Source organism: Panicum virgatum, chromosome 1N, assembly GCF_016808335.1.
Source record: "Panicum virgatum strain AP13 chromosome 1N, P.virgatum_v5, whole genome shotgun sequence".
NCBI classification, from domain to species: Eukaryota; Viridiplantae; Streptophyta; class Magnoliopsida; order Poales; family Poaceae; genus Panicum; species Panicum virgatum.
In genome coordinates, this window is record NC_053145.1 from 34,253,340 (window position 1) to 34,320,607 (window position 67,268).

Here is a 67,268-nt window from a genome sequence, read left to right on the forward strand (position 1 = left end):
GGCTCGCCGGCGATGGGGCAATGCGCGGCGGCAGGGGTGAACGACGACGGCGGTGCTCCGGCAAGGGAACGGCGGCGAGAAGTGGTGGTTTAGCTTCACGGGTTTGAGGTGAAGCTAGCTAGGGGGTTGTGGTGGTCGGAGCGGCACTGTGGCGGTGGGTCGACGGCGGGCAGGACTCGCCAGAGTTGGGAAGGAGGGCGGCGGCGGTGGAATCCCGGCGATAATGCCCAGCCGGGGCTATTTATTGCTTAGAAGTGGAGGGGATAAGCAAGAGAGGGAGGGGATGAGCTCGTCGGATGCTGTGGGCAGGATCCGGCGGCGGCACTGGCTTCTCCATGGACGGGCGGTGAGGTGGCGTGGTGTGGGGCATGGAGGCCAGGTAGAGGTGGTTTGAGAGGCGGCGGCACTTGCGCTCGACGCGTCGGGGCGGCGAGGCGGTTCGGAAAGCCGGTTCCAGTGGCAGTCGAGCTCACCGGAAAGAAGAAACAGGGGTGGCGAGCTGCGGTGCGGCGTGGGAAGAGGAAGGGGTGCCAGCGAGGGGATGGTGGGGTCAGGGAGGACCCCAGGAGGCCGGGTGGCACTCCAACGGCGGCGCGGGCGGCCAGTGGGCGGAGGAAAACTGGCGGCGGCGGCGCTGCCAAAGCTCTGGTGAAGCCGGAGATTGAAGAAGGTCAGCAAGGACTTGTTTGTAAAATGTGAAAAGTTCAGGGGCTTGAGTGCAAACTAAAATTTGCCGTTGAACTAGGGCTCAAATGAAAAAGTGCCCAAAATTAAAGTTGTTCAGTTTTTCAAAATCTACAACCTTCATGTTGTGCAAATTTGCACTAGATAAACGGATTTGAAGATATTTTCAAAAGTTCAAATGAATTCTAATTAATACAAGAAAAATACTTTTTGGTAGCAAAATCACAACAAAAAAATGGGCTAAATTGCAATAAAGCTACCAAAGTAATGATTACTAGCACATTTACAAGAAATCCCTTCACAAAGTTGAAATTACTCCCTAAGTCAAAACTTTTTGCAAAAAAGGACTTGTAATTTTTCATAATTACTAAAATACACCTGATTTTGCACTGAAAATTTTTAACTATCAAACAAGAATAAAAACAACATTCACACATTAAACTTTGATCTAACAGCTAGACACCTGAAGTGTCACATGAACTAACTTTGAGACTCTCTAGCTCCAAGTGGTGTGTCTTACAAGTGAGGTGTGAGGGCCTATTTATAGCAGTTATAGGTCAATAACTGACGGTTCACTACAAAGGTATGCTACCCCTTACTTGGCTTCAACTCCACGTGAAAGGTGCCAACCGGTGGTTGACTTGTGGAGCCGGGAGGCCTGGCCCTATCGCCACCTGGCACCGCCTTTCTGTGGGACAACTGTGATCTGCTCTGGAGGTCGGTGCTTCGGGTAATTGTTCAAATGGTATTTTCTTGGGCCGGGCGGCCTGCCTTCTGGGGCATCTCAGCCCTTCATTGCACCGTCACGCTCCTTAACAGCCGGATGTTGCTCCTGGGTAGGTTCCGGGCTTGACACGTCTGACCTTCTGGTTATGGAGCCGGATTCCCTTTGTTGCCTAGGGACTCAAGCCTTCCAGTTCGAACTTGTGGATTTTAAGTTATTCCCTATTGGATTGGCCTGAATTCTCCCTCAAGTTCACTCTGGTAAAGTTTCATGCTGAAATTCCACAGTTGATATGCCAGCCGGCGGGATTGGGGCCTTCTGATCCAAACAGTCTCCGATTTGGCTCAATTTTGGATATGTTGTTGCTGAGATCAAATATACACCAAAACTTGTGAAGCTCATTAGATATAATGGTCATGGCATGTTTATGTCCTATGTTTCATGAAATCAGGTGGAGTGTTGGCGGTGAAAATCACCGATATCGACCGCCAATAGACCCCTGACAAGCCTTTTGGCTAAAGATGCACCTTTCATCTTTAACAATAAGTGCCATGAAGCCTTTCAAATTTTGAAAAAGGCACTCATTTCAGCTCCAATCATCCAACCACCTGATTGTAAGTTTCCCTTTGAAATCATGTGCGATGCTAGAGACTTTGCTGTTGGGGCTGTTTTGGGCCAAACAAAGGATAAAAAGCATTATGTTATATCCTATGCTAGCAAGACTTTACCGAGTCACAACTGAATAATGTCACAACTGAGAAAGAGTTGTTGATAGTCGTCTTTGCAATAGATAAGTTTAGATCTTACTTAATGGGGGCAAAGGTAATTGTTTATACCGACCATGCTACACTCAAATATCTCCTCACTAAGAAAGACGCTAAACCTCGGCTCATCCGATGGATTCTTCTACTCCAAAAGTTTGACATATAAATAAGAGATAAGAAAGGAGTAGAGAACTCGGTAGCCGATCACTTGTCTAGGCTTCATCATAGGGATACACATGAGTTACCCATTAACGATTATCTTAGGGATGACACTCTCCTCGAAGTAACAGACTCGAATCCATGGTATGCAAATATTGTCAACTATATAGTTGCAGGATATGTTGCACCTGGGCAAGATAGGAGAAAACTCAAGCATCAAAGTCATTCCCACCTGTGGGATGACCCGTACCTCTACCGAGTATGTGCTAATGGGTTGTTGAGGAGATGTGTCCCAATGGTTGAAGCCACAAAGATCATAGAAAGATGTCATGAATCGCCCTATGGAGGACACTACGGAGCATTCCATACACATGCCAAGATCTAGCAGAGCGGATTCTTCTAGCCAGCAATGTACCAAGATACAAAAGAATTTGTCGGAAGATGTGCTAGATGCCAGAAACATGGAAGCATCAATGCACGGGATGCAATGCAGCTCATGAACAACCTCCAAGTGGAGTTGTTTGACGTCTGGGGGGTAGACTTCATGGGACCATTCCCAAAGTCTGGAGATGCTGAATATATTTTGGTAGCAGTGGACTATGTGTCCAAATGGGTTGAAGCACTTCGCTGCTGATCTAACAATTCCAAGCACTCCAAAAAGATGTTCCAAGAAGTGATATTCCCAAGGGTTGGAACACCTCGAATGGTCATAAGTGATGGAGGGTCACACTTCATCGACAAGACCTTTTGGCAGTTCCTGGCCGAATATAGAGTTAAGCACAATGTTGCAACTCTATACCATCCCCAAACAAGCGGTCAAGCTGACACATCAAACAAATAGATAAAGAACATTTTGCAGAAGACCATGGACGAGATGGGGAAGAAATGGAAGAACCAGCTGAATGATGCACTATGGGCATACCAAACAGCATACAAGACACCTATCGGCATGTCACCATACCAGCTGGTATATGGAAAAACGTGCCATCTACCTGTGGAGTTGGAGTTCAAAGCCCATTGGGCCATCAAGAAGTGGAATATGGACCTCCACCTAGCTGGTAAGAAGAGACAAATGCAAATATCTGAGTTAGAGGAATGGAGAGAAAAAGCATACCACAGCTCCAAGATCTACAAAGAAAGAACAAAGAGGTGGCACCTAGAGATAAGGTTTTGATGTTCAATTCAAGGGTGAAACTCTTTGGTCATGGAAAACTTCGGAGTAAATGGGAAGGGACATTCAAGGTAATCGAGACCTCTTCACATGGTGCCATCACACTCCAAGATGATAACGGTAATGAATTCAAGTTCAATGGCCATCATTTAAAAATTTTCCTTGAACCAGAAAAGATAGAAGAATTTGAGTCGATTGAATTTCTGCAATTTAATGATTCAATCTAAAATATTAAATCTTGTAAAAAAACTTGCAGAATTCGAGAATAATTTGTTAGTCCAATAAATATTTACAAAGGTTATTAGGCTTTGCTTTACTATGTGCTCATGCTGTCCATTACTATATGCAGCTCGATCATTAACATCGACAGTTTTCAAAGTTTCCTCTTCCATGGCTGCTCTGGCAATCTACTTCGATGATAATAGGCCAATTTGTTCTCGTGATTCTTGAGTGGATGCCAAAGCCTGGTGCAAACTAAACATGAGCTCATGAGCCGAATTTCCAAATAGAACACCGGTACAACCCACACTTAAACCGCAGTCAGTCAGCAACTGTGTCCCCTCCACGTTTATCCGGGCATGGGGATGGCATTGATAGTGTTGCACAAAACAAAAAGAAAAGGATCCAGTCCCCAGCACCCCTCAATCTCATAGCAGAACCACAAAGAATGGAACCTCATCACTATCTAGTGCTTCATTTCCTCGTTACATCGTTAACAAAATACTAAATAAATACCAATTATATGGTTTAGCTGACTAAATAATCCTTAATTTAGGGGTTATAGATATAGCCGGCTATTAGCGGATTTGACCATTTAGAGCTTAAAGATGGATATCCTAGTCTTCTCTTCTCCTAAAGGCTATAGCGGTGGCTATATCTGGCTATTTAGAATTTGGCAAAGTGGGGAATCAAAGTGGCTATATCCGGCTATTTTGTTGATGGACCATAATCTCCATTTTCCTGTTTGATTCCTCTTGTAATCATCCACCCAAATGGCCAAATCTAACCAAGCCAAGAAATGTACAAAAAGTTATATACAACAGAAGACACATGAAACACGTGTTGTGACTTCTAACCAAGCCAAGAAATGTACAAAAAGTTATATACAATAGAAGACACATGCCAGAAATGGAAACACGTGTTGTGACTTACTAAACAATGATCGAAATTGCTTTCAAGCATCTCCATCATTTCTCAATAACAACTCCCAATGACCTTCTCCCAATACAACTACCATATTGGGAGAGTCAAAATTCTCCCTTTGTTTGAGGGGACTTGGGGTGAAATATTTGGAAGAAGGGAGAAGTTTTGGGAAACTGCTGGTATATCTTCTTCCCAATATTATCAATTTATTGAGCAAGCTGGAGATGCTCTTACAACAACTATATGGCAGACTTGATGCAATCTTACAAATCTACGAACCAATACAGTTTCTTAAAATTCACCTCTCACAAAAAGAGCACTAAAATGAAGTTCAGAGGAAGGCAATAAAATGCCAAATTCTATGCAGTAATGCAGGCTTGTCAAATCTTTCTCATCAATTGATTTAGACATTTCCAACATCATACTACTATTCAACTTGTTCTTAATCACTTATTAAACATTGATACACAAATCCTGAACACAATAAATTTGACGAACATGATTTATGCTTCAGCAAGTTGGTGGCATGGGTACTTGATGACGTTTGGTTTTGCCGGCACGGAATGATGGTTGGAGGGCTGACGAGTGGGAGAGATGTTGGCCTTCTGGGCTGTCGGTTATAGCTAGTGGGCTGGCTGGGAGTGGGTAGTGCTGTATATCGACGTTGGGAGTGGCCTAGGAATGGCCATATTTAGAAGTTAAAAACTAGAGGTTTTGACCTAATATAACACATACATGTTTGTATACTTAACATATACTTGATCTTTTGGTAAATAGTTGGGTGTTCCTAGGATACCCATGCATCACTACCGGCTCCGCCCCTCCATGGCGCCACCGAACTGAGAAAGATAAAGTGACTGAGCAAGTGCCTGTCGACCTAGGGGGTGGAAACGCCAGCATGTTGGACAAGGCAAGGGCATAAATGTTATTTCCCATCCCAATCTATTTTTCATTTGATTTATTTTTTTTCCTTTAACGGGGTACAAGTTGGTCCTGCCATTCCTGCTGACGGAGTAGAAAAAGGGGGGCAAACATATGACTCCAAATAAGAAAACGGGCCAAATAAACATGCTGGATTTCATTGCTATACTCGAGACGCACAAAAGAGATTTTTCGGATGAGATCCTAAATTCTTTTTGCACCGATAGAGAGTTTAGTTGGCATTGGATTCCTCCTAAAGGACGGTCAGGTGGTATTCTGATTGGGGTCAATCAACACACCTTCTTGATAGAAAACGTCAACTTGGGCGAGTTCCACATTAAACTTCATGTTAAAAATAAATGCGATGGTTTCCGATGGGTTCATGTTGCTATCTATGAGGCAGCATAACCAGATCGTAAAGAACTTTTTCTCGCAGAGTTTGTAAGCACATGCTCAAATGAGACCATGCCACTAATGGTGGGGGTGATTTTAATATTATCAGAAACCCGATAGAAAAAAAAACAATGATCGGTATGATGATAGATGGCCAGCCTTGTTTAATGCTTGTATTGAATGTTTAAATCTAAGAGAGCTCGAATTATCAAGCAGAAAGTTCACATGGGCCAACTCTATGAAATGTCCAACTTTCGAACGACTTGATAGAATTCTGGTGAGCACTGATTGGGAACAAAAGTTCCCGCTGTCAACGTTAGAAGCTTTGACTAGAGAGTTTTCAGATCACACCCCAATTTTATTAGACACAAATCAGGCAGCCCATAGAGGGAACACACCCTTATTCAAGTTTGAATTAGGGTGGCTCACTAAGGATGGATTTTTTTGATTTGATCACAAACGTGTGGTGCGCTGAAACTAGGGGAAATTCGCCAGTCGCTCGGTGGCAGAATAAAATTAGAGGAGTTAGACATTTCTTAAGAGGCTGGGCTAGAAACTAAGCGGGTGAAAATAAAAAGAAAAAATAATGGCTACTACAACAGTTAGACTGTTTGAATAGAAAAGCAGAATCCACTTTGTTGTCAGAGCAAGAGATTGAAAGTAAACGAGTGTTATCGGTGGAGCTTAGAAAGTTGCTTAGAGCAGAGGAGTTGTATTGGCTCCAAAGATCAAAGGCAACTCGGTTGCTCCAGGGAGATAACAACACAAAATACTTCCAACTCTTGGCGAATGGACGACACCGAAAAACAAAAATTTACCAGCTCGAACAAGATGAAGGCACCATTATTGGTGATGATAATCTCAAAGACTATATCACCAATTATTATAAGAAACTCTTCGGGGAACCTATGCACAATGATTTTTCTCTACAGGAGGAGAGGAGGGAAGACATTCCCCAGACATTCCCCAGAAAATGGACAGATATCAGGCATGGTTCCGCATTTGGTGGATGACGAGCTCTTAGTTTTACAATATGCAGATGATACGATCATTTTCATGGAAAATAATCTTGACCAAGCTGTCAATATGAAGCTCTTGCTTTGTGCGTTTGAACAACTTTCTGAACTCAAGATTAATTTCCATAAGAGTGAATTGTTCTGCTTTGGGGAAGCCAAGAACCAGCAATCCATCTACTCACAAATTTTTGGGTGTGGGATGGGAACCTTCCCATTCAGATATCTAGGCACCCCGATGCATTTTTGAAGGCTCAAGAATACCGACTGGGAAGAGGTGGAGGAAAGATTCCAAAAGAAACTATGCGCTTGGAAAGGGAAAATGCTCTCGATCGAATGGAGATTAGTTCTCATCAACTCCGTCCTAAGCAACCTTTCGATGTATATGTTTTCTTTTTTCGAAGTCCCCAGGGAAGTGCTAAAAAAACTAGATTTCTACAGGTCTAGATTCTTCTGGCAATGTGATGAATATAAAAAAAATATAGACTTACTAAATGGAGCATACTCTGTTCCCCGAAAGACCAAGGGGGGCTTGGGAATCCTAAACCTCGATGTGCAAAACAAATGTCTGTTAAGTAAATGGTTATTTAGACTGATAAATGAGGATGGGGTTTGGCAGCAACTGCTTAGGAGAAAATACTTGAGGCATAAAACAATCACCCAAGTGGAATATATGCCTGGGGATTCTCACTTTTGGTCAGGTTTGATGAACATCAAGCCAGACTTCTTGAGATTAGTCAGATTTCAACTAGGGAATGGGACTCAAATCAGATTCTGGGAGGATACCTGGCTGGGAAATATGTCATTTAAACGTCAATACCCCGGCTTATATAATATAGTTAGGAAGAAATCAGCTTCTGCAAGTACGGTGTTTAGATCAAACCCTCTTAATGTAGCTTTCAGGAGAACCTTGGTAGACAACAACCTGCGCCAATGGCAGCAATTAGTTGCCAGGGTGGTGGATGTTCAACTCCATGATAGTGATGATAGATTTATTTGGTCTCTACATCAAAATGGAATGTTCACGGTTCACTCTATGTATAGGGCTTTAACTACCAATGAAGTTCCACATCATCATGTTATATGGAAGCTGAAAATTTCTCTTAAAATTAAAGTCTTCATGTGGTATCTGTTAAAAGGTGTAACTCTCACTAAAGATAACTTAGCAAGGAGAAAATGGAAAGGAAGTGTAAGGTGTTGTTTTTGTAATCTTGACGAAACAATTCAACATCTTTTCTTTGATTGTCCAAATGCTAAATTTATTTGGAGACTGATACAGGTTGAGTTTAATTTACCTATGCCGTTAAATGTGAATGATATTTGGACTAGTTCGCTGAATGAGGTAAACAAAAAACTAAGGTATTAGGCTTGGGTGGGAGCATGCGCCACTTTGTGGGCAATTTGGCTAAGCCGAAATGATGTGGTTTTTAACAAGGCACAAGTTTTCTAATCTTTGCAGGTAATATTCAGAGCGATTCACTGGATCCGCTTTTGGGCACTCCTCCATAAAGAAGAGGGAAGACCACCAATCATGTCAGGGTGTCGTGCTCTTGAAGTAGTTGCTATAGAATGCTTTGCCTCTAATGGATGGCTTTTTAGCAATCGAATTTCTCATGTTTAATTTCTTCCCACTCAGCACAAACTTGGTTGTGGTGCTTACTTTTGTTTGGTCGTTCTGTGAACAGCCACATGTATCCATCGATACAGAGGCTGGAATATTAATATATATTCCCTTATCTAAAAATAAACATGCAAATTTTGTAAAAAAAAATGAGTGCAAACGTGCAGTTCAGGTAGAAAGCAAGGACTCTTACACAATTATCCCAATTTAAAAGAAAGTATCTTCTCCTCTAGTTAGATTTGCTATGTAGTTGAGATGATCCATAGCTACATTTGTTAGCTAAAAATAAGATATTTGTTGGAGTGGGTCTTAAAATAAGATCTCCTACAAATTGATTTTAAAAATTCAAAATAATAGTAAAAAAGAAAATAGCTCAAAAAATAGAAATTGATTTCTCACTCCCAAGTGGGCAAGTGGCCACTGTGCTAATGTTCACAAGTTGTGAAAATGGGTTGCGTACTTGCTCTTTAGGATTTCCACCTCTGACTTCATGCCTCGCACGAACTACTCTTTCCACCACGTCCTCAGAGTTACTTCTGGCTAAGTAAGGTATGATGTTCTTTTACATTAACATTTACAAGTATATCTAGGGGCAAGCTGCAATGCGACCCGCCCTAGAAATACCCCTATTAGGAGCGTTTTAAAACACGGAGCGCTGTTGACAAATAATGATTTACAAGGGCGGTTCATATTTCAATGCACCCTAAAAAAAAGATATTGCACGCGGATGGGATGATGAAACATCAACTCCCCCTAAAAATAGATTTCTTAGGACCGGATGAATTGCTAGAGTGCACGGGCATGTAAGACTGTCTCCAATAGAGGAAGCAAAGGGCGACCCAAACCAAAGAAAGGTAGTGCACAGTATTTTTGCCTATGAAACACATGCTCCAACATAAGACGCAATCAGAGCTTCCATTTTGCATCCGAGACGAAGCAAAGACGAAGCAACGCAAATATGTGTCACCTCTCTCTCCGCGACACATAGTGATGGGCCCATGAAGGCGTCAGGGTATGCGGTTCGGATGGCGAGGAGGTCCCGGGACTGGGTGCGGCCAGCGGGGCAGATCCACGACGGCCCGCGGATGACGAGACGGCCCGCGGATGACGAGTCAACGACAGCGAGGTGGATCTGTGACAGGGCGTGGCCAGCGAGCGGATCCACGTCAGGGAGCCGCCGGCGTAAGGAGGACGGGCCACGGCCGACGAGGCGCGGATCCGCGTCAGGGAGCCGCTGGCGCGGCGAGGATGGGCCACGGCGACGAGCAAGCAGCGTGCCGTCGGCACCTCGGGCGACGCGGGGAGGAGCTGGCGGCGTTTGGGTCGACTGCTGGAGAAGCGACTGTTTGGGTGCGTGAACTTTTTCTTTCCCGCGACTCAAACATGTGAGTGCGTCTCATATTAAGTGGTTTCGTCTGTTGGAAATGATAACCTTTTTGTCTGTTTCTAAAAAAAAAAGAGACGATCCTGCACATAGTAGTTCGTAGTACTGTGGTCACCCCACTTTAATCTGTTTTTTACGTATTATTGTATTCCTCTTCAATTGTGTAGCATAATGGACAGTGACTTATCTACTGAATCGGGAGAGTAATTTAGTCGGTTTTGTCATGTGGAGTACACGGTACTGTAAAATCTCTGTTACACAAAACTGAAAATTAAGCAAGCGAAAAGGGAAAAAAAAAGAGAGAAAACGAATGCGACGAGCTGTCATGTTTCGGAGCTACCTGGTGCGTGCTTTAATTTCTATAGGCTATTCCATTCTGGCGCTCCGTTGAACGTGCTCAGACGTCCTGGCCGGCCAGCGGCGGGCGCCACGCGCGCGAGGACGCAACTAAGACGCGGGGCTTGGAGCAGCCGCCGCGGATCCGGGGCTCTCTGCCTTGCCCGCTGCATCGTCGGGCTTCTTGCCGGTGACCTCCTTGGACTCGTCAAGGCCCGCCGGCTTGATCTTGCCCTTGCCACCCTTGCCGCGGCGGCCGGGCGCTGCGTCGGGCTTGCCGAACCCGGGCGGCAGGATGGGCTCGCTGATCTCCATGATGGACACGGTGTAAGGGCGCGCGGCGACGACCTTGACGAGCTTGGCGACGCAGGGCGCGCCCGGGGCGCCGAAGTACATCTGGCCGTCGTCAGCCTTGGAGTAGTTGAGGACGCCGAGGGCCTTGTCGGTGTTGGACAGGAGCGTGGGGAGCAGCGCCGTGCGGGTCTTCATCTCGTCGAGCTTGATCGGGTCGAAGTAGCTGAGGAGGACGTGGTTCGCGACCGCCTGCCGCAGCTTGTCAACGGGCAGAGACACCAGGGACTTGACCGTCTTTTCGGGGACGACCAGCAGCGACGCCACCTTGAGCTGGTTGGCCTCCGCCGCGACGTTGGTCTGCGCCAGGACCTTGGAGAACCCGGCGTACTGGGGCTTGTCGACCAGCATCTGGATCACGTCGAAGGCTGCCAGCGCCGCGGGCGATGCCGCGGCGAGGACGAGGAGGGAGAGCAGGATCTTGGAAGCCATGGTGGTTTGCAGGGATTACAACTTATTGTACGAATTACATCAATCGATCCATGGTTGAGCTTGGTTATAAAGGCCCGGGAGAATTGCTATCTTTGGCGAGGGGCCATCTCCTCCAGACAATCTCCTGTGTAGCCGCGCCATGAACGCCGTCGTCGGAGCTGCACCTGGACCCCCGCGGTTCGAGCGTCCACGCCTTTTTGGGCTGTGCCATGCGCATTTGCGCACTTTGGTGGCGAGGAAAAAAGGTGAATTCTTTAGTTTTTATTAAGAAAAAATATGCCAGTTGTTTTATCTATTCAGAACAAATGCTCAGAGTTCTTCGCTTGTTTGCTCTCCAGGGAGACGCACTACTATCGAGTATTGACACCAATGTTACCTCAAATCATCATGGGTCCAAATACAGGTAGGATGGTTAAACAACGGGCCGGAGAAGAAGCTGCATTCTCATGTGAACTTTAACCTTGTTTTAATTAATCAGTATTCTTCAAGTAATCCTGTCCTTCCAAGTTCTGAGAATGATGGAGGATCCGAAATTGCTTAGGATGATGATGATTTTTGCCAACAAAAATTGTGGTGATCGATCAGCTTGCTATATCATAGTGTTTGATGTTCTAGTTGAAGTACGAATCTCACAAGAAGCTTAATGTATGAAAACTTTCGTTCACTAATTTATCGATTTCATTTGTCGAAACTGGTATTATATTTTACATGGTTCTTAATTTCATACGTACCTCTAATGCTTGTCATATGCAAAAAAAATGATAGGAGAGGAACGAAGAATGCAATTCTATAAAATTTTTGAAGACTATCCAATAGAGTGCACTGCAGCGCCCACATGTTTTCAAAAAGGAAAAGTCCATTTTACTTCCCTCACCAATCCACTTTGTCCGCTTATTCCCCTGAACAAAAATCTAGGCTAAATTTACTTCCTCAAACTATTTCAATTGGTCAAATCTACTCCTTACTGAGATTTCTCCTTTTTATTTCTCCACATAATAGTAGAATTTTACCTTCAAAATTTGCAACGTGCCTTGTAATACGATGCCCTATGCTAGAAAAAATACATTCTGGATTTTTCATGAATACTTTTCATGTAGATCGAATTGCATCTTTATGACCAACTTCATATTAAATCTTTCTAACCTAGGAAAATAATCATAATGTATTTTTTTAACATAAGGCATCATTTATGCGGAGAAACAAAAAAGAGAAATATCACTAGGGGTAGATTGGACCAATTGGAATTATTCGAGGGAGTAAATCGAGCCTAAATTTTGCTCACAGGGTTAATCCGACAAAATGAATTGGTGAGGGAAGTAAAAAAATGTACTTTTTATCTTTCAAAAAATATAGTGAAAAAGAATTTTATATTATAAAAGATAGTTTGCCATGATATTTACATTTTTCATTATGATGTCAAATTAGTTTGTGGTACTCTCGTACTTAAATACAAACAAAACATCAGTAGCATACACAAATGCACTAGGATTAAATATTGAATCAGATAATACCAATAAAATAGGATGCAAGCATGGCATCCTCAACAAAAACTCTTATTTCATAAATGCCTCCAAATTAAACTTTGCTTTTAGTTCGCTTCATCGAGAACTCCAGATTAAACTCTTATTGAAACAGATTATCCTAAGAAGTTGCTCAGCTCCTCTTCACACATAAGCAGCCCCTATTTCTCCACAAACATAATGAACAGACTGACTACATAAACTTGCTCCTGCAATCTAAATAGTTCATATCAAACAAACAAAAAAACTACAAACTGAAACAAACAGATAATATATGTACACTGCACTAACAAGGATTATGAGAACAGTTAGCTTTCCTAGTTTAGCACATGTCAGTAGCAATTGTTATTTCAACACTACTTTTATATCACCATGAATCATGAGAAGAAGAAGCATTTCAACAAACATGAAGCCCTAATCGTAAAAACATCTCTATCGGCGATATCTTGCCGGTCGCAGGGGGCCATGGCGCACCCCTATTTTGTACACCCGGGGGGCAACGGTTTCCAGGCGCGCGTGACCCAAGCATAGAGAGCGGATGTGGATTTAAGCAGTTTTCGGCCGCACGGATGCATCCTGCAGGGGATGGTGATTGCTGCCGAATGGCCAAGATCGGAGGAGCTTGGTAATGGTGGAATATAAAGGTTGTTCTCTCTGCTAGCTCTCCCTTTACCTAGAGTGTCTAACCCCTACAATGGCCTCGGGCCTCCCCTTATATAATCAGGAGGTCACCATGCCCAGGTTCTAGATAAGAAGGTTAGGTAGGGTCGCACCATGGTCGTTCGGTGATGACTGTTAGATAATTATGCAAATTTCAGCATATTTTAATTCCCAATATTACAATAATTTCATGATGTTGAAGAGTGATCTTGTGATGACAAAGCAGGTGCATGTGTTCATGTTAATTTCACTAAATAGCATGAACAATAGGATAAACCAGACACCGGTTGCACTGTTCTCATGACCAGGGTTAACCAAACCGGTGGGAACCGTCCGGTTTGACCGGTTGGTCCGGCCCGGTTTCGGTTTGGGCCGGTATCAAATCGGCTCAAATTCAAAATTCAAATTTGAATTCAAACAAATGAAAAATTCCCAAAAAATTCCTAAAAATACTTCAAGGTGCGACGAATCTAATGGTGTCAAATTTTCTCAAAAATTCGTTCATTTAGTATAGTTTGCGGAAATTTAAAGTTAAATCAAAAAAGAAAAAGAAAAAAACAGACGGCCCATTAAGGCCCATCGCGCGGCAGCGTCCGTTTAACCCCCCACCCCCCCGTATCCCTCAGCCCCGACGCCTTGCCCTAAGTCGGGCCGGTAGCGGATCTACCGGCCCCGACCGGTTAGCCGCCTGGGAAGCTCGGTTTACCGGCCCGGAGAGGCGGTAAACCGGCCACGAGCGGCGGTAAGCCGTGTCCAGGTAAGTTTTTTTTCCCTATGATTTAGAGTATTAGATGATTTGTTTTAGGATTTAGGTGTATGACTTAGGTGTATTTAGAATGTAGGTAAGATTTATTTGTATTAGATGATTTTTTACACTATGTAGTAGGATTTTAGGTGTATGACTAGGGTTTAGATAGATTTGATTTAGGTGTATTAGATGATTTTTGACACTATGACTTAGGAGTTCGATTATTAGATGATATGTTTTTGTTGTCCTTGTATGCAGGTAGACAATGGCAGGCAGAGATAGAGATATTGTATGGGACCATGGTGAAAATCTTTATCCCGGATGGTGATGCAACTATTGTCGTACGCAGAAAGGAGGAGGTCGTGCGACTAGATTAAAACAACATTTGGCTGGGCGCGGGGCGGAGGTGGTCCATTGCAGGAATGTGCCACCTGATGTGCGGGGTTTCTTTCAGTGTGACATTGATAGGGCACAGAACGCAACTGCTGACCGGGCTCGAGAGAGGTTGAGACGGGGGAAGTCTGCAGCGAAGGGAAACTATCCCGGTGATGAAGAAGATGAGGAGGCTCAGGTGAAGCGTGCCATCGATCTATCGAGAGCGGAAGCAGAGTTCCGACGGGGAGTGGAACAGAGAGGAGGTGCATACGAGCGTGGAGGGGGTAGTGGTTCGATGAGGGGGAATGCTATGCAGAGGATATTTCGAAGGGCCACTTCGCAGAGGGAGAGTCCTGTGGTGGAGGACTATAACTTGGCAGCTGGTGGGAGAAGAGGAATGACACAACCAAGGATTGATACAGGCTCCTGGACGCAGAAGGGTAAGAATACAAAGGAAGCTATTGGTAAAGCTTGGTCAAAGTTTTTATATATTGCAGGAGTACATGGAAGACAGGCTGACAGTCCATACTTTGTCAGCGCGGTCAGGGAGACACAGAAGTGGGGTAAGTTTTTTTTCATTGGAATGACACCTATGAGCATACATTCTTGTATCTCATGATTTTGATATGGTTGCAGGTGAAGGTATCGCATCACCCACTGGACAGGATATTGATGGCAAGTACCTTGATCAGAACGAGCAAGACTTGAAGACGAGGTACGTAAAGTTTCAGAAAGACTGGCCCTTATTTGGCGTCACGTTGATGTGTGATTCATGGACTGGCCCGACGAGGATGAGTGTCATCAACTTTTTGATATATTGCAATGGGGTCATGTGGTTCCATAAGTCTATTGATGCGAGTGGAAGAACTCAAAATGCTGCATATTTGCTCAAGCTAGCCCCTAAACATGTTCCATTCACATTGAGTATGTTTTGACATGTTACTAAACAATCTGTCTTTGTTTGCAGGAGATTCGAAAGGTGGTGGAAGAGATTGAACCGGAGAATGTCGTGCACGTAGTCACCGACAACAGCTCGAACTACAAGAAAGCATGCAAGGAACTACTAAGAGAGGTGTATGAACACATAGCTTGGACACCTTGTCTAGCACACACCGTCAATTTGATGTTGAAGGATATAGCTCGAAGGCCTGAACATGGTGTTATGATCAAGCAGTGCAAGCGAATTTCAAATTGGAAACACAATCATGGTCAGTTGAATACAATGATGAGCAACGCAATCGGTGGTGAGTTGGTCAAGTGGAATGCCACTCGATTTGGAACCAACTACATATTCCTAGAGAGCATCTATCGGAAACGTGATCGTTTCATGTAGTGGATGGCATCTACTGAGTTCCAACACAGCAAATGGGCGGATACCGAAGATGGTAGATTTACTCATGCAAGTTTTGCAAGTATGGAGTGGTGGGATGCATTGAAATATATCATCGACACAATTCAACCAATATACAAGTTCCTCCGCTTCGCTGATCAGGACAAGAGGCTCAACATGTGCGAAGTCGTGATCGCCTACCAGACTATGAAACGGGAGCTGCGGTCTTTCTTTGGAATAAATATTTCCACACTGAAGGAGTATATTGAGGTGGTGGACGAGAGGTTGGGTGACGTGTTCATAGGCACGTATATGGGTCCAGGTAAGCACACACGAGTCATCTATTTTTAAGCTCTATTGACCTTATGCTTATTTGAAGTGATTTATATTTTGCAGCTGCTGTCCTAAATCCGAGGTATGCATATACGATGGATCCAACTCAAGAAATGTTTCGTGGACTCAAGGATACATTTCAGCGCATGACGGATCTCCAGAGTGCCGTGCAGGCATTGCAGGAGCTTGACGTGTTTCGGCAGAAGATTGGCGAGTTTGGCAGTGAAATGGCAATGCGGATGGCGATGGACCCAAAGACATCCCCATGTAAGAGTTACTCCGTACAACATTGTTGTTTTCTCTATTCGAATATATTGCTTACATACTCGGTTGCACATGCAGCGTCCTGGTGGATGATGTTCGGATCAAGCACTCCAAAGCTACAGTACCTTGCCATGCGGCTTGTTTCACAATGTTGTTCATCCAGTGGATGCGAGCGGAACTAGAGTACTTTTGCCTTGCTGCATACAAAGGTTCGCAATCGGTTGTCGCACAAGAAACTTAACAAGCTTGTCTATGTCAACTACAACCTTCGTCTCTAACTTGAGGAGGTCTCCGGCCCACCGATGCGTGAAGAAGGTGATTTCATTGACCAGATGGCCCATCTTTCTTTCTATGATGAGAATAATCCGGTGCGGGAATGGATGGAATATGGTAGATCTAACCGGGCTTCCAGTTCTGGACGAGGATGATGATGACGGCGACATCCCTCTCCCGTCCCATATTGTCAGAGATCAAATAAACCTGTCAGATCTACGTGAGGCTACGGGGGATGATTCTATCAGCGATTGGGCACGTAAAAATGTGGGTGACACTCACCTAGGGAAGAGGAAGTTGCAGAAGGGGCCTACGAAGAGTGACCCGAAGCGTCGTAAAGGCAAAGCAACAGCAAAACCAGTGAGCAGCGACACCGAGACTGATGATGGTGAAGGTGAGCGTAGTCCTCCGTATCAGGAGTCCAAGGATAGCAGCTCGGCCGATGATGGTGATGATAGTGACGGTGCTGATGCTGATGCTGGTGGTGGTGGTGGTAGTGGTAGTGGTGCTGCTGTGGTAGTGGTGGTGCTCATGGTGTTCGTTTCACAGGTATACATTGCACATACAAATGCACACATATTTCTGACTATAAGTATTGAGTACTAATTATGATATATGGTTGATTGCAGGGGAGACTCAGTTCACACATGCTACTCAGGACACCGACCATGGAGCACCGCAATCGCAGAGGAGAACGGTTGGACCGACGGACTACGACACTCCACAGTACTCTTCTTCCTCCTACAGCGATTTCTCGCAGTCTTTTCACTACCTTATTCCTAACATCAGCATGCAGCCACCGACGAGATGGGTGTACGAATGGGAAGACCCCCCATTTTTACACTATGTTACTTCAGGAATGGCAGACAACATCGGCGTGGACGGGCCAAACTTGGCAACACTATAAGGCTGAGCTGCTTAGAGTGCGAGGTATCGCTGTGATGTCCACCGCCGAATACCAAACCGCGTCCTAAATGGGGGTCTTCCCATTCCTACGTTGAACTTGTATTTCATGTGGATAAGTGTATGACTCGGTATTTGTATGCACACTTATTACTATTGTATTTGTATGCATGATTATAAATTGTTGCTTTAGTGTGGTCATTTACATTAATATGTGCATAGCTCATGCCGAAATTTCCTTTTATTTCACATCGGGGAACCACTTTTAACCGTTGGAAAATATCATTAAATTAACGGTAAACCGGCCAAACCGGCCAGTAAACTGGTCTAACCGACCGGTAAACCGGTAGCACTACGGCTTTTGAATTCAAATTTGAATTCAACTGGTTTGGACCGGTTTCCGGTCAAACCGCTCCGGTATACCGGAACCGGACCCCGCCGGTTTGACCGGACCGGTCGGGATTAATAACCCTGCTCATGACCGGACATTATGTATGTCAGGACTATTTAATGTTGTCAAACTTAGTTTATGCTGTGCAGATGGCCATCGGAAAGTAGTCGAGACGATCTTGATGTTCACTTAGGGAACACAACTACATCCACTAGGAAGTAGTCGTAGCTTGAGGACGAAGTAGTCGTTCAGGCCTTCGGGTCATAGACGAAGTAGTCGTGACCACCAGGAAGTAGTCGAATGACTTCAGGATGAAGCAGTCGTACATGGCACAGAGATGTAGTCGAAGTAGTTGTGAATTCCAAGAAGTAGCCAAATGCGAGCAGACGCGTGAAGAAGCTTCCCAAAAACCTAATTGCCTGCTATCCCATGCAGGATCTTCAGCGTGCAAGGTTTCAGAGACTCTGCTCTCGCTAAAACTGTGCGCACAACACTAACAATAGAAAATAGAGGGAGAAAGGGAGAGGTCTCCTAGATAGGAACACCAAAAGTGTAAGAGATGCACCAGAGGAGGCTGTCTCGTTATGTAGGTGATAGGAGAGAAACCTGGACAATGATGATCATCAAGGCGCACCATTAACCAGTTATCAATTCTCCATTTTAATCACCAATTACAACCGAGCCATTACTCTCCTCAATTACCCACATGGTATTAGTCACCTCATAACTCCCTAGCATTAACTCATGGTACTTTTAGTTTTAATTTATTATTCGAACAAATGGGCCTAGCCCAAATATTCCAACAATCCCCACCAAAATTTCAAGGCACATGAGAAATGCTCTCAATTCCACTATATTGTTTGATATACTAGTACTTCAATGGAGACGGTTAAGTTCAACATCCATCTAGAAATGCATGGGTCTAAATCCCAATTCATTGGATACACTATCTATCGCATTCAGTGGAAGAGCCTTTGTAAATTGATCTGCTAAACTTTTAGCCGTCTGAATATAATCCAAGGTTATCACTCCGAATTTTCTCAATTTTCTAACAGATTTTAACTGCCTCTTCACATGCTTGAAGACTTCATATTGTCCTTCAAACTATTCACCTTGACAATCACGGTTTGATTATAACAGTTCATTAGGATAGCCGATATCAACTTATTAACTACTGGCAAATCCAGTAGGAGTTCACAAAACCACTATTGGCAAATGTTAGCAAATGTTGGTGGTAAAAAATCATTGAAATCGACCGCCAACACACCCCCACACCCTAGACTTTTCTCGTCCTGAGCAAGGAGTCGAATTAGATCTAGAGGATCAAGCAAAAGCCTGGAGTCATGAAATCAAAGTATGCATATGAGTTATTTCTAAGCTTTTCCTTCATACCTTGGATTCCCGGTTGCTAACACCTTCACTTTCACATATTGATCCTTAGAATAAATCAATGGAGAGCATGGCTAGTCCTTCATAGTACTTGGAGAATTTTGCAAATCTTTAAAAACGAGGCATACTCTTAAGCCACTCAATCGCTCAAGGTGTTTGATCCTTAAAGGGCTTTTCATGATGCCTCTCCTACCTCTATAAAGGCTATATGTGGAGCTCAAGGTAGGGATAAAGGACCGCATATCTTTTCCATTTATTTCGCAAGGTTAAACATCATGTCTCTAAATAACCATATCATCAATATACTTAGGTCAAGTGCAAGTGTATGTGAAGATAGATGTCCTTCCAGTGGTATTTAATTTTAGCTTCTTTCATCTTTCCCCTTCTTCTCTCTCCTTTTTTTACTGAGCCAGATTGCTGCTCATTCTTTTCTTCTTTTTCAAGGGGATTGAAGAGCTATTCAAGAATCACATTTGATGAACTTGTTTGATGGACGTGTGCATGAATGACTGGTGTAAACAGATGAGCATAGTATAACTAGAGAGGTGGCATTTGAAAAAGCTCAAAATGTAGAAGACGGCTATGTAGGTTCAAAACTATATTTTGTTTATTTGTGGCTCTGGATAGGACTTAGCAAAGTTGAGCATGAGAGTAGTCTTATTTTCATGAAGGCCAATAAGTAAAAGCTCAAAAATAATCCAAGATTTTTAATTAGGACCAAGAATGTCTCACATGTCATTATATCATGAAGGCCAATAAGTAAAAGATCAAGTGACCCTATCATAAAGTTCCAAAGGCACAAAGGTACTAGCATAAGAAATAAAACTTAGGCGCATTTGAAAACATGGAAAGATTCCATCTCTTTCTAGATGTTTCATTCAAATTTTAGTTTTAATTAATCCAGAAAAAATTTGAATGAAACCATAAAAGCAAAAGATAAAGGGGTTGGAAACTTCCATGACCTGAAGTGGTGCAGTGTTTCGCAAACAAGTGGGGCCACCCGGCCTGCACTTGTGGCCTAAACACCAAGTTCAGGTTCCATTCATGCAGGCATAGTCCCATATGTACGTTGCAATGTGCACTCGGTTGTTTTTGCACAGGAGGTAGGCCGGCCAACTTGGTGCAAGCTGCCTGGCCTTGCTTCGTGTCGAACTGTGCTCAAATTTCTCCACGGACTTGCCTCTGTGTTGCTTGTTTGGTTCTCTGTGCACTTGGTGTACCATTAGAACAGGGGTGTGGTTGGCACACAAGTGTGCACCAACCACTAGTGACAAAGCAATAACCAAGCAAACTCTTTTTATTTATTTATTTTTCAATTTAGACTAAACTATATATAGGTGCTGCTGATTACAACTGATTTGCAACAAATAAATGGAAAGAAAATGGAAAGGGAAATTTCAGCGCTTATACGTAAACTAAACTAACAAGCCTACCACCCTAATCTCTCGACTAGAACTTGCAACATGATGGCTGTTCTTGGCTTGAGGTCGATCTCGAGAGCTCCCAGTTCTACTTCCCACTTGGAGATGCATCCAGTGGTATCTCGATTGTGGAGAATGTTTGCCAATTTGAAATCAGTAACAAAAGAGATCTTGTACTTGTCGAAGTAGTGGCATAGCTTCCTAGATGTAATGAGGATTGCATATAGTAGTTTCTAAATTGAAGGGTAACAAACCTTGGATTCAGAAAGTACTTCGCTGATGAAGTAAACTGGCCTCTGCACTTCGAAGGCATGGCCTTACATGGAATGTTCCACCATGATAGCTATGCTTACGACATGAGTAGTCACAACAATGTAGAGCAGCAAGTTTTCTCCTGGTAATGGAGCCATGAGGACAGGTGGCGACTGCAGGTGATGCTTGAGAACCTTGTGAGCTTGGGCTGCCTCTTGCATCCACTAGAACTTGTGTTGCTACTTCAGGAGCTTGAAGAAGGCCCAACCCCATTCCCCAAGTCTGGAAAGGAATCTATTCAAGGCCGCTATGTAACCCATGAGCTTCTGGACGTCCTTGATGGTAGTTGGAGCTTCCATAGTTGTAATAGCATTGATTTTCTTCGAGTTAGCTTCGATCCCTCGGTGACTGATGATGAAACCGGGTAGTTTTCGAGATGGCACGCCAAAATACGCACTTAGTCGGGTTGAGCATCCACCGGAATTTCCGCAAACTGTTGAATGTTTCTTCAAGGTCAGGGATGATCTGGTCGTGGGTTCTAGTGTTAACAACCACGTCATCCACATAGGGTTCAACATTGCGATGCAGCTTATCGTCAAAGTAGAACTGAATAGGTCGCTGATATGTGGCTCAAGCATTCTTCAACCTAAAGGACATAGTCTTGTAAGCATAAGCTCCATACTAGGTGATGAACACAGTCTTGATATGGTCATCTTCCTTGAGGGAAATTTGGTGGTAGCCCGAGTAAGGAGAGCAAGGTGCAGCCGATAATCGAGTCAATGACTTGGTCAATGCGTGGGAGCCTGAAGGGATCCTTTCGGCAGTGCTTATTGAGATCAGTATAATCCACACACATCCTCCATACATTATTGTTCTATTTTAAAACGAGTACAGGGTTAGCTAGCAACTCTGGCTAGTACACTTCATTGATAAAACCAGTCGTGAGTAGTTTTGCCAACTCCTTTTTGATTATCTCTCGCTTATCTAGAGAGAAACACCGTAGACGCTACTTTTATGGGTTGCTTTGGAGTCGACTTTAAGGAATGCTCAATAAACTCCTTGGGCACCCCTTGCATATCTGCTGGCTTCCACATGAGTACATCTCAATTAGCACTAAGGAAGCTTATGAGCGTGCTTTCCTATTTGTCTCCTAGCCTTGTGTCAATCAGGGCCATTTTGGAGGAGTCACCTTCTTGCAGTAGGATGGTCTTCACGCCGACATCACTCGATGTCTTGACCGAAGACTGGCTTGACTTCTTGGTCAGGATCACCACCTCAGCTTGGGATAGCTGTGGAGCTACCGCAAGTACATCTCCAGCAGCACACAACACACGAGTAGTTGACGCACACTCGATCGCCTCCTGGTCGCAGTCGTAGGACTTCTTGAGGTTGTGGTGGAGGGTGAGTACTCCCGTCTTGCCCAACATCTTGAGTACCAAGTACCCGTAATGGGGCACGGCCATGAATTTGGCTAGAGTGGGTCTTCCTAGGATGCTGTGATATGATGATTTGGAGTTGGTCACCTCAAAATTGATGTACTTCCTGTGATAGTTCTCCTTGGTCCCAAAGGTAACTGGGAGTGTGTTAGTGTTTAACTACCAAGCCCACTAAGAGATACCCCCGAGGTGGTTGTTTGTAGGTAGAGTATCGCCGAGATCAGGAACTCGATGGTGCAAGGAACAAGAAACTTTAGACAGGTTCGAGCTACCGAGTGCATAATGCCCTACGTCCGGTGTGTTGATTTGTATTACCTTAGATGTTGTATATTTGAGGGGCTCCCTGACCGCCCTTATATAGTCTGTGGGGACATAGTTACATTGAAATCCTAGCTGAATACTAACACAAGAGTCCTACCCAAAAACTACTCGGGTAGTTTACTTCTATTCGACTAATTCTACTCCTTTTGGGTAGTTATAGTAGGATAAGGTACATGTCATGTGCTATCCCTTATTTTAGAACCATCGTGATGTCGTTTTGCCAATCTCTGCGCGTACGAAGATGGAGTAGGTGTGCAGCCACGTCTTGCAGCCGTTTGGATAAGGCGGAGAAGCCATCAAGGTCATTGCAGGGGTCGTCGTTGATGATGACATGTGCCTGTCGTTGGGGTGGGTTGTTGTTTCCTTGGTGGCACAGTTTTTCTGGTCGGCACCGGATTCATATTCCTCATCATACCAGCGGCAATGCTCCTGCTCGCCCGCGTCGCACTTGCGGTGGCAATTTTTCATGTGAGGATGGAGATCTTGTCGGTTGAGGTTGGGTCGAAGGTCTGGCTGGTTGACCTCCCCTTCTTGGTCTTCAGGCACACCGAGTGGTTGTTTCTGGACTGGGCCTGGTATGTCGAGGTCTCCCTCCTTAGATGCTAGGTCTGAGCTTCTGCAACATGCAGACGAGCACGAGCCTTTGCAATCTCAGGAGTGTCGGGTAGGTAATACTTGGAATACGGTGGCCATGTTGGTTGAGAAGGTGGCGAAGATGTCATGGCCGTTGTAGTCTAGGACAAAGTTGTCTTCGAGGTTCCTTATCCTTATCGGAGAATATCGGTTTGCCACCCTAGGGTGAAATCCTTCGCCGTTATCAAGGTCCTCTTCGGCAGGGTCCAGCACAGCCTTATTTTGATGCTGAGTTGCGCGGAGGTTGTTCCTGCGGCAGCGCTCATCCCGCGCATGCTGATCCTCGCCGTCGAGTGTGTCAGAGTTAAAAGAGACGACAGGGATTGGCGGCACTCAAATGATGTTGCGCGGTTTGGGTGGGATGGTGAATAAGGCCATGTGGTACCCGCTGTCCGGCCCTAGGGCCAAGTTCGATCCAATTTGACCCAAATTGGGCTGTACCAGATCTATGATGTGCAGATTTGTCATGGGTACTCGGATCTGATCTGAGTAGATGGCCGTGCAGTTGTGGAGGCCGAAGGGAATGCGATCAGGGTTGCCTGGATGACACTGGACGCTTTCGCCGAGTTGTATGCACTCAGCGATGGAGTGGCCGGCACGATCTATCTCGAAGATAAGATCGCTAGCGGAGACAGCAGGATGACAGGTCACCCTAGGGTAGCTAGATGTCACATCAGTGATGTCGAGTTCGGAGACTAGACGGGTGATGGAGCTTGGGAAGGTCAGATTAGATCTGACCCTAGTGGAGGTACTACACTCAGTAGCCGAGGCATTGGCAGTTGGGTTCCGGGGAACCGTCATCTACGGGAAGATTTTGAAGGTGAAGGAAAAGCCGGTAACAACGTCCATCTGCATGCTCACATGAGCAGAGAAGATGTTGTGGCTGGATGCCATTAAGCTCATCGCAAAGACTCCTAAGAATCCCCCTACCGTGAGAACCAACTGTGGGATTGCTTATCCGGCAAGTCCACCAGGGGTATGCCCGGTGGTAGAGTTTAGGTAAGGGAGATCTCGAAGCCAAGAGCATGATGGTAACATGAAGATGCAAGGGTTAGATTGGTTCGGGCCACAATGAGCGTAATACCCTACGTCCCGTGTTATTGGTGGAATTAGGGTTTCTAGTGGAGTTTACAAAGAGCGTGAGTGTCGGTGTCCCGGCCCGGGGGCCCGGATCCCAACTGGTGAATGCTGCGTGTTTTCTCGTCTCAGATGATGATGCAAGAGGCAATCACAGTAACGCACGGTTTACCCTGGTTCCAGCCGCGGGGCCGTACGTCCAGCAAAGGGGGTGTGCGAGGGCACTGTATTATCTTGCACCCGGAGTGCTTGTAGTAGGGGGTACAAGCGAGGCGAGAGAGGGAGAGAAGCTCCCAAGTCTCGGCTAAGAGTGGAGTCGGTGGAGATGAGTGCTCTGTAGACCTTGCGCGTCCTCTTGAGGAGAGAAGCCAGAGAGGCCAAGCAGACTAGAGTCCAGACCAGAGAGATTAGCCCGCCCCGCTAAAGGAAACCCACCTCCTCCTTTTATAGGCATAAGGAGGGGTGGTGTACACGAGTGGGGGCATGGAGGTCGTCGTTTTCCCTTGAATCGAGGGGTTATAGTGGTCGGATACTGTAGGATGTACACTGTGGGAAGGCGGCGTGCGTCGCTATCGTCCTGGATGTCGTCCTTCGTCCTGTGAGGATTGCGCCGTACGCCCTGCAATGTTCCGGTGGTAGTAATGGCGCGGGATGGCCCCGGACTTCCTGGTCGGAGTGCTGGCGTGCACACTAGAAGGTACGGGGGACGCGTGACGTCGCCGGGCCTTCGAGAGGAGGGGGGAGGTCCGGGATGTCGGCGGGAGCAGTACCGAGCCCGTCTTGTCCCGCATCGCAGGTCCCAAGGCGCTGCCACAGTGTCCGGGATGGCGGTGTGGTGACCAGAGTCAATGGATGGGACCCCGGTCATATCTACTGTGGGAGTGGCGGCCTGACGCCGCCCGTCCTTTGAGCCGTGGTGGAGTGGCTGGCTTTGAATGCCTTCGTACGGCGAGCGGTTGGGCGGCGGAGCCGTTTGTCCTTTGTGCCGAAGGACGGCCTCGAGCGAGGCGAGAGATGAGACACCGCTCGAGGGTAGATCCGCTACCCTCGAGCGAGGCGGAGAATGAGTTACCCGCTCGAGGGTATATCCGCTACCCTCGAGCAGAGGCGGAGATTGATTTTCTGCTCGGGGGTAGTTTCGCTACCCTCGAGCGAGACGGAGATTGCCCAGCGGAACCGAGAGGGACCCTCGAACGAGGCGGAGATTGTTCAGTGGGTTCGAGGGGAATGTGAATGGGCCGCACGCTGGGCTTCTTTGAGTCCTTTCCTTTCTTCCGGACGGGAAGCAGGCCGTGGGCCTTTCGTTGGCCCAGTTGCTTTAACAGGTGTTTGTGTTTTTTAAAGCGATCTTAGTACCCCAATTAGGGTGTCCCTAATTGTGGTACCCGACAGTAGCCCCCGAGGCTTTGGTCGAGTCAAGGGATTCGGCCAAAGGGTATTTCGGCGATTTCTCCCTTGATGTGATCGGAGACTGCCGTGCCCCCGCCAGGCGCGCCTGGGCGCTGGCCCGGCGGATGTGACAACTCGTCAGATGGGGTAGTGCGCCTGCGGGCAGGGTGCTCGAGGCGCGTGCCCTTTTGTTTGTTTGTTTGAAGGACGAAACGTGTCCGTGTGCTGAGGGGGGCCAGGGCGACGGTGGCGCCCGATGCTTGGCAGCTGGCGCTTTCGTCGCGCTGCCCCGCACACAGGGCCTTGGCCCCGGCGTTCCTGGTCGCCTTGCGGCGCGCCGTTCGAGGGCAGCCGACCAGAGCCAACGCTGCACCGCTTGGCGTCCAGGGGCTCAGCTCTACTTTATTTCGTTCGGTCGCTTCTCGGCGCGGTGACCGAGGGCATCCTTTGTTCAGTGGAGTGCCGCGTCAGTCACGGACGATACAAGCCTCCGCTCTTCGCCAATCGTGAAGCTTTGTGCCCGGCGCAGCTATAAATAGGGGTCGTGGGGTTCCCTTTCTTCTTCAACCTCCCAACTCTTTTTTCCAGCGTCGCCCAACTCTTGTAATGTTTCCTTTGCCTTCTCGTGACCGGCCCCCGGACGGGGTGGCCTAGCTTTTTTAGGCTTTTGGCGCTAGAGGAATGCTTGCGAGCGGTTGGGGAAGACCGGAGTGGGCGTGCGCTCCATCCCTTAGGTTCAGTGGGATCAGCAGAAGAGCATTGGGCCCATGGGGTCCTGCTTCTGCGATGTCCCCTGGCCTGAAGGGGGATGGAGACGCCTGACCATGGCGTTCGTGCCAGGTTGGGCGGCTGTTATTTGCATCGTCCCCCCAGGCGACAAGGTTGCTCTCGGGGAGACGGTGCGGAGGGCGCTGTCCGCCAGCTCGACCCCCCGCGTAGTCTTCGGTGGAGGAGACGCTAGAAGAAGGCTTGCGAGGAGAGCGTCCCGCTGGACCCGTGAAGTCTGGGGGCCGCTTCTCGCATCCCTAGCAGCCTCGCTATTGCATCAGCTAAGGGCTCGGTGCCTATCTTCGTCGCTTGCTCCTCCCCAAGACAGGGAAAATTGCCACACAGGTGGCAATGTGTTTGTATCTTTTGATGGCTTCGCGCCGGTAACCGTTTGTAATCTTTATTCGCATTGAGCAATAAAGTCCCCTTTCTCCTCTGCGGGGAGGATTACCGAAGGTATAGGGGTGTACATAGAGTTACGACCCTCGAATATGAGTGAAGTCTCCTTCGCGGGGGCGCGTCAGCGCATCCGCGGGTGTAGCCCCCGAGGCCTTGGAGGAGCGTTTGTGCTCGTCCAAGGGCTACAAACGTTGTCCCACTGGGTAGCTTTACTGGGATGGCCGTCCAGCAGTCTTTTTCAGCCGGCATCGGCACTTTTTCAACCGGCCTCGGCATTCTTAGTGCTGGTACAACGACCCGGCGTTCAGCTTAGCCATTAGGGGAGCGTACGTTAATAGCGGAGGGTTTGATCAGACACATGGAGCTTCACAATAGACGGTCGTCGACTTATTCGAGGGTGTGGTTTGTACCGTGGCGTGCGGGGAGCCCCCGAGCCCAGGCCCAGTGTGAAGGCGTTCAGGGGAACCCTCGACTTTGATTACGACCCTCGTCGCCCTTCCGCAGGGAGGAGGGGTGAAGCACACCATGCTACCCATGCTCGGGCCGCGAGCTATGGCTGCTTCTGTGAGCTATTAGCGGGTTGTTCAAGTGGACGTCCGTGCCCTGTTCGATAGGGGTCGGCTCGTGGTCCATAGACACGTCTCATAAAGCGCTCGTGAGGGTTCGCTAGGCGGGGCTCAAACCCATTCGTTAGGGTTCGAGGGCTCGATGCTCTCCCTCGATGGGATCCCCCATCTAGGCACCCTCGACCGGCCTTGAACACTGCGTAGGATGTCTCGAACTCCGCGTTCGAGGGTAGCTTGTACGGCATATCCCTGCAGTCCCTAACTTTGGTGATCTGGGGCGCCTGTCGAACCCCCTGAAGGGCCAGGCTTCGACCCCCTAATCAGTAGGGCCTCGAAACGCGACTCCTTCGAGGGTAAAGGGACCCCCAGGAAGGAATATTCCGTCGTGATCTGAAAACGTCGCAGAGTCGCGAGCCACGCGCGTGCGCGGGTCTTCCGCCAGTAGCGGGCGGTGCGGCCCGATTTGTGCGGCACGGTGTGGGCGCGCCTTTTCAGGCGACAGCCTCAGGCAGACGAAGCGGCGTGGGCGGTGGCTGACGGATGGGATAGCACAACAGTCGCGCCGCGCCCGCCGGTTACCGTGCCACATTTATCGGGTGTGCACGCGTGGGAGACTCCACGGTCGTGGGGCCCACCCATCAGCGATAGCGAAATCTACCGCATTCAATGCGGTAGATTTGGGCCGTGGCTACGGATGCGCCCGACTAGGTGAATAAATACGAAGAGAAAGTGGGCATTTTGGGTTCACCTAGGCCATTTGCCTTCATCCTGTTTCGCCTTCTCCGCCTCCGTCGCCTCCTGAACCCATAGCCTAGAGCGAGAAGGAGAAAGGAGAAAGAGAAAGAGAGAGAAAGAGACTTAGCCATTTCGGAGCCTTCCTCTTCGCATCCCCCCTCGACTCTCGGAGATGTCGGACATCCAGGAGCCCTTGCCATGGGGGAAGTCCTCCGCCACCGAGGCGGTGCTGTAGCAGCTGGTCGCCGAGCGGCTGCTGCCGCGGAACCCGGACTTGGGGGCTCCGGCGTGGATTTCCCCGCACCCGGACGAGACCGAGCCAAAGCCCCCGCAGGGATACGTCGTAAGCTTCGTGCGCCTCCACTGAACGGGGCTTCGGCGTCCCCGTCAGCAAGTTCATGAGGGCCCTGTGCGAGTACTACGGAGTGGAGCTGCACAACTTCAGCCCCAACTCCATCTCGCAGGTGGCGGTCTTCGTCGCCGTCTGCGAGGGGTACCTCGGCATCGACGTCCACTGGGATCTCTGGATCCACCTGTTCCGCGGCGAGCTCTTCGTCGAAAACTGCACGGAACCAGCCGAGGCGGTTCGCGCGCAGCCGGTGGCCTGACGCTCCATGTCCGCCAGAACCGGAGGAACCTTTACATCACAAGCAAGATGACGACAAACAACTCCGGGTGGAGCCGAGGGTGGTTCTACCTTCGAAACTTCAGTGGCACGCTCCCGGCGTTCACCAACAAGGTTCTTCGGGAGCGTCCGGCGAAGTGGGACTGGGGGGTGTCGCCCCCGGCGCAACAAGCCAGGCTCGAGGGCCTCACCGATGCGCTGGCGCATTTGGCGAGGAAGGGATTGACAGCGGCGGCCGTCATCGCGAACTTTCACCGGCAGAGGGTGATCCCTCTTGTGGAGAGGGCCCTGCCGATTTACCGGCTCATCCCCGGGAGCAAGGTCGAGGGCTCGAGGACGTCGAGCAAGCTTCTCTCCCACACCAACGCCGCCCGGAGGGCGAAGTATGCGGTGGCGGAGTTTCCCCAAGATCCCGTGGATCTTTGGAGGATCAAGATGCGCCCCGAGCCGGGGTATATTTCCCTGGTGAGTTTTGGCTTCGAACTCGTCGTGCATCATGTAGTTCCCCTTTTCTGACCCCATCTCGGGTGTGTTGTACAGGGTTTGAGATGTGGCACCTCGAGGCCCCCGGTCCCAGAACAGTGCCTGATCAATCGCCTCCACACGGAGAAGATGAAGAGGTGGAAGGACGCGGCGGAGGCAAAGGCCGAGAGGAAGAGGAAAAGGAAGGCGGCGCACAACAAGGCGCGCCAGCTCGCTCGGGCGGAGGGGAAGCCGCAAGCCCGCCACACCTGAGTCCTCGGAGGAGGACGAGGAGGAGGCCTCGGACGCTGAGGACCACGCTCCGAGGGGGGACGGGGAGGGCGCGAGCCCCCCACCGTTCTACCTGTGGGATGATGAAGAGGGAGCGACCGTGGTGCCAGAGGAGCCGAGGGCCGCAGGGGGGTCATTGGCGAACCTCTCCCTCGAGGGTGCGGCGCGGGGGTCATCCTCGCCGGCGGCCGGCGAGGGGTCGCCTGCGCCCCAGTTGCTGATCCGTGGCCACGAGGCCGCGGCGGGAGAGGAGTCGTCCGTGCTGGCAAGCCTCGAGCCACCGGGCCGACACGAGGGGTGCAGCTTCAGGGCAGACTTCGAGGGACAGCACGATGCCCCGAGCCCGGAAGACCGCCACGAGGAAGCGGAGTATGAGCGCTCGATCTGGGTAAGTATTTCGGATCTCGTTTTCGTCACGTATTTGGCGGATTTCTCGATCCTGCTCAACTCGTGTCTCTTGATTTCCAGCCCCGGGGCCGTTCCCAAGGACGCAGTGCGGCTTGCCCCGGCCAAGGCTCTCAAGACCGGGGCTCGTAGCACTCCGCACATGGTGCCGCAGCCCCCGCCTGCCTTGGATCTCGAGGCGGCGGCCGCTAGGCTACGGGAGGAGTGGCCCGAGGGGCCCAGGCGGCGCAGCAAGCCCGGGAGAAGGAGGGTGACGCCGGTCAGAGCGACGCCGGCCACCGTGGCGCCGAGGCGGCTGCTCAAGCGGCCGACGCCGAGGAGACCGGCCAGGGCGGTGCCGGTGGCGCCGCCCAAGCGGTCATTGATGTTGAGGCCGGTCAGGGCGACGCAGATATCGCCGCCCGACCGGACATAGAAGGAGAAACTGGCGGGGGCGCGCAGGAGCAACATGCCGGCCAAACTGCGGAGGAGACCCCCGTCTTCGAGCCTTCGAGGGCCGAGGGCGAGGGCCTCGCAGAAGACATGGCGCAAGAGGCGCCAGCGGTAGAAGGAGCCCCCATCTCGGAGCCCACCGAGGACCCGGGACGAGGGTACCGTCGTGATAGTGCCCATGCCCACGGCGCAGGAGGGCGCAACGGCGGTGGTGGAGCTGCCAGACAGCAGCGAGGAGTACGGGGACTCGATGGATATCGACCCCGCTGCTGCGGCGAGCGCCGCCGCACATATTGCCGAGTTCGCGTCGGCCAGCGCGGGCGTGCTCGAAGCGGGGGCGTCGGAGGGGAGCCACCTTGGGGTTATCGTCCCGTCCGGTGTCCCCTCAGAGTTCCTTCGCAAGGAGCAGGAGGAGGAGGAGGCCTGGAACAAGCAGATGGGCGTTGGGCGCGAGATCTTGCAGGCCCTCGACCGCGCTTATCAGCTTCATCAGAACGCGGATTACCAGGTCAGCCAGGTAAATATTTCCCGCCGAAAATTAATCAGATTTGGTTTTAGTTTTTTGCATGTCTTCACCCACGCCGTCCCCCTTTGCAGCAGCTGAGAGAAATCTCGCGCGAGAAGAGCGCTGAGATGAACCGGCTGTACTCCCAGATGAGCCAGCTCGGGCAACACAACGCCGAGCTGGTGCTCAAAAATATCGATGCCAACACAAAAATGGCCGATCTGGGAGCGCGTCAGCAGGCGCTGGAGGAAGAACTGGCCCGGGTCACCGATGAGCGGGACGCCCAGAGGGCGGCAGCGGAGCAGAAGGCCCAGGAGGCCGAGGCAGCAAGCCGCCGAGCTGCAGCGCCTTCGGACGGCGCTCGAGGATAGAGCTCGGGAGGCTGAGGCGCAGAGCGCCGAGCTGCAACGCCTCAGCGCCACTCTCGAGCAGCAGAAGGCCGAGCTCCTCCACAAAGAGGTGGCCATGGTTGCGCTCGCCGGGACCCTCCAGAGGGTGTCGTCGGGGTACGTCGTGCCCGATGATGCTGACGCGGACGCCGCATCGGCCATCATGGATGAAGCTGACGCGGCCGCGGAGGAGTTTGCCACCGTCCTTGCCGAGAAGCTCGAGGCGGACATCCCTCCCATCGCCGAATTCGACGCCCCTGAAGACCCGCAAGGGGGGGATGGTAGCCTGTAGAACAGTTGGGCCTCGAAGCCCATGTAAATAGATTAGTGTTTATGTCATAGTCGCACTTTGTTATCGCATCCTATGAGTATAAGAGATTTCATAATTTGAATGTGTGGCCCGTCGAGGCCTTGTGTGTTCGAGCCTGTGTTTCTTTACTTTATTTCCGTGTTCTTCGTATGCGACTTAGATAAACATCTGCGAGGAAATTCACGTTCATAAGCAACGTAGGCGTAGGGTGGTGAGGGGGGTGCCGTATCTCGGAGGTGTAGGCGGCCCCTCGACTCGGCCGGCCCCGTACCGTAGTTGCTTACGCCTCGCGTCCGTTTTTTCCAAGGATACGAGAAACTTAGGGTCGAGACGGAAATATTTCGAAAAACATTGGCGACTTTTTGGGGACGTTCGGGGGTTCCCCCCGTAATAGCCCCCGAGGGAGGCTCGGCTTTGCCGAGGGTAAAGCCGGGCGTACCTCAGTGTTAACGCGCATCCTAGCCTTCGAGGGCCCGGACGGTTCCCAAAAACAAGCCAGTAAAGCGTACTTTATTATTTCGGGAAATTGAAGATACAAGTACGAGCAAATGCACAAAAAACTTGAAATTTCTAGGGATAAAAACGACGTAGCTGTTGTATATTCCAAGCGTTGGTGAGGACTTCGCCTTTTTCGTTGGCCAGCTTGTACGTGCCGGGCTTGAGCACCTTGGCGATTATGTACGGTCCTTCCTATGGAGGTGAGAGCTTGTGGCGGCCCCTGTTGTCTTGTCGAAGCCTTAGCACCAAGTCCCCTTCGTTGAGGTCTCGGCGCCGGACCCTCTGCGCTTGATACCTTCGCAAGGACTGCTGGTAGCGCGCAGAGTGGAGGAGCGCCATGTCTCGAGCCTCGTCCACTTGGTCCAGCGAGTCTTCGCGAGCTCGCTGGTTTCGTTGCTCTTGATATGCCTTGAGCCTCGGCGATCCGTACTCCAAGTCAGTGGGGAGGATAGCCTCGGCACCATAGACCAGGAAGAACGGAGAAAAGCCCGTGGCTCTGCTCGGGGTCGTCCTCAGGCTCCAGATGACCGAGGGTAGCTCCGTGAGCCACCTCCGGCCAAACTTGTTCAGCTTGTTGAAGATTCTTGGCTTTAGTCCTTGGAGGATCATGCCGTTGGCACGCTCCACTTGCCCGTTCATCTGCGGGTGTGCCACAGCCGACCAGTCCACACGTATGTGGAAGCTGTCGCAGAACGCCAAGAACTTCTTGCCTGTGAACTGGGTGCCGTTGTCGGTGATGATCGAGTTCGGGACCCCGAACCTGAAGACCATGTCAGTGAAGAATTGGACTGCTTGCTCGGATTTGATCTTGCCGATGGGTCGAGCCTCGATCCACTTGGAGAATTTGTCGACCGCCACCAGCAAGTGGGTGAAGCCCCCGGGCGCCTTTTTTAGCGGACCGACGAGGTCCAGTCCCCACACAGCAAACGGCCAAGTGATGGGGATCGTCTGCAGGGCATGAGCCGGGAGGTGTGTTTTTCGAGCGTAGAATTGGCAACCCTCGCAAGTCCATACGACGTCAGTGGCGTCGGCGACCGCGGTGGGCCAGTAAAAGCCTTGCCGAAATGCGTTACCCACGAGGGTGCGTGGCGCGGCGTGGTGGCCGCAGACGCCAGCATGTATGTCGCGGATCAGCTCCTTGCCCTCGGGGATGGGGATGCATCGTTGCAGGACACCCGAGGGGCCACGCTTGTGTAGCTCATTGTCGATTAGGACGAAGGACTTGGCCCGCCTGGCGAGGCGTCGCGCCTGAGCGTTGTCCGAGTGTAAGATCCCTCGAACTATCCAGTCAAGGTACTGGACGCGCCAGTCTTGCGAAGTGGGGGCCTCGTCAACTTCCATTGCTTCGGCCTCGTCCGAGGAGGTGGTCCCGAGGTCAAAGTCCGTGGGCTTGACCCCGTCCGCCGGGGGGTTCCCGCCGGAGGGCCCGGCGGACAAGGGGCTTGGCTCCGTCGGTTGATTGAACTCGACGGAGGGCTTGGAGATGTCGCGAGCGAAGACGTTCGGGGGGGCGGTGGTCCGCCCTGAAGCTATCTTGGCCAGTTCGTCGGCGTCCTCGTTATACTTGCGCGGGACATGATTGAGCTCAAGGCCGTCGAACTTGTCCTCGAGGCGGCATACTGCGTTGCAGTACGCCTCCATCTTCGGGTTGTGACAGCTAGACTCCTTCATGACTTGATCGACGACAAGTTGAGAGTCCCCGCGTATGTCGAGGCGTTTGACGCCAAGTTCAATGGCAATGCGGAGGCCACCAAGGAGGGCCTCATACTCCGCCATGTTGTTCGAAGCAGGGAAATGCAAACGGATTACGTACCGTATGTGTTCGCCGAGGGGTGAGATGAAGAGGAGGCCGGCACCAGCGCCGGTTTTCATCACCGACCCGTCGAAGTACATAGTCCAGCATTCGCCCTGGATTTGCGATGGGGGTAGCTGAGTGTCCGTCCACTCAGCCATGAAGTCAGCCAAGATTTGGGACTTGATTGCCTTGCGAGGGGCGTAAGTGAGTGTTTCTCCCATCAGCTCCACAGACCATTTGGCAATTCTACCCTCGGCTTCCCGGTTGCGAGCTATCTCTCCCATGGGGAAAGATGAGACCACGGTGATGGGGTGAGCCTCGAAGTAGTGGCGCAACTTGCGCCGAGCCAAAACCACTGCGTAGAGCAGTTTTTGAATCTGTGGATAGCGTGTCTTAGTTTCAGACAACACCTCGCTGATGTAATACACTGGTCGTTGGACGGGCTGAGCATGGCCCTCCTCTTGTCTTTCGACCACGATCACCGCGCTGACCACTTGGGTCGTCGCGGCTACGTACAGATAGAGGGGCTCGCCGTCCGTAGGCGGTGTGAGAATGGGAGCTCGAGTGAGCGATGCCTTCAGCCTTTCGAGGGCTTCTTGAGCTTCGGGGGTCCATGTGAAGCGCTCGGTTTTCCTCAAGAGTCGGTACAGGGGTAAGCCTTTCTCGCCGAGATGCGAGATAAAACGGCTAAGGGACGCTAGGCATCCCATGACCCTCTGTACCCCCTTCAAGTCTCGGATCGGTCCCATCCGAGTGATGGCCGAGACTTTGTCAGGGTTGGGTTCGATGCCCCGCTGGGAGACAACGAAACCCAAGAGCATGCCTCGAGGCACCCCGAATACGCACTTCTCAGGATTTAGTTTTACCCCTTTGGCCCGTAGGCAGTCGAATGCGATCCTGAGATCAGCAACCAGGTCGTCCGCCTTCCTGGATTTCACAACGATATCGTCGACATATGCTTCTACGCTGCGCCCGAGATGGTCTCCGAAAACGTGGAGCATACACCGTTGATAGGTGGCTCCGGCGTTTCTGAGGCCAAAGGGCATCGTAACGTAGCAGTACATGCCGAAAGGTGTGATAAAAGAAGTCGCGAGCTGGTCGGACTCTTTCATCTTGATTTGGTGGTAACCGGAGTAAGCATCAAGAAAGGACAAGAGCTCACATCCCGCAGTAGTGTCTACAATCTGATCGATTCGTGGCAAAGGAAAGGGAACCTTCGGACATGTCTTATTTAAACTAGTGTAGTCTACACACATCCTCCAGATCCCACTCTTTTTCTTCACTAATACTGGGTTAGCTAGCCACTCGGGATGGAATACCTCTTTGATGAATCCGGCCGCCAGAAGTTTCTGCAACTCCTCGCCGATCGCCCGGCGCTTGAGCTCGTCGAAGCGTCTTAGGCGCTGCTTCACCGGCTTGGAGTTGGGTCGGACATCAAGAGAGTGCTCGGCAACCTCCCGCGGTATGCCAGGCATGTCCGCGGGGCTCCACGCAAAGATATCTACGTTGGCGCGGAGGAAATCGACGAGCACCACTTCCTATTTGTCGTCGAGGGTGGCGCTGATCTGCAACACCTTGTCGTCGGAGTGGCTTGGGTCGAGGGGTACTTTCTTGATACCCTCGGCGGGCTCGAAGCTCCCGGCGTGTCGGTGCGTGGAGTCTAAGGCCTCGCTCGCCATTTTGTCGAGGGTGGCTGCGAGGGCCTCGTCCTCCGCTTGAGCTTCCGCGCGCTCAACGCACTCAACGTCGCACTCGTAGGCGTGCTCGAACGAAGAGCCAATGGTGATGACGCCCTTTGGACCCGGCATTTTGAGTTTGAGGTAGGTGTAGTTGGGGACGGCCATAAACTTGGCGTAGCAAGGACGACCAAGGATGGCATGATAGGACCCTCGAAATCCCACCACCTCGAAAGTGAGTACCTCCTTGCGGAAGTTGGCTGCTGTGCCGAAGCACACAGGCAGATCGATCTGGCCGAGGGGTTGGACTCGCTTCCCCGGCGCAACGCCATGGAATGGCGACTTGCTGGGGCGAAGCTTGTCTAGTCCGATCCCCATGAGCTCCAAGGTTGGGGCGTACATGATGTTGAGGCCGCTGCCTCCGTCCATGAGCACGTTGGAGAAGCGGGTGTTGCCGATGATGGGGTCGACAACGAGCGGGTACCGTCCCGGATGCGGGACGTAGTCGGGGTGGTCCTCGCAGGCCAAAGGCAATGGTATCCTTCGACCAGTCGAGGTAGGATGGCGTGGCTTTGGTGACGGAGAAGACATCGCGGCGCTCGCGCTTGCGCTGCCGAGAAGTCATATTCGTCGTTGCTCCTCCAAAGATGAAGAAGGCGTTCTCCACTGGGGGGAACTCGTCATCTCCACCTTTGTCGCCCGCATCCTTCTTCTTGTCTTCATCGCGATGTGCGACGCGGTTATAGTACTTCTTGAGCATTTCGCACTGCTCGAGGGTATGGTTGACCGGCCCCTTGTGATAAGGGCACGGTTTCTTAAGCATGTCGTCGAACTGGCCACCGCCACCTCGAGGGGGGCCTCCTCGGAGTCCTCCGCCCGCCCCGACTCACGCTGGTTTGGTGGGACCGGCTTCTTTCCCTTCCTCCCCCGCTTCAATTTCTTGGCGGGGGCGTTGGGCTTGACGCTGCCGCCCTCCGCGGGCGCATTGTCCTTGCGCTTGCTCGATTTGTCGTCGAAGATGGCACCAACAGCCTCCTCGCCGGCGGCGAAGTTGGTGGCAGCGTCGAACAACTCGTTGGTATTAACGGGTCGGCTTCTCGCGAGCTCATGCACCAGATTCCTGCACGTCGTACCCTCGAGGAAAGCGTTAATGACCTCGACGTGGGTGACGCTGGGGAGCTCGGTGCACTGCTTGGAGAAGCGCCGCACGTAGTCATGCAGGGATTCGCGGGGCTTCTGACTGACACCCTTTGAGGTCCCAGGAGTTCCCAGGGCTCACGTACGTGCCCTGGAAATTGCCCACAAAGATGTGGACCAAGTCGGCCCAGTCGTGGATCTGGCCCGCAGGCAGGTGCTCGAGCCACGTTCGTGTGGCGTCAGCAAGATGGAGAGGAAGGTTGCGGATGATGGCCGCGTCCTCCGTCGCGCCGCCTAGCTGGCATGCTAAGCGGTAGTCGTTAAGCCAGACTGCAGGATCAGTCTCGCCCGAGTATTTGACGAGGGTGTTGGGTTGTCGGAAGCGCGGGGGAAAAGGCGCGGTTCGAATCTCCCGGCTGAACACCCGGGTGCCCGGAGGCTCCGGTGACTCACCCCTGTCGTGCTCGGGGTCGAAGCGTCCACCCCGTCGAGGGATGTACCTCCTGCCGTCGATGACGTTGCGGGCGTCGCCGTCAGCCGGCGTGTCCGCGAGTGTCACGGATTCGTTCCCTTACGGGAACTCTCCCGATGCGCTCGTGCACCGAGGGTGCCCTCGCAGCGGGCACTACGGCTGCCTTGCCCCTCCCCGCTGGGGGTGTGTGCACAGAAACCTCACGGTCCTGGTGGGCAGTCCCGTCACACTGCTCCGGGGCCTTCGAGCGCATGCGAGACGCAGAACTCTCGGCCTGCTGCACGGCAGCTTGCTCGATGAGCTCCTGTGCCTCGCAGCGCAGGTTGCGACCCGAGGGTGTCGATGGCTCGGGCATAGCTTGGAGTAGGTAAGCCGCAGCGATGAGCTTTTCCCCCGCCGTCTTCAGTTCCGGCGATTTGTCGACGTTGTCGTCGGCCATGATGCGCTCCCGGGCGACACATCCTGCCGTCTGGGCATGTGTACCGCGCGCGGTACGCTGTTGCTCGAGTGCGGCGCGCAGCTCCTGGGTTTGTTGACGCTGCTCATCGAGCTTGGCTTGAAGCTCTTTGAGCTGCATCATCTGGGCTTGTCGTGCCGCCGAGCTTGATGAGGAAGGTGCTGCAGGCGGGTTCGCCGGTTGCTTTGCCCGCGCGTTCGCCCCGGCGTCCCCGTCGTTGCTTGGGGCGTTGTCGTTTTGCTCGCCCGCAAGGTCCACCATGAAGCATTCCCGGGAAGGATCGAAATCCCCCTCGCTGGAGTCTTCGGAGCAGGGGAGGCAGTAGGCCGTCGCCAGCTGGAACGAGCGAAGAGCGTCGTGGTCGTAGACCCCGGAGTAGTCCTCGGCCTCCTCGGCCGCGAAGTTGTTCATGAAGAAGTTGACGTCGTCGGCGATCGAGCTCGCCGTCTCAGGGTAGGATTCGTCGAGGGACGACGTAATGAGGTTGCGGATCGATAGAAGATGATGACCCGGCAGATCCTCATACTCGGTGAGGTTAGTGCTGATTGAAGAGGCGTAAGTACGGGTGGCAGTGTTGCGCATCCCGAAGGGGAAGGGCGAGGGCGAAGTCGAGGCCCCCCTGGGAGGCATTAGCGCCGCTGCAGGTGACGGTGTCGGCACAGATGATGCCGAGGCACGTGATGACGAAACGGTAGCCCCGTTCGCCTCGATGCTGAGTTACGACATGCCAGCCTCGACCCACGTGGGGGAGCTGTGGCGTGCCGCGCGACGACGCTCCGCGCGCGCTTGTCGCGAATGCTGACCCGAGCACCTGTCGCGCCGGGCTGGCGTAGTCGGAGCGATGGGGTTGCGTCTGGGCGAGAGGAGCCGCATCAGGTAACCAGTTGCCGGTCGCTCTGAACTCGAGACTCCCGAACCAGATCACAAACCCAGCGGGGAGCGGATTCGAGACACCCATGGGGTATGGGTTGGATCTGCTCGCCATCCCTGGAGATCAAATGGGGAAAAAGAGAGAAAAAAAATGTCACACGGCTCCCCTACCTGGCGCGCCAACTGTCGGTGTCCCGGCCTGGGGGCCCGGATCCCAACTGGTGAATGCTGCGTGTTTTCTCGTCCCAGATGATGATGCAAGAGGCAATCACAGTAACGCACTGTTTACACTGGTTCCGGCCGCGGGGCCGTACGTCCAGCAAAGGGGGTGTGCGAGGGCACTGTATTATCTTGCACCCGGAGTGCTTGTAGTAGGGGGTACAAGCGAGGCGAGAGAGGGAGAGAAGCTCCCAAGTCTCGACTAAGAGTGGAGTCGGTGGAGATGAGTGCTCTGTAGACCTTGCGCGTCCTCTTGAGGAGAGAAGCCAGAGAGGCCAAGCAGAGTAGAGTCCAGACCAGAGAGATTAGCCCGCCCCCGCTAAAGGAAACCCACCTCCTCCTTTTATAGGCATAAGGAGGGGTGGTGTACACGAGTGGGGGCATGGAGGTCGTCGTTTTCCCTTGAATCGCGGTGTTACAGTGGTCGGATACTGTAGGATGTACACTGTGGGAAGGCGGCGTGCGTCGCTGTCGTCCTGGATGTCGTCCTTCGTCCTGTGAGGATTGCGCCGTATGCCCTGCAGTGTTCCGGTGGTAGTAATGGCGCGGGATGGCCCCGGACCTCCTGGTCGGAGTGCTGGCGTGCACACTAGAAGGTCCGGGGGACGCGTGACGTCGCCGGGCCTTCGAGAGGAGGGGGGAGGTCCGGGATGTCGGCGGGAGCAGTACCGAGCCCGTCTTGTACCCGCGTCACAGGTCCGAAGGCGCTGCCACAGCGTCCGGGATGGCGGTGTGGTGACCAGAGTCAATGGATGGGACCCCGGTCATATCTACTGTGGGAGTGGCGGCCTGACGCCGCCCGTCCTTTGAGCCGTGGTGGAGTGGCTGGCTTTGAATGCCTTCGTACGGCGAGCGGTTGGGCGGCGGAAGCCGTTTGTCCTTTGTGCCGAAGGACGGCCTCGAGCGAGGCGAGAGATGAGACACCGCTCGAGGGTAGATCCGCTACCCTCGAGCGAGGCAGAGAATGAGTTACCCGCTCGAGGGTATATCCGCTACCCTCGAGCGAGGCGGAGATTGGTTTTCTGCTCGAGGGTAGTTTCGCTACCCTCGAGCGAGACGGAGATTGCCCAGCGGAACCGAGAGGGACCCTCGAACGAGGCGGATATTGTTCAGTGGGTTCGAGGGGAATGTAAATGGGCCGCACGCTGGGCTTCTTTGAGTCCTTTCCTTTCTTCCGGACGGGAAGCAGGCCGTGGGCCTTCGTGGGCCCAGTTGCTTTAACAGGTGTTTGTGTTTTTTAAAGCGATCTTAGTACCAAAATTAGGGTGTCCCTAATTGTGGTACCCGACAGTGAGGTTGAATGTGATCGGAATGAATGCATATGGGTCTCCCCACGACCCCTTTATATAGTCTAGGAGTCGTGGGTTACAAGTAAGGGATAAGATCTACTCAGTTGTTACAAGGAAGGAAGTCGGTTAAGATCCCTACCGGGTGTCTAGCTCAAGCCTTCATCCTAATCCGCAGGTGACCCTTCCGTCATCCAACCGAGTGCCAGTCCGTCGGGTAGTCTGAGTAGAGTATCCCGGCAGGGTAGCCACCTGAATGCGGGGACCCTACTTGGCAAGGAGGTACCTAGGTCTACCTCCATCACAGACCCTCTAGCGATAGTGATCATAGCATAGTTTGCCAAGTCTCTAGGATCATCCTCATTGTCAACATGTTGAATGTAGTGGAATCCCTGACGAGGGGCAGCAAGACCACCAAACAGAGCAATACGAACCATGGCATGATTTCAGAGCACACCCGGGGACATGCTCTTCTTTTTTTCATCTCGAGCAGACAACTGGTCTTAAGCAATCCTCAGGTTTGGCACCCATTCTACCACACCTAGAACAATTCAGAATTCCTTTCCTAATTGACTCAGATTTACACCCCTCATCATCTTTGTGCATATGACCAGATTTCCCTTTAGACTTTTTCTTGTCAGCATCAGAGTTCTCCTTATTCTCAGAATGAGAGGAATCACCATGGGAATTTTCAATTCCTTCCCCATCACCCTAGTTTCTGTTAGGACCAAACCTCCCTAGATTTAGATTGTCACGGAGATCAAAGTTCTTATTCCTATTCAAATTAGTTTACCTGGTAGGATCCATGCACCTCCACTGCCAATTCTGTGTCCTATTACTTTTGAAACCATCTCTCCCAAAATTCCAGTTCCCTTGAAACTGCATGTTCTCAAATTGTTGGGGCTCCTCACACCGTCGCTCAGGACCTCTATCGAATCCTCCACTGCCTCCATGTGATCTGAAATCTCCAAAACTACCTCTGTCAGCCATCTGATATGAAACTCAAGGAGTAGATTTCAGCATCTGAACAAATGAATGAGAATCTCCCCCGCATTAGACCAACTACCGTGAACGGGAGATGAAGTAATCAGAGTAGCAAAACTAACCTGCTTCATAGGAATGGTCACTTTTGCACAAGCTCCCATAGCCTCGTTCTGATCCCAAAGGTATTAGACTTGCTCTGCAAATCCATGGCCTCCCCACGTGATCCTAGAGTGCAGAGGGCTCTAGGCAACAAAAGGGATCCCTGCTTCCGGAGAGCATGAAGGGCTCCCACTCGACGCACAAGTGGATCGAATCAGGCTTCTCTCCTACGAGTGAGTGAAATCCCCCTCTTCCCCAACCCTAGGTTTCAGGATAGCCAAGGGAATCCATGATGCAGGAGGAGGGAATGAGGTAGAAGTAGAATCTGGCCACCAGAGTCTCGGTCTAGTCTCTGACCTCCATGGCCTAGGCCTCCAAGGTGGAAAAATGCGACTCTGGATCCCCACCACGTGGAGGTACACCCGAGTCACCATGACCCCCTAAAGGTTGTCCCCTTAGAGCAACTCCAACAGATTGATCTTCTCATTTCCCCTTTCTCACTATATAGGGAAATCCCCTTTCTCAATTTCAACATATATGAAAGAAGTGCTCTAGCAAATTGATTTTCCCCCCTTTCTATATAGAAAGGGAGATGTGATGTTTCCCCTTTCTATTGGGGATTGGAGAGAAATTATTGGGGATTGAGAAAAAATAAAGGGGAAATGGAGATGAAAAATCAATCTGCTGGAGTAGGTTTTTTCAACATCAATCCTCTATATTGAGAAAAAGTGAAAAGGGGAAAGGAGAAGATCAATCTGTTGGAGTTGCTCTTATGTCGGAGATGGGGCTCCATCACCAGGACCCACCCTTAGGCTTGTGCATGGCGCATGGGCCACCGGAGACACTTTGCATCGGTGATTGCCATGCCGCCGCCCCTGGGCTCTAATACGGACTTAACCGAACCATCCTCACCTCATGTCCTTCCGATCTCAATCTCCATCAGAGATAAGTTATTATATGAGGGGATACATTTTTATAATTGTATACTGGTGAAATCTATCTGCAGATGATATTTTGATGAAATTTATATTTGATAATATCAAAAATCGCAAATTTCTCCTTTGAGCAAATGCAAGCAGTTTTGTCGTGTCCTTCGGTATAGTCTACTATTCAATAGTGTCGCTTGGCAAGTTTTACCCACAATTCAAATTCCACGTGGGGCAGGTTGCGGATAACTACATGGCCACCATGCTTGCCGCAAATTAATCAAGCGGGTTCATGACTGTCTACAACTTAATTAAGCGGATTGCTAGCAAGTCGTGGAGGTCGTGACAAATACATGTAACCCTTCTAGTGCTGGCCTTCTCTGACCTCTGGGCGGGCGCGTGCTTCCCGCTGGCTGCTGGCGCCCCGTGTGGCAGTGCACCTCCGTGGGCAGCCCTGTTGTTGACGGTCCTTAAGTATGAAATAGAACCGTCAATTCCTGCATTTTTTCATATCTTTTAGTCATCAAAATTTAGTTGTAGGACTTAATTCTAAGAAGTTCCATAAGTTTTGGTGAATCTTGGTTTGCAGGAACCCATAAGTGAAACAAGTAGAAAACAAACACAAGACACAACATAAATGCACAGAAGATCGCATCCTGCGTCACAATTACAAGATGGCCCATTTGATAGGTCAAACGGATGCACAAAGCCCGGGCACATACACATCTAAGACAAGGACCCACCTATCAGTGGCCCAGTCAAAGTCGGTGGCGAACGGCGGCAAAAGGGTGTTGGCCGAACCAGTGGATCGGCCGACCCCACCCTGAAGCCCGTCCAGGTGCGTTTTGGCAGGACGATCGATTGCTCAGTTTTTCCATATTTATGTATGGCGGCAGCCGACCTATTAGAACTATAAAAGGGGCCTCCCTTACCCCTCTCAAGACATACCACTAAGGGACCTCTTCCTCCTTCAGTTGAAGATGTAGCGCTCCACTCCAATGGCGAGGTCCTGACTAGACTAGGCTAGTGCTTAGAGTAGGAGGAGAGTGAGGAGTAGTTCGAGGAAGTGTCGGGCTCGTTGGCGGTCTTCTCCGGTCTCGTACCTCTACGGATGCTGGCTTCCTCTAGTATGAGCAAATTAGTATTTGTGATTCCTGTATTGCATAGTACTTTCGTCTGAGTGAGATTAGTTCTCTTACTCGCGGGTTCGTCGCTCTGTATTTATACAGAGTGCCATATTTTGCTATGGAAGCTCAAACATAGTTAGACTATAGTAGTAATCAGTAGCATAGATGTGGCATCTAGGCTAAGGGTTACCTTCGTTTGCCTTATATCCCACGATATGTTGAGGTAGGCCGCAGGTGGTGACAGCCCTGTCGGTCTTTCGTAATCCTCCACGTTCAGATATAGCATAGAGCTGTTGGGCGGAGTCTCCTGACCATTTCAGGGGTAAGCCGGTGCCCGAAACGAGTATCTTGCCCGAGAGATCGACCTTAACTCATCTCTAGTACTATCTCAGGAATCCTCTTTATCCTTGCCACTTATCTTGGTGTGTCCTTGGACCAACTAAGCTAGGAATTAGTGCACACACATTTCCTGTGGATACTACCCTGCATACTCACGGGTGAAAGCTACAACAATATCAGTGCACTTGTGAATTTATTCGCAGTCGTTAAAATACCAACACCCGCCAACATCCCGCAACCCCGCACCAGCTACATTTGTGTCCTCCCAGCCGGCCACCCCGACGCGAGCGCAGCTACATTTGTGGCCTCCCAGCCGGCCACCCCGACGCGAGCGGCAGGGGCCATATAGGCACCGGCCGCAGCATCCAGGTGTGTGAGGTGAACTTGGGGAACAAGAGTACGTGCCTGATCTAGATGCCTTAGATGCCGGTGAGGTTGCCTCGGATGCCGGTGAGGAGGAGCGGATTGCGGCAGAGATGAGGCGTGGATGGTGGTGGCGGCGGCGGCGGCCGCCACTTGATACGCGAGGGGCTGTGAAATTTTTTTATAAACTTTGCCGGTTTCTTTTCTTATCCATAGATTTAGATAGGTTGGTAAGCATTAGGCCACCAAAGCTTTGCCACTAGATAAGGATGGATTTAGATCGGAAACGGATCAAATCAAGTCTAGATATCACCTTATACCAAATTTTAATCCGGATACGAATGCGGATACCGATCTTCTCGGATACGATGCCAATGCGACTATCAATTTACTTTATCAACGACTTTTTAGTAGATTGAAATCATTATACAATTAGAGAGTAAAAGATTACAAGATAACCAATAAAAAGAACATACTTATCAATGTATAGCTTTTATATTAAATATATAAAATTATTTTAAATGCAAAGTAAATAAATATTCAATAAATATTTAAATACATAATAATTGAGATATATAAAAAACATTTCACCATTAAATTAATATGTAATTTCACTCATTAATAATATTGGAATTAACATTATAGTTTTTAAAATTATTTAAATGATGTAACATCATGAAGTAATTAGCTATAGAGATAAATTTAAGATGGTTTCACTAGTATTTTTTCTTTACGGATACGGATGTGATCGGATATTTCACATTTATTTCGAATACGGATATGGAATCGGATAGATAAAAATTCTGAAAATTGGATTCAAATGCAACCATATTACATCCATATTAAAATCTGATACGAATATGGATATCTATATTAACATTTTAAATAGATACGAATCCGAATAATTTGGATGAACTCCGAATAATTAGGATGTTCATCCATTCATATCCATCCTTAGAGCATCTTTAAGAGTTTTTCTAAATTTCATTCTCTAAATCATTATTTGGAGAGCCATCTATATAAAAATTGTTTTCTATACATTTTCACTCTTCAACAGTTTTTTTATATCTTGTTAATGCTCTAAAGAGTTATTTTCGTTATCTATCTTTGGTTTAGAAATTCAAAATAGATATGGCTATATTTAGATAATCATTTGAGAAGCTCTTGGATGATATTTTTCTATCAAAATTTTTATTCCTAACAATTGAGATGGAGGTAGAAAATCTCTTTGCCGCTACACCGCATTTGCCTTTGCAGTTTTTTTTTCTGAGCCACAAGTATCGAAGATTGACAGAGAGACGTTGGAGGGATTCTATACTTCGGAAAAAAGAGAAGTTGGAGAGTTTTTTGAAAACAGAAGTTGGAGAGTTGGGAGGAAGAGAACGCCGCCGCTCCCCCCTTCCTTGAGAACCCCGCCGCCAGCCGCCGCTGCACTACCCTCTTCCCCGGGTACCCAACGCCGGCGAGCCCCTCCCCCTTTATCTGGCTTTTCTTGGCGCCGACCCGGACGTCTCCTAGGTATGTCCCTCGTCTAAAATCTGGTAAGATCTCTTCCGATTCAGTCGCTTAACTTTGGTGGGAGGCGTTATCAAAAAAAAAAAAAAAAACTTTGGTGGGAGGCGACGATTGATTCGCTTCTGCTCGTGGTGTTGCAGGCGGAGCTCAGGGAACCGCCGGTGCAGGTGCGCCTCGATCCTCCTCCTCCTCCTCGGCAACTAATTCTAGGTTTTCCGCCGCCAATCCGCCGCCGATGCCCGATGCCGAAGAGCTGGAAGCCGCCAGGCGCTTGGCGACCCTTGCTTTAGCGGAGCTCTCCCGGCACGATAAGTGCTTTTCGACGTCCCCCCGTTGCGCCGGCCTTCCGGCTCTCCTCCGCTGCTGCCTCGGGTTGCTGCCCCTTCTCAACGACGGCGACCGAAGCCTAGCCGCTCGATGCTGCCGCGGCCTCCTCGCCTCCCTCGGCGCCATCCTCTCCCGCGACCCGTCCCCCTCCCTCCTCCCCTCTCTCGAGGTACTCGTGAATTGCCCTCTCTGTAGTTGGTTGCGTCAATTCCTTTACGAAAGATTCAGGAATTTGTTTGAAGTGTCGATTGCCCTTCTCTACTTGAATGTGCTGAACTTTTTATGGTTCTTTTCTTGCAGGTGGTCGCTGAAAGCCTTGTTTTTAGTGGGCGATTGAGGACTTACTTGGCCATGGCCGACTGTGCTGCACCAGAAGGGTCAAGAATCTTTACTGAGGCCCTGCCAGGCCAGGGTGAGCACCACCTCACGCAGGAGCTTGTGTGCTGCCATTTCATTTCATCATTGCAGGATGAGGGAGGATTTAAGGTGTTTCTGAGTGCACTTTCTTGGTCATGGAACAAGTCGCAGGGGACTCCAGAAATTAGCTTTCAGGGGGCTCTTGACCTAATTCACATGACCTGCTTGTTCTCTTTGCCGGTTGTTGTCCAAGCACATCTTTTACTGCTCGCTTCAAGATGCATCAGTGATCAAAATCTGGACTTGCATTTGCATGCATTTGAACATGCCATGAATCTTTATGTGAGATATTTACCGGCATTGGATGTTTTCAACAGAACTGGTGGTATGAAAACCCCATGGAGTTCTGTCAACCAAAGACCTTTCAGTTGTTGTATCAAAGATGCAACTCATCAGAAACTCAGAAGTCAGATCGATGGGCTTCTTTCGTTTTTCCAATTGCACTCTGGTGATGACCTGCCCACCAATGAGAGTGACATTGATCGCCTAATTGAAGAGAACCAGCATATCCTCCATGAAAAGTTCAGGCAAGAATCAACTGTGGTTTTGAAGGACATATTGTCAAACATCCTGTGCTGTGCAAAGCAAGAGGAAGTGCTTGCATCTGATACTGAAGTATCAGATGGGATCATTTGCCTTGCTGCAGTACTTAGGTTGATGAGTTCCTCACTTCTACACATCCTGCACTGTTTCAGTCAAATGAGGTCTGCCAGTGACAAAACAAATGTAAATTATACAACCCTCTGCAAGGAATACAATTTTATATGTAAAATTATATGTTTGCTTGGGCAACATGAAGGAAATGAGCTTCATAGATACAACTTTCTTGATATAATTGGGATGCCTGTGGACAGGGAAAGAGCATCAGTGCTAATGTTGGCTCATTTTGCTACCTTATCAATTTATTGTTTAAGAAGAAGGGTTGGCTTTCTGTGGAAACGTTGCGTTGTCATGTTGATAATGTCGGTGAATCTTATTGCTGAAGAGGAAGGCCTGGGTTCATTTCAGCTCTCTACTGATGTTTCAAAAGAATCTGCAGTTTTGTGCAATACTGAAGAGAGAACCTTAGAGGTAGCAATTCATATTGATTCTTCCTGATTCATAGTGACATACTTTTTTGTGCTATTTTATTTCTACAATTTCATTTTTTTTAATACCGCATACTCAGGTCTCTGGACATGCTAAAGCGATAGCATCACGATATGAAACCATACACAAAGTTTATAAAGTCAGGCACGTTGATGGAGATGGAAGCAGGTAGCCTCTAAAACCAAGTTTCAGCTGCTGCTGCTGCTTAGGTCCACAATTGATAAACTTGTCTTGGTTTTGTATGTTAGATGTGGAAATGAAGTAAAAAAAAAACAATCTTCTAGTCTATATCTTTGTAGTTTTGTAGATCAATGACAACAACAACATAGCCTTTTTTCCCAAGCAGGTTGGGTTAGTTTTGTAGATCAATGGGTTAAATAAATTTTGATGCAAAGGCAATGCTTGTTGCTCCATCTGTGACTGACTTATAGAAACTATTGAACTATTTTACTAACGTTATACAAGGGCATGTACAAGTACAATGGCACAACATCATCCATTTTCATACCTTGCAGATTAGCAAAGTATTAGTTGCAGTGTTGGACACTAGAGGGAGGTTGGGAGGGTTTCATATCCTTGCAGATTAGCAATGAGACATTACAGTTATACATGCCCTAAAGTACTTGCCTACTTGCATTTTATTCCACAGAAACAACATTACTAGAATTCAAGTTAGTACACCTATACATTATTGTTGTTTGCATTGTTTTGTAATGTATAAGTAATAGTAAAAAGGGCACCATGATACTTTCTGACACCAATTCAGTATCCAATTCCTTGTTATCAGTTTTTCCTTTCCCTTGCCCTCTCTCACTCCAGCCCACCCCCACCCCACCCACCCACCCCCTCCTCCCTCCCTTTTTCAAATATATAGGTGTTATCTGAAGTCTGAACTTAATTGGAACCATGTGTTATTGTGGACTTCGCCGTACTGGGGTCATGAGCCCTGTCCCAAACATGCTACCCTCCACCCCCACACTGTCTACGAGGACAGAAAGACAGTTAAACGACTTTGGTGTGCACCAGATGTGTTTGTCTGTAATGTTTAGTTGTTTACTGGTTTGTTCCACTATTGTTTTTGTCTTGTGATATAGACAAAATCAATTTAAGCCCCTCCTACCAGATTTAATCAGAGTGAACTCCTATAGGTCAACAAATTGATGATGGCATATTGTTTTTTTTTGTTATCATCTTTAGACCTATTTTAAACATGTAGGAGTAATACACTAATACTAGTTTCACGTGTCTCTTGACCTCTGATTCATGTGCCTGTTAGTTTAAATGCTAATAAATATTGATTTTGAATTGTGTCATTTGTTGCAGTTTGGGCACCCCGCAGAAGTGTGAGTCCAGAATAGGAAAGGTTGATGGTCAGGCCTTTTTGGAGTGTCTTCCTGGATATTCACCAGACTGGAACGATCTAATGGATTTTGTTGAATGTGAAGATGGTAAGGATTATTCAGATACCCTGAAGCAACTAAGAAAGTTTAAGAAATTTAAGTATGAGAAATGGCGCAGCATGAGACAATCTTACTTGGAATCTACAGCGAACATTTTCAGATTGAAGTCAAGGAGGTTGTGTAGCTAACTTGGTTTTTAACTTAGCAGAAGTGAACTCTTGCTTAGTTTTTTTTTAGACTTAGCTTTTTAACCACTCTGGTCACTAGATTGCTTGCCTGACCATTTTGAATCGTTCCAAGATGTGTGAATGTGTAATGAGTTGTCATTAGCTTTTTGTATATATGGATTTCAGCATGGTCTCTCTCCATATTCGGACAATACATGATGGGGATTCGTTCAATGGGTTTTTTTTTCACAATGGGCGAACCTGAAATTTCATTACCTCAACGAAATTACACAGTTCAATCGGTTATGGTTCCTCAATCGAGCAACTAACACCCTGTTTAAACCCCATACAAGTTCAAAGCTCAAGGAAAGAGAGCAACTGCTTTTTTGACAGCACCCAGGGCTGCAAAACACGCGCGCGCGCGCTGAGATGCTAAAAAAGGACTGCTACTAAGTGTCCAGGATAGCATGAACAAGAGAGCTGGAATGGTTGTGTCAACGTCTCGGGTTCTTCCTTCCGAGGCTTCTCTTCAGTTTTAATCATGTTGGTCCTCACTCCTCCCGCTTAAACCTGTGCATGGAATTCCAGCTCTGCAGACTTGAGTGCCTCCGCGCCGGCCTCGAGCAGCAGTTTTATGGTTGATAGTTTGATTTGGTTTGCTTGTTTTTATACCAGTTGTTACTTGTTAGGATTTGAAAGTTCAATATATTATGAATTGCTATAAAATCATCATTGTATTAACAGTCGTGAGATACGGAACTACTGACTTTGCCAACCAAAACGAACAGTCGTGAGACACGGAACTACTGACTTCGCCAACCTCGCGTGGAAACCAGCAAATATGTCAGGATGCTCAAGGAGTTGATCAAGCATTCCTTAATTGACCCCAAAACTACCCCTAAGAAGCAGCGCTTACGGTGGTTCTCTCTGGACAAGTGTGAAGCTATCAAGGAGTTGGCAAAACAACTTGCGGCTAGTTTTATTATAAAAGTATACCACTCGTGGCTAGCTAATCCTATACTTGGCTAGCTAATCCTGTACTTGTTCTGAAAAAGTAATAATTAATGGAATGGTGGGGCAGCAGGGTTGAGATTGGATGTAGCGGATGTGAGAGAGAGAGAGAGAGAGAGGAACAAAACAAGGTGGTAGGCATTACCGTCCGTTCCTATTGTGATCATCACTGCTGGATTTTAATATGAACTGGCGATGATAACTGTTGAACTGATCACCGTCGCGGTCCGTTCATAATACGGCCCAATAGTGATGCCTACTATCACCGCCGGTTTCCAACCAACGGTGATACCTACTATCACAGCTGGTTCCAACCAGTGGTGATAGACAATCGCCGCTGGTTGAATTCGAACTGGCAATAATGAGGTGTTGGGAATAGGTCATTCTGTAGTAGTTATCCTACCTAATATAGTCAAACAAGTACACCAATCCACCAGTGACTTGTGATACTTGTATTATGTATTACACATATTCACACATGAAAAATATGGCGTGTGACTTTTGGTATGGTATATGACAATAGAACAATAACACGGAATTTACTTTTAAATTGTCAAGAAACACTTAGGAAAATAAAGAGGACAGATTTTTAATAAAGGCAAATCCTACACGGAGAGCCCTCTTGATTTAGCATAAATCGAGAGCCCTCTATGTTACTTTTATGAATCAAAGAGGAATCAAAGGGGTGGGGTTTCCAGAAAGTAACTTCTCTTCTTCTCCAACTCCGGCAAGGACAGCAACTCCTCCGGCGGGTTGTGGGCGGGACGGGGTTCGGTTCTAGGGTTTCTGGGGTTGGGGTTGGGGGAGGGCTCCATGACCGGCGGGCTGTAGAGGGATGGCCGTGGGCGGCGGCCGGCCCGGCGGAGGAGGCGGGTTGTGGGCGGCGAGGCCGACGGCGATGGCGCCGCCGGGCGGGCGGTGGTGGACAACCGGTGGGCGGTGTCGGAGGCGGGGGCGCTCACTGGAGATGAAGAAGATGACGACGATGGTGGTGGTGTGGTTCCTGTTGAATAGAGGGGAGGGGGAGGAGGAGAGGGGAGGGGTGGGGTGGGTGGAGGGCGGTCCTCGCCGGCGGCGACGCCGGCGAGGGTGAGGTCGGCCGCGGGGGCGGATGGAGGCGGATGGGAGGGAAGGGAGAGGGAGGGGGAGGGGAGGGGAGGGGTTGGAGTGGCGGTCCTCGCCGGCATCGGCCGACGCCAGCGAGGGGGAGGTCGGCAGTGGGGGCAGAGGGCGGCGGGGGCGGAAGGAGGGAGACGGAGGTGAGGAAGAAGAAGAGAGATAGAGGAAGGAGGAGGGGGCGGGGGCTCCCGACCGAATCCTATCGGGAGAGCCCTCTCCCCGTAGTAGCCTCCTTTAATAAAACAAACAAAGTGGAAAAATTAAGAGAAAAACTGAAACCTCAGCTCACCAGCTCATGGCTTATATGGGGCTGCACAAGGCTTCAATGACTGGCTGGGACATCGATCCGATGCTGCTGCATTCCGGGCTTCGGCGCTTTGGATGTAGCCCATTTAGCAAAGGCAAAATAGGCGTTTTCGTCCCTCAACTTTGCCTTGAGGGTCAAGTTCGTCCTTCAACTTTTAGATATGTCAATTTAGTCCCCGAACTTCTATTTTTGGGTCAAACTCATCCTTATGCTGATGTGGTGCTCCATATTAACATGATGCTAATGAGAAAAGTCATTTCTACCCCATTGCTCTGTCCCATCTGTAGTTTCTGCTGTCGCTGTTTGCGCTAGACATGGTCGTGGTGCCCTATCTAATCAAGCAGACCTAGCTAGTTGTGCCACCAAATCTCTTCCCCTTTATGCTTCTAGCACCATCGAGCAAGCGATCTAGTAGCACACTAACTGCCTGCTCGTTTCTCTCCAATCTGAGTTCACAAGAATTAACTCCTATTTCCCCTCCTCCGTGAAAGCAAGCAAGAAACAGATACAATGCACAAAGCATTTAGCTTCTTTCTGACCCCACTCACAATCGGCAAGCAAGCAGCTGACCGCTGCTCTACTCCAATTTTTCTCAGCAAACAACAAGCCACCAACATCAACATACCACATGTTAAGAATAGAGCAATGAGTTCAAAAAAATGTATGTGCAAGTCCCCAACTTGATCACATGTTACAACAGTGCCGGAAGAAAATGAGGAGACGAAGAAGTATTCATGGATTAAAAGGACTTTTCGCATTAGTCTCATACCATCATAGAGTGCCACATCAGCATAAGGATAAGTTGACCCAAAAATAGAAGTTGAGGGACTAGATTGACCAATTAGAAAGTTGAAGGATGAACTTGACTCTTGAGGAAAAGTTAAGGGACCGAAATGCCTATTTTGCCTTTAGCAAACAAAAAGGCACTAGAGCTGCAGCTGCTTAGGTTCTGTTCGGATCCATGTTTGGTTTTGTAGCACAAGACACTGTAGCAAACTTTGACCATTAATTAGAGATATTAAATAAAGTCAGTTTATAAAATTAACTTCACAACCTCTGCACTACTTTTCGAAACGAATCTAACGAGACATTTGACCGCATGATTAGAGGATGGTTACTGTAGCATTACTGTAGCAAATCAAAGATTAATTACTGTTATTAGATTCATCGCGAAAAATTACGCTCATCCGTAAAGAGGTTTTGCAAATAGACTTCATTTAATACTGCATGCATACAAGATTCTCTCGTAGCGCTAGTTGCGCTACGAGGAACCAAACAGGGCCATAAATCTCTCTCTATCTATCTACACTATAAGGAACCAAAACTTTCAAAATACCCTTTTACCTAGAACATTCCTGCCTACCTCTCACACCAGCCCCATGGATCAGAAAAAGTTTCATCGGTAGGAAGCACGACCGGAGTCGCTAGTGGAACAACCAGTGATTCTAAAATATTTCTGCTGATTTACTCTGTTTTTTTTTTCTTTCACCAGCGTAGAATCTTACCTGCCCAGGTGTAAGAATCATGCATGATTACCGCCCCCTAATAGCGCACCATAAGAATCACGCATCCCACGTCGCCCTCCCGAGAATCCTCCCTCCCGAGCAGCGTGGACTGCCATGATCTCGCCGCCATATGCAGACAGCACCGCCTGGGCGCTATCTCTCCTGAGCGGCGTGGATCGTCCACGAGGCCCTCATCCTTTCCTCCTCCTCCACGGACATCACTGAGTAGAAGGAAATACTCTGCCACATCCTAGACACCGCCCTATACATTGTTGGCTTGCAGGTCGGTGATATCAAGGAGGAAGAACGTCTTCAAACTGAGATAGGTGAAATGCTTCACCACTAGGTCATCAGGAGGCCGCGATGTGTTGATTCCGTTGTTTGCCGCACACAGGTAAGCCGTAAAATGGAACCCCTCGACCTCCTCTCTCTATTCCCCTACTCCTTGAACCCTCTCATGCCCTACATCGCCGGTAATTTGGACACTCAGTGATGCCGATCAACATGGGCGGAGCAGCATGAGTCATTGCATATTAGTCCCTGGATATAATTTGAATGATTCTCATTGTGTCTTGACAGACTTACCGAAAACTCCCTAGATATATTAGATCTTTCTAAACTGTGCCCAACCATACAATACTTGGGTAGCAGAACTGCACCGTATATCCATTATATGATGAATATCAACTATGTTTCTGTCCTGCATAAATTTGGAGGTCACATTTCCAGCCCATGTAAACATGCATGGTTGGGAATCTGGGATCTTGTGATCGGAATGAGTAGAATTTTATGGTTCAATTGTTGAGAGTTTGTGTAAGAAAAAAATTATGTCATTTTCTCTTTAACCCTTTTTCCCTGGGAGGTTTCTTGTTCTCTCGTTACTGTGATCCTGATATTGTTGTCAAGTTGCATGAATTAATTGGTGAGATTGAGTTTTTCTCTTCAAAATATTTACAAACTGCAATACTTCATCGTTGATGAATACCTCACATACCTCACATCGGAACCCGGGTGTGGTGATAATTGGGCAAGGGCCGAGTCACCATCCCCCCAAGGGCGCGTCGTATCGTGACCTAGGTACGATGATAAGTGAGCAACGGTCGGGTCGTCACCTGAATGGCGCGCTACATCTACGCCCGGGTGTAGTGAAAAATGAGCAAGGGTATTCGCACTTCCCTCGACGGGTGCGAAGGATAAGGAAGCTAGCCGAGCCAACTAGGATTCGTATAGGTAGCTGGAACGTAGGGTCCCTAACGGGTAAGTTGCGAGAGCTAGTTGATGCAGCAATTAGGAGGCGTGTAAATATTCTATTCGCACTAAATGGAAGGGCCAGAAGGTGAAGGAGGTTGAGGATACTGGCTTCAAGCTTTGGTACACGGGAGTAACTCCGGGTAGGAATGGTGTAGGCATATTGATTGATAGGAGCCTTAAGGATGGGGTCGTAGAGGTTAGAAGGCAAGACGACCGGATTATCCTAATCCGGTTGGTAGTTTGAGATTCGGTTTTGAATGTGATCAGTGCCTATGCCCCTCAGGTAGGCCTTAGTGAGAGCACCAAGATGCAGTTCTGGAAAGATCTAGATAGCATGATTAGTACAGTGCCTACCAGCGAGAAACTCTTCATAGGAGGAGATCTCAAAGGCCATGTGAGTGCGACTAATGTAGGGTTCGAGCGAGTGCACGGGGGTTTTGGGTATGGTAGCAGGAGTCAAGAGGGGGAGGATGTGTTGAACTTCACGTTAGCCTACGACTTGTTGATAGCGAATACCGTGTTTAAGAAGAGGGAATCCCATCTTGTGACGTTTCGTAGTGGACAACACTCGAGCTAGATCGACTTTATCCTTGCTAGGAGGGAGGATAGACGTGATTGCTTAGATTGTAAGGTGATACCTGGGGAGTGTGTTGTCCCTCAACACAAGCTTGTGGTGGCGGACTTTCGTCTTTGGGTACGTGTCCACTGGGACAAACGTGCCAAGATTGCGAGAACAAAGTGGTGGAAGCTTAGAGGGGAAGCGGCACAAGCATTTAAGGAAACGATGCTAGGTGAGGGGCCTTGGGAAGAAGGAGAAGACGCAGATGACATGTGGCTAAAGATGGCAACATGTGTTCGGAAGGTGATCTCAGAGGTGTTTGGCCTGAGTAGGGGAGGCAAACAGGAGGGGAAAGACACCTGGTGGTGGAACAACGAGGTGCAAAGGGATATTAAGGAGAAGAAGGAGTGTTTCAAGTGCCTCCACCTTGACAAGAGTGCAGTCAACATCGAGGGCTATAAATTAGCGAAGAGGGTTGCAAAGCGAGCTGTGAGTGTAGCAAAAGGTAAGGCGTATGATGACCTGTATCAGCGGCTAGGCACGAAAGAAGGGGAGAAGGACATTTATAGGATGGCTAGGATCTGCGAGCGGAAGACAAAGGACATCAACCAAATCAAATGCATTAAGGATGGGATAGATCGACTGCTAGTGAAGGATGAGGAGATCATGGATAGATGGAGAGAGTACTTCGACAAGTTGTTTAATGGGGAGAGTGAGAGCCCTACCCTTGAGTTAGATGACTCTTTTGACGATACCAACAGACATTTTGTGAGGAGAATTCAGGAGGTAGAGATCGGGGAAGCTTTGAAGAGGATGAAGGGAGGTAAAGCGATGGGCCCTGATGGTATCCCCATTGAGGTGTGGAGATGTCTAGGAGATAGAGCAATAGTATGGTTAACTAAGCTTTTTAATCTCATTTTTCGGTCAAACAAGATGCCAGAAGAATGGAGAAGTATATTAGTACCTATCTTCAAAAACAAGGGTGATGTTCAAAGTTGTACTAACTACCGTGGGATTAAGCTGATGAGCCATACGATGAAGCTTTGGGAGAGGGTTATCGAGCATCGCCTAAGAAGAGTGACAAGTGTGACCCAAAACCAATTTGGGTTCATGCATGGAAGGTCAACCATGGAGGCGATTTTGTTAATACGACAATTGATGGAGAGATATAGGGAGCAGAAGAAGGACTTGCACATGGTCTTCATTGACCTAGAGAAGGCATATGACAAAGTACCGAGAAATGTCATGTGGTGGGCTTTGGAGAAGCACAAAGTCCCAACTAAGTACATTACCCTCATTAAGGATATGTACAAGGATGCGACGACGTTTGTCCGGACATGTGATGGCAACACCACTGACTTTCCTATTAACATAGGCCTACACCAGGGGTCAGCATTGAGCCCTTAATTATTTTCTTTAGTGATGGATGAGGTCACAAGGGATATACAAGGTGAGATCTCTTGGTGTATGCTCTTTGCTGATGATGTGGTGCTAGTTGACGAGAGTAGGGCAGGGGTTAATAGGAAGTTAGAGCTGTGGAGACGCACATTAGAGTCGAAAGGGTTCAGACTTAGTAGGACCAAGACCGAGTACATGATGTGCGATTTCAGCGCGACTAGGCATGAGGGGGGAGACGTTAGTCTAGATGGGCAAGTGGTGGTCCAGAAGGATACTTTTCGGTATTTAGGATCGGTGCTACAAAAGGATGGCGACATTGATGAAGATGTTAGGCATAGAATTTCAGCTGGCTGGTTGAAATGGCGGCAAGCTTCTGGCATCCTTTGTGACAAGAGGGTGCCACAAAAGCTAAAAGGCAAATTCTATAGGACAGCAATTCATCCGGCGATGTTATACGGTGTTGAATGTTGGCCTACAAAAAGGCGACATGTCCAGCAACTGAGTGTAGCAGAGATGCGGATGTTGCGGTGGTTTTGCAGGCACACAAGGAGGGATAGAGTCCGGAACGAAGTTATTCGGGATAGGGTCGGGGTGGCACCAATTGAGGAGAAACTTACCCAGCATCGGCTGAGATGGTTTGGACATGTCCAACGAAGGCCTCCTGAGGCGCCGGTGTGTAATGGGGTTCTTGAGCGGGTCGATAATGTAAAGAGGGGTAGAGGTAGACCTAAATTGACGTGGGATGAGTCGGTTAAGAGAGACCTTAAGGATTGGAATATCTCTAAAGAGATAGCTTTGGATAGGAGTGCTTGGAGACTAACTATCAATGTGCCTGAACCTTGAACTTATTTCTTTCGGGTTTCATCTCTAGCCTACCCCAACTTACTTGGGAAAAAAGGCTATGTTGTTGTTGTTGTTGTTGTTGTTGTATGAGTTTTAGTCATCGTTGATGCTCGCTAAAGACCGTTTTTGAGCGTCAATATTGTCGAAATAAATAGATGAACTTGTATTTCTTACACTCATAATGCTAATAAATCACCAAATTCCACAAGTTCTTGTAGAAATTAATGAGTGCAGATTTTTGGCTAAAAATGAAGGACAATCATACCCTTTAATCCAAGGAGCAAAATCAAGTCCAATCAAGTATCGCCATGCAAGCATCACATGGATTGGAAGGCCCACCAGTAAAGCAAACCGACATAACTTAAGCTCAGTCATCGACCAAAGGCATGAGGGCCCACGTGCCAGTGACTCAGCAAATGATTAAGGCGGTGGGAGGTCATGCATGGTCGGCCCATTATGATGGTCGGCCGACTTAGCCTCGGCTCCTCTCGTCCCTGGCCGCCACATCGTACTCTCCTATTTGATGACAAAGTCGGTTTGGGGTGATTCCATGTAGGGTGCGGCTGATGATCAATACCCATGGAATGTACATCACGCAAATACTCTGTGCGTATGACATGCTTCATGACGGTGCTAATGGACCTTTCGCGGTTGCTGTTATGGTGGAATTGGCTCAGTTATGGTTGACCATTTTCAGTGGGCTGACGTGTGCTAAGGACCGTACAACATAGGGGGATAGTCACTTAGCCACATAGTTTTATCATTCCTAAGTACTCTCGTCATCCTAAATTATTAGTCGTTTTTGCTTTTCTAGGTGCATTCTATGCATCTAGATATATATTTAGATGTATAACAAACTCTATAAATCTATAAAATCCAAAATGACTTATAATTTGGGACAGAGGGAGTATGTTCTATTTATAATTAATGGTTGATCATGCATGTGGTCATATAATTAATATATTAATTAACCTAAGGCTGTTGCAAGGGGTCGTCCTCATACACATCTAACATTGCAGTTCGCTCGAATCAATTTAGAGTAAAATGCATCAGAGGCCCACCAACTTCTAAGGGTGTGTTATTTATGTCCACGAACTCTAAAAGTGCTTTTTTAGGTCCATCAACTTATAATTTGTGTGATTTAGGTCCACAATATCTAGATCTAAACTTCAGAACTCGCCAATTTCGGTCTGTAAGCCCCCGAGGATATAATATCTAGATCTAAACTCTAGAACTCACCAAAGGTGGTCCGTAAACCCCCTTTGAACACTAATACATATCAATAACCTCCAAAATAAGTCTTTCATCCCTCCTCTCTCTCCTCTCCCTATTCACTTGATTCGAAATCGGGGAACAAATTTTACCTTTTTGGCAAAATTCTAGTGTTGATGGTCCTTAAGTGCCTTATCTTATCTTACCTTCAACTCTTGCAGAGAACAGTGACAAAACAAACACCAAACTAGATATAGGAGTTTAATACTAATTATTTGCACAAGTTTTAGTGAATCACTATTTTTAGGAGACCATGTCTGCATATGGAGGAAAACCATGCTCAAGAAAGGATAAAGTACACTTCAAAGCATTGTATGAGAGCACAAGAATTGGAGGGCCACACCGCAAATCAATTCAACCCCCAAGTCCAAGAGAAAAGACACTTCTAACAAATCAGAGGCGGATACAATGATCCAAGGGCCAAATGACATACCAAACCAACAAAACTTCAAGGGAACACAAAGGGCAAACACAAGGGCCCACCTATTAGTTGTCTAGAGGAAGGAGGGCTCGAGGGGGTGCCATTTGGGGCCGGCCGACCCCCTGGGTCGCCCGACCCCCTACTGGGCCCAAACAGGCCCATCTTTTACCTGCAAACTCCCACCGCACTTCCTACGCCAGCCCCGGATGGTTCCACCTCGGAAGTTGACTCAAGGATCCACCCTTGGAGGGCTATATAAGTAGGAGGGGAGCCCCCATTCAACACACAACAAGAAGAGCAAAGAGCTCCAATCCAAGGCGAAGCCCTACCTCTGTAGTGCTTAGAAATGGGGAGAGAGTCAGGGGTAGTTCGGAGGGGCGCCGTCCTGTCAGCGCACTTCTCCAACTTGCACCTCGACGAATGCTTCCTTTCTTAAGTAAGTATTTGTGATCTTCTATGGTAGTAAAGTAAGTTCTATTCTTTATTTGCTTGCGAGATCATCATCTGTCCTCGTGACGGGTGCTCTAGTCTAATGGCTCGAGTCTTGGACGGAGTCGGGGCTAGAGTAGTAATCGCTAGCGTAGGCGTGGTGTCTAGGCTAGAGGTTACTATTGATTGCATCCCTTCCCCACAATCTGTCGGGGTAGGCAGCAGGTGGTGACAGCCCTGTCCATCCTTCATAGTCCCTCACGTTCAGGTTGGGTGTAGAGCTAATAGCCGAATACTCTTGGCAGACAAGGATTAAGCCGATGCTCGAAGTAAGCAAGTGGAGGTAGAACCTATCTTTACTAAAACTCCAAGCCATAGGAATCCTCTCTATCCTCGCCTACCTACCTATTGTTTGTCTTTGGATGAACCAGTTAGAAGGCTAGTATCTCCATTCCCCGTGAAAATATGATACCCTTGAATACTCACGGATGAAGTGCTACAACGGTATCTCTGTACGCTTGCGGATTATTCTGTGAACGTTAAGAAATACCAACATCTAGCAACGTGCGGGCACCATGTAGAGTTATGTCAGTGCGATATCGGTGCATGAAGGCTAGATGGTAGTTTATGGAAGGTGACACAAACACTATATAAGAACTGCCCTATAGTGACATGCACAAAGGTGACACGACTTTGTTGCACGTCGTTCTAATATGAAAGGTGATGCACACAGATGAGGCGCGTCACCTTTTATTCTCCTAGCCCCACCCCCCCCCCCCCGAAAAAGTGGCCTATCACTTTTGACAGAGGAAAGGTGACACCGCCCATGAAGCCCGTCACCTATAATATAGGTGACGGACTATATATGTAGCCCGTCACCTGTGATCATGTCATATGTGGCGGACGTTGTTCTTATAGGTACATGTGATGATCCTCACCTTTCTATAGCACACAGGTCATCTAAACCCTTAACCTATGGTTCTTGAAAGGTGATGCATTACATGTATGGTGCGTCACCTATGTGTATGCCCTATCTTACCAGTGCACATGTGCCCAAGAACTTAGCTATTTTTTTTTCTTATCTGACAATTCTACGTCATCGTTGTCGTACACATTCTAACAAAGGATGAAAATTGCAAGGTAACAATACGAGATTATTGAGAGATATAAACAAGACAGAAGTTTATCATATATATATCCAGCGATGTGTTGTTACACATATCCGGCGATGTTCTGCACGAGTGGCTGGTTCACCAGAGGTTTCCCAAGGTGGACGAGGTAGTCGTTCAACTCGTTGAATGAATCTAGCATGATGCTGATTGCCCAGTCGTCGTCGAAGCCCGGATCATTAGGCGCCGGAGTAGAGTCTGGAGCCGGCGCAGGCACCGGGGCTGGCACCGGAGCCGAAGCCAGAGCAGGGACCGGCGCTGCAGCTGGGGCCGGAGCCGCAGCAGGAGGAGGTGATGAGGAAGAAGGTGAGGGAGACGGCGACGAGGGGAGGTGGGGGAGGAAGAAGGCGACGATGACAATGATGACAACGATGAGTTGCCTTGAACATAGTGGCGGCAGCGGCTGGAACGAGAGCCTGTTGACGCTCCTTAGCGCCCCTAGTTTATATACCGCAAGCTCACGGTTTCGTGTAGCTTTTCCCTCAGAGTATTCCCCCAAGGTTTATCAATCCACGGAACCAAAGAGACAAGAAACAATCTACTAACATAGAGATTTCTTTGTGTTGATGTGGTGTAAAACGAATCTAATCTACTAAAAATGACAAACACCGAAGGTCGCGAGAGAAAGTTAGAGATAACCAATCTAGATCACCTAGATCATGCATATGTTGTAGTTCCAGCTAGATGAAGTGAAGTAAGGTAGATGTGAATCTCAATTAAAAGCCTCTTCAAACCCAAAATCTCCAATCCGATCCCTCGATACTCCGCCTACTCTGTGGAGACGGCCTGTCACGACGCCCCCCTTTTGAACGAAATACCCTGAAGCAAGTCGAACCCCCTTTGGTAGTTCCGCCATGAACCTCTAGCCACCATGACTACAAGATCATGCTAAGCGATCTATCTCGATAATAGATCTAGGATGAAGCAAACCCAAAGAAAAGAACGAAATCGAAAGAGAGAACATGGTCGCTAAACATTCAGAATCACAAATAACTTCACCATGAATGATAGTACATCACAAGATCACAACCGAAGCCCTACCTTGATCTTGATGATCCTAGCTCCAGAACTCCAACGTGGTCTTCCTTGCAAGGTTCCCACGTCGGCTAGGGCAAACCCTAGACAACTAGCACGACCCTCGGCTCTCCGAGAGGTGTCCCTCTATCTTCTCTGCTCCTTGGCGTCGTCTCCCAAATTGATCTCTGCGTGAACCTTGGGGAGGGGTCTTTAAATAGCCTCAGGGAACCCTCGGTCAAAGAGGAGGTCGAACCGACCTAAAAAAGGGCTGGGCTGGCCGGCCCAATGGGCCTAGGCCGGCCGGCCTGGCTCTTTCCTTCGCCGTCTCGTGTTCATCTTTCTCCCCATGTCTCCTGGAATCTTCTAGAGTTTATGTCTTTCACGATTGCACCCCGTTAGATGTCGTTATCTTCGAGATTTCTTCGATGAAGAGGATAGGATGGAAAATCCTTCCTTAAATATCTCTTTGCTTTGCTTAGCCCCGAAGTATCTTGATCTTATCTTGTGTGCTTTGTCCTTTGGGCTTCATTGGAGGGTGGATGTGCATGAATGGGCCTCTAATCATCATGGCCTTCGATCCTTTGTTCGGGCTTTGGCCTTTGTCTTTCTTCGTGTCATCGCGTGATCGTGGGCCTCGCCATTTCATGCTCCAAAATTGGTCAAAAACCTGCAAAAACGAAGTACCTCCAAAATATATGTGCAAACACGAAAACGACCAATAATTGGGCCGATGTTAGGATGGTTAGTGATTCTGATATTAAATTCATGCCATTATCAAAGTTAAACAGGGGATAAAATGGATACTTAAGGAGCGCCAACAGAGCGAGAACCTGACATCGTCGTTGTGAGGGGATGGCAACGGTGGCGAGAGCGTGCGTGCTACAGTGACGGAGATGGGAGCCAAGAGCGGTCGGGAGGCAGTAGATATATAATGGCGACGACTAGAACAGCCGGGAAAGCGAAACGGCATGCGGTTGCCGAGAGGGCACGCGCGGTTGCCGAGAATGCGAAATGGCGCGCCCGGCGGTTGCGATTCCCAGAGCGTCTCATGACATAGGTGACGTGCTACATATATTGGGTGTCACTTATGAAAATATAAAGGTGATGGGCGGTATATGTAGCCCATCACCTGTAATCATGAACAAGTGACGGGCCATTATGATGCCCGTCACCTTTAACTGATACATAGGTGACAGTTCCAATTGATGCCCGTCACAATTGATCTTAACCTAGTATTTAAGCGAAGAAGATGGGGTCATGCAAGATTAGATCTTATCCTCCCTCGAGTCCTCCGGTCGCGCCGCCCTCTTCGCCACCTCCTCGCCGCGCCACCCTGCGCCCGCCCACCGGCGCCGAGCCTCCGCCCACAGGCCAGAGCCGGGCACGCCGTCGCGCCTCCTCGTCACACAAACAAGCGCCCACCCGCCGATCGCACTCGCCACCTCCTCCCCAGTCATGGGTCAGGCCTCCTCGCCTCCTCTACTCGCACCACCTCATGTATACTCGTGCCACCTCCTGTATACTTGCTGCACACGAACACCTCATTGCCACCAGGCGCCTGTCCGCCGGCTCCGAGCCCCCGCCCGCAGGCAAGATCAAGGTCTGGGCATGCCATCGTGCCTCCTCCTCAGTCCACCAGGCGCCCACCCGCCGCCGCCTCCTCATTGCGCCCATCTTCCCCAGCCCCGACCTCCACCTCCTCAGCTCTCCGTAATTACCTGAGGCCTTCTTTCACTTTTTTTTTTGTTCATTCGTGACCATTTTTGGCAAATGATCATATGGGAGACATATTAACCTCAATGCTCACCAAGATATACTTGTTGTTCATGTTGAAATAGTGATCTGTTGCACAGATTGATTGGGAGATATATTTGTCGCTCACCAAGATAGATTGAGAGATTGATACGAGAGTACAAATTAAAGCATTGTTCTTATAAGCTATTGTGTACTTACACATAAACACCTCAGCCTCAAAATGCATGAAGCACATGCCGCAGTCAAGCGAGGCTGAGGTGCTTATGGTAAGTACGCAGTAGCTTATGCCTTTCGAGGCTGAGCTCTTCGTGGATTGTTATATAATCCAAACATATCTCTCCCATTTCTGATGCCTTTTTGGAAATGCTGAATATTGTTGTGATGCCTCTTTTGAAATGCTAAATATTCATGGATACTTGCTGTCATATATATAATTGAGGCTTTGTTTCTTTCTTTTTTTGTTCATTCGTGACCATTTTTGGCAAATATTGATATGGAAAATAGATTGGCCTCAGTGCTCAACAAGATATTCTTCTTGTTCATGTTTAAATAGTGATATGTTGCACAGATAGATTGAGAGATATACTTGTTGCTCACCAAGATAGATTGAGAGATCGATACGAGAGTACAAATTAAACCAGATTGTTCTTATAAGCTATTGTGCACTTGCACATAAACACCCCAGCCTCAAAAGGCATGAAGCACATGCCGCAGTCAAGCGAGGCTGAGGTGCTTTTGGTAAGTACGTAGTAGCTTATGCCTTTCGAGAGCTCTTCATGGATTGTTATATAATCAAAACATATCTCTCCCATTTCTGACACCTTTTTGAAATGTTAAATATTGTTCTGATGCATTTTGGAAATGCTAAATATTGTTCTGATGTCTCTTTTGAAATGCTAAATATTCATGGATACTTGCTGTCATATATATACTTGAGGCCTTCTTTCTTTTCTTTTGGTTCATACCTGACCATTTTTGGCAAATAATGATATGGGAAATAGATTGGCTTGGGTGCTCACCAAGATATACTTGTTGTTCATGTTTAAATAGTGATCTGTTGCACAACAACATTGAGAGATATACTTGTTACTCACCAAGATAGATTGCGAGATAGATACGATAGTACAAATTAAACCAGATTGTTCTTATAAACTATTGTGCACTTGCACATAAACACCCCAGCCTCAAAAGGCATGAATCACACGCCGCAATCAAGCGAGGCTGAGGTGTTTATGGCAAGTACGCAGTAGCTTATGCCTTTCGAGGCTGAGGTCTTCATGAATTGTTATATAATCCAAACATATCTCTCCCAATTCTGATGCCTTTGTGATATATGATTGTATATTTAAATTACATTTCTCCATTCATATACAGTATATGGTCTCTATTATATGTGTTTGCTGGATCAAGATGGCTGCCAAATCCTAGCTGTGCTCTAGGATGCAGCCGGAAGCAAAAAAAAAAGAACGTGCAGGGGTACAGTTCCAACATGACAGGCAACAACCAAAGCCCGTCACCTTTAATATTCAACCCGTGACTGCACCTGGAAGCACATCCCATCACCTTTAAACATTGAAAAGTGACGGGTGATGTCCTACATCCATCACTTATGCTCAAATCATAGGTGACTGGCGTTGTATTTTGCCTGTCATCTGTATTTGACAAAGGTGACAGACGTAGACTTCATAGGGGGGCCTGGTCCCTAAGAAAGGTGATGATTCTCCAGTGAAGTTAAATGACAGGAAAACGATCGTCATCTTTCTGTTTTTAACAGTGACGCAGTAGAAGTGACGGACGCAATGCCCGCCACCTTAGGGAGATAATGCCCGTTACTATTGGGTTTTTCTTACATAGTAAAATTACAAGTTTATGGATCTAGGAGTATACTTTTTTTTAGACTAAGTGACATCAATTACAAGTTTATGAACCCAGAAATGTAATTTCAAAGTTGATAGACCTAAGTTACACTTTCTTACACGTTGATAGACCTCCGATGTACTTTACTCTTAATAATACTGTTCGCATGCACGATTACTACATACTGACATATAACACACAAATACCAGGAGGGAGCGGAGAGATGTGGTTCGTTACATGCGCCGTGAAGGGAGAGCGCGAGCGTAAAGTAGTGAATCGATCCTGATATGAATCACGAACGCTCCCTTCTAATTTCAAGCACTAGTCACGTAGTCAAATGATCGTCATCAGAAGCGCCACGATTCCGAGCCCCGCACCGGCCACTACCCTGCCGGCGGTCGATCCCTCGGGTGCGTCAGCCGCGTGGTCGCTGCTCGCCGGCGCGTCGGCCGCCGGGCCGTCCGCCGTGGGCCCGTCTGCCGCCGGGCCATCAGCCGTGGGGCCATCCGCCGTAGGGCCGTCCGCCGCCGGGCCAGGCGCGTCGGCAGGTGCGTCCGCGCCGGTGTCGTCGTCGTCAGAAGATGGGCCCGGAGCAGGGGCCTCCGCATCCTTGGCTCCCTTCTTTCCCTTGGTTGAAGGCGCCGGCGCCGGCGCCGTGGCCTTATTATGCGGGGGCGGCGCGCCGCTGTCCGCGGAGTCGCCGACGCCGGGTGGCACGATGGGGGCGCTAACCTGCAGCACGGAGATGTTGTACGGGCGGGAGGCGACGGACTTCACCATCTGGGAGTTCTTGGGCGCGCCGGGCTGGGCGGAGCCGAACACCATGACGCCGTCGGAGCGCTTGGTGAAGTTGAGGAAACCCATGCGGTCGGTGGCCTTGCCGGAGGACTGGAACATCGTCGTCAGCAGGGTGGTGTGGTTCTTGATGGCCCCGAGTTTGGCCGTGTCGTAGTAGTCGAGGACCACGTGCATGGAAAGCACCTTGCGCTGCACGTCGGAAGGGAGGGAGGAGATGACGCCGGCCGCGCCATTGTCGACGGCGAGCACGGTGATGGTCTGCCGCCGGTTGATCTCCTCGGCGAGCTTTGTTTGCGACAGGAGGCTGTTGAAGGTGCTGAAGTCGGAGAACTCGCCGAGAAGCCTGGTGATGTTGAAGGCCGCCGCCGGCGAGGCGAGGCCGACAAGGACGAGGAGGAGCGCAATGGCGGCCGGACGTGAAGCCATCGTCGCTGCTGCCTGATTCACCGAAGTTTGTGGAGAGAGAGAGCAATATAGAATATGTGTGACGAGTCCCCTAAACTTGGACGTACGTGCAAGCTGGCCGGCCGGAGAGGGCCGACGCTAAACCAGGGGCGCCCCATCTGCATGGCTGGGCGATAAAGCTCCAAGGCTGCTCAATGGTAGGGACGATGCTTGAGTTGTTAGAAATTTTCTCAGTCAGCTGTTGGACTTAGACTAATTTACATCTCATCACCGCGAGTGGTGAAGTTCATAACCACGGGTTCCCCTTTAATGGCGATGATAGCGGGTATCACCGCCGCAGGCCCGTGTATGGCCCAGTGCAAGTGGGCCTACTGCACCAGGCCCCCAAACACTAGGTAAAATTACCGATTGGAATAACTTGCTAGTTTGCTGATTGGAATAGTGTGCAGTAACGTTGATGAGTCCATTATTTATTTGTAGGAATAAACTGCATTTCATATTGTGAATTTATCCAGTTGCTCACATCATCATCACAATCAGAGGGATTAGGTTGGAATCCGCAGACCTAGATTAAGCGAGTGTTTGGATCCTATTGATAATGCTCAAAAGTGCTAAACTTTAGAATTATCTCATTCAAATAGGAGTGGCAATGGGATGGGCTAAACTTTAGTCAAGACTCAAAATCTTTAACATGGGATATGAATGCAAATATTTGCTAAAGTTTAGCGCTCAACTTTACCACATCCAAACAAACCCTAAGTCGTTGGCCCTTCGATTCTAATTGCACTAACTCATCACTCTTTTTTTTGCATAATTCTCTCCTTTATATATTGCCATAGATTTTATCGCAAATTCTTCATGGGTCACCAACAGTTTTTAATTTAAACTTCTTGTCTTTGTAATTTATGGAACAGGGAGGTCCATTTATTAGTCATATATTCTAGAATTAGAAAATACGATTGCTCTATGATTGCGCTAAGTGCAAGAAGAAAAATGTTTGCATTCTCTAAATATAGTGTTTCCATTTTGTGTTCGCACAGGTGTGCACCGCCGGTTCATATTACAACAGTGATACATGTCATAATATTTTTCTCCTCCATTCTATCTCCTCCGGGCCTTTCTTCCTCTCATTCCTCTCCTCCGTCCGCAGCCACTCTCTTCCACACCATACTCTCCCCTCCCTTCATCCCCCCTCCCCGCACCTCCCATCCCCTCCCCCCCCCCCCCCCCCCCCCCGCCCCTTCCTTCTTCTTGTTGGTTCTTTCTCCCCCTCTCATGCAATGTAGTGCCA

At 48.9% G+C, this 67,268-nt stretch overlaps 4 protein-coding genes across 5 annotated transcripts; 1 reads left to right on the top strand and 3 right to left on the bottom strand.

Moving 5' to 3' along the window:
• Positions 1-10,210: 10,210 nt before the first annotated feature.
• On the bottom strand, positions 10,211-11,100 carry LOC120654057 (fasciclin-like arabinogalactan protein 3). Its single transcript, XM_039931651.1, has one exon. The coding sequence runs from the start codon at positions 11,094-11,096 to the stop codon at positions 10,425-10,427; it is 672 nt and encodes a 223-aa protein (XP_039787585.1). The 5' UTR covers positions 11,097-11,100; the 3' UTR covers positions 10,211-10,424.
• Positions 11,101-35,529: 24,429 nt separating this feature from the next.
• Positions 35,530-36,096, bottom strand: LOC120653798. Its single transcript, XM_039931467.1, has one exon. The coding sequence runs from the start codon at positions 36,094-36,096 to the stop codon at positions 35,530-35,532; it is 567 nt and encodes a 188-aa protein (XP_039787401.1).
• A 9,192-nt stretch (positions 36,097-45,288) lies between these two features.
• LOC120655662 lies at positions 45,289-49,095 on the top strand. Of its 2 annotated transcripts, none has more exons than XM_039933604.1 (5): positions 45,289-45,464; positions 45,602-45,957; positions 46,089-47,276; positions 47,374-47,462; positions 48,618-48,988. In XM_039933604.1, exons 2-5 carry the CDS (start codon positions 45,697-45,699, stop codon positions 48,880-48,882), a joined length of 1,803 nt encoding a protein of 600 aa, XP_039789538.1. In that variant the 5' UTR covers positions 45,289-45,464; positions 45,602-45,696; the 3' UTR covers positions 48,883-48,988. The 2 variants fall into 2 exon arrangements, with proteins under 2 accessions (XP_039789538.1, XP_039789539.1); XM_039933605.1 differs by having other exon boundaries at positions 45,290-45,487; positions 48,618-49,095.
• A 16,012-nt stretch (positions 49,096-65,107) lies between these two features.
• Positions 65,108-65,998, bottom strand: LOC120654329 (fasciclin-like arabinogalactan protein 14). The gene has a single exon (XM_039931826.1). The coding sequence runs from the start codon at positions 65,996-65,998 to the stop codon at positions 65,108-65,110; it is 891 nt and encodes a 296-aa protein (XP_039787760.1).
• Positions 65,999-67,268: the final 1,270 nt, after the last annotated feature.

Bases quoted from the DNA above. Each gene is read 5' to 3' on its own strand.
- LOC120654057 (XM_039931651.1), bottom strand. From the start codon at position 11,096: ATGGCTTCCAAGATCCTGCTCTCCCTCCTCGTCCTCGCCGCGGCATCG.
- LOC120653798 (XM_039931467.1), bottom strand. From the start codon at position 36,096: ATGGACGGAGGCAGCGGCCTCAACATCATGTACGCCCCAACCTTGGAG.
- LOC120655662 (XM_039933604.1), top strand. From the start codon at position 45,697: ATGCCCGATGCCGAAGAGCTGGAAGCCGCCAGGCGCTTGGCGACCCTT. The intron at 45,958-46,088 runs GTACTCGTGAAT...CTTTTCTTGCAG, and splicing joins CCCTCCTCCCCTCTCTCGAG to GTGGTCGCTGAAAGCCTTGT. The intron at 47,463-48,617 runs GTAGCCTCTAAA...CATTTGTTGCAG, and splicing joins GTTGATGGAGATGGAAGCAG to TTTGGGCACCCCGCAGAAGT.
- LOC120654329 (XM_039931826.1), bottom strand. From the start codon at position 65,998: ATGGCTTCACGTCCGGCCGCCATTGCGCTCCTCCTCGTCCTTGTCGGC.